The 59,921-nt window shown below is 55.4% G+C and overlaps 5 protein-coding genes, 2 long non-coding RNA genes and 1 other non-coding gene across 13 annotated transcripts; 5 read left to right on the top strand and 3 right to left on the bottom strand.

Moving 5' to 3' along the window:
• Positions 1-1,129: 1,129 nt before the first annotated feature.
• On the bottom strand, positions 1,130-3,921 carry LOC121025053 (uncharacterized). Its single transcript, XR_005787916.1, has 3 exons — positions 3,465-3,921; positions 2,960-3,348; positions 1,130-1,324 (listed from the first exon to the last, which is right to left on the bottom strand). It is a non-coding gene; the product is annotated as an uncharacterized LOC121025053 (long non-coding RNA).
• Positions 3,922-6,952: 3,031 nt separating this feature from the next.
• Positions 6,953-9,915, bottom strand: LOC121025086 (uncharacterized). Its single transcript, XR_005787922.1, has 3 exons — positions 9,349-9,915; positions 8,627-9,216; positions 6,953-8,120 (listed from the first exon to the last, which is right to left on the bottom strand). It is a non-coding gene; the product is annotated as an uncharacterized LOC121025086 (long non-coding RNA).
• Positions 9,916-12,272: 2,357 nt separating this feature from the next.
• RPL10 (ribosomal protein L10) lies at positions 12,273-14,916 on the top strand. 2 transcript variants are annotated; one of them, XM_040467491.1, is made up of 6 exons: positions 12,285-12,429; positions 13,307-13,365; positions 13,460-13,567; positions 13,797-13,935; positions 14,456-14,618; positions 14,706-14,916. In XM_040467491.1, the coding sequence occupies exons 1-6, from the start codon at positions 12,407-12,409 to the stop codon at positions 14,856-14,858; spliced, it is 645 nt and encodes a 214-aa protein (XP_040323425.1). In that variant the 5' UTR covers positions 12,285-12,406; the 3' UTR covers positions 14,859-14,916. The 2 variants fall into 2 exon arrangements, with proteins under 2 accessions (XP_040323426.1, XP_040323425.1); XM_040467492.1 differs by lacking the exon at positions 14,706-14,916 and having other exon boundaries at positions 12,273-12,429; positions 14,467-14,575.
• Positions 14,275-14,407, top strand: LOC121025104 (small nucleolar RNA SNORA70). Its single transcript, XR_005787946.1, has one exon. It is a non-coding gene; the product is annotated as a small nucleolar RNA SNORA70 (small nucleolar RNA).
• A 1,117-nt stretch (positions 14,917-16,033) lies between the features above and the next one.
• On the bottom strand, positions 16,034-21,950 carry DNASE1L1 (deoxyribonuclease 1 like 1). Its single transcript, XM_040467490.1, has 8 exons — positions 21,774-21,950; positions 19,477-19,688; positions 19,039-19,127; positions 18,873-18,959; positions 17,821-17,921; positions 17,563-17,675; positions 17,234-17,482; positions 16,034-17,151 (listed from the first exon to the last, which is right to left on the bottom strand). The coding sequence occupies exons 2-8, from the start codon at positions 19,606-19,608 to the stop codon at positions 17,035-17,037; spliced, it is 888 nt and encodes a 295-aa protein (XP_040323424.1). The 5' UTR covers positions 19,609-19,688; positions 21,774-21,950; the 3' UTR covers positions 16,034-17,034.
• A 2,089-nt stretch (positions 21,951-24,039) lies between these two features.
• Positions 24,040-35,690, top strand: TAFAZZIN (tafazzin, phospholipid-lysophospholipid transacylase). 5 transcript variants are annotated; one of them, XM_040467517.1, is made up of 10 exons: positions 24,043-24,510; positions 24,679-24,807; positions 25,805-25,850; positions 26,095-26,180; positions 33,459-33,539; positions 33,610-33,651; positions 33,876-33,938; positions 34,079-34,185; positions 34,607-34,684; positions 34,839-35,053. In XM_040467517.1, the coding sequence occupies exons 1-10, from the start codon at positions 24,402-24,404 to the stop codon at positions 34,938-34,940; spliced, it is 843 nt and encodes a 280-aa protein (XP_040323451.1). In that variant the 5' UTR covers positions 24,043-24,401; the 3' UTR covers positions 34,941-35,053. The 5 variants fall into 5 exon arrangements, with proteins under 5 accessions (XP_040323449.1, XP_040323451.1, XP_040323450.1 ...); XM_040467518.1 differs by having other exon boundaries at positions 24,049-24,510; positions 34,133-34,185; XM_040467515.1 differs by having other exon boundaries at positions 24,040-24,510; positions 34,607-35,690.
• Positions 35,691-44,404: 8,714 nt separating this feature from the next.
• Positions 44,405-52,318, top strand: ATP6AP1 (ATPase H+ transporting accessory protein 1). Its single transcript, XM_040467380.1, has 10 exons — positions 44,405-44,594; positions 44,830-44,956; positions 47,340-47,414; positions 47,693-47,886; positions 48,410-48,450; positions 49,539-49,624; positions 50,064-50,302; positions 50,928-50,975; positions 51,068-51,299; positions 51,522-52,318. The coding sequence occupies exons 1-10, from the start codon at positions 44,452-44,454 to the stop codon at positions 51,729-51,731; spliced, it is 1,395 nt and encodes a 464-aa protein (XP_040323314.1). The 5' UTR covers positions 44,405-44,451; the 3' UTR covers positions 51,732-52,318.
• Positions 52,319-52,905: 587 nt separating this feature from the next.
• Positions 52,906-59,131, top strand: GDI1 (GDP dissociation inhibitor 1). The gene is made up of 11 exons (XM_040467378.1): positions 52,906-53,037; positions 54,266-54,373; positions 54,513-54,612; positions 54,759-54,893; positions 55,356-55,554; positions 56,028-56,159; positions 56,748-56,847; positions 57,238-57,409; positions 57,708-57,852; positions 57,989-58,043; positions 58,126-59,131. Exons 1-11 carry the CDS (start codon positions 52,993-52,995, stop codon positions 58,276-58,278), a joined length of 1,344 nt encoding a protein of 447 aa, XP_040323312.1. The 5' UTR covers positions 52,906-52,992; the 3' UTR covers positions 58,279-59,131.
• The last annotated feature ends 790 nt before the right edge of the window (positions 59,132-59,921 follow it).

The raw sequence follows: 59,921 nt of genomic DNA, 5'->3' as shown, positions 1-59,921 counted from the left end.
GAAGCCGGGCCCTCCTTGCTGTTCCTCCTGCCGGGGCCGAGGGACGGGAAAGCCGTTCAGCTCAGACACGCGCCAGGGGGCTGGCGACGACGCCGGCCAGATGGCCCCTGCGTGTGGGGCCACACTGGGCCTGTGGGTCTCCGGGGGGCCGTCTTCAGGACCAAGCCACCCGACTCGCTGGCCGGGGGATGTCCCCAGGAGCCACGACCACGGTCCCCGAGGTCAGGCCCAGCAAGCAACGCCCTGGTCTCTGCTGCTGCTCCCGGGACACGGCCCGGCTGCCCCGAGACCCTCTGTCCTCGGGTTCAAAAAGCACACGGCGGCCGCCCGCCCGCCCGCCCCCCACGGTGCCAGGAGCTGCACCCCGGGCCCTGGCCCTGCGCGGCAGCAACGGCCAACGGGAAAGGTCCGGCCCACAGAACCGGCGTGACACACAGAGCTCGGGAGCATGTCAGAGCGTGTCAGAGCGAATTCATCTCTGAGGCCCAGCCAGGAAGGACGGGGTGGGCACTTCCCCAGGGAAACCAGATGCTGCTGGCTTCCTGTGGCCACGGTGGGAGCTCCTTCCTGAATTGACAGCTGCACCCCGCCCCTCCCCCACCGCAAGCGGGTGCCTGCCACCACCTGGGCCACCAGAGTCCGGCACGGGGCCACCCGGCTACCCGAACCATCACTGAGGAGGGGCCCACTCCTCTCCACTCCCTGCCCTCACCCGCTTGCCAGCCGCCCGGCGGAGGGCAGGGGGCAGAAGGGGGGGCACGCCTGTGTGCGGAGAGAGGTCGCCCCTGCCTGCCTCACGGGGCAGCTGCCCCCGGCCCCGGGGAAGGAGAGGACGCGGGGGCAGGACTGAGGCGCCCGGGCGGGAGCACCGGCGGTCCGGAGCCTCCTGCTCTCAGGCCTGGGCAGGACTCAGCGCGCTGGCAACGGTGCTGACCGGCTGCCGTGACGACAGACAGCTGCCCGCCCCTGTGCCGGGACGGCCGCCAGGGCTGCACGCCGCCCCGCAAAGGGCAGGAAGCGCCCCTCTTGGGCCGCGTGGGCCGCCCGGGAACCCGGTCCCATATTCTTCTTCCCGTCTCTGGCTCTTTGTGCGTTTTGTCTGCAAGACTTCAAAGACGAAGAGCCACCCTCTGCCCATACAAATGCGGGCCCTGCCTGCCTTGGTCCGCGGGCCGGAACGTGCCACCCCCCCCCCCCCCCTTTAGACAAAGGACGTGTTCCCGAGGGGCCCTGTGAGACCAGGACGCCCGCACCCAGGTTCAGGAGCCAGGACGCTCCTCCTGTGTCGTCCCCTCCAGCACTGCTCCAGGTGGACCCGTGTGACCTAGAAGGACACAGCAGAGGGGAGGGAACAGGAACACAGACATGAAGTTGTAAAACGGCTGAGGCTTCAATCTCGGGGCCCCTCTCTTCTCTCTCTCCCCCCCTCTGCCCCCTCGCTGTCTCTTTCTGTCTCCCGTCTGTCACATCGCTGGCTCTGGGAAGCCCTGCCCTGCGCTGCCCTATGGAGGGGCCCCACGGGGGAGGCACCGAGGCCCCGCCACAGCCACGGGAGCCAGCTTGGACGCAGGGCCCGCCCGACAGGCAGACCGGGTGGCTTGGGCCCTAGCTGATGCCTGGACTGCGGCCTGTGAGCCACCTTGAGCCAGAGCCCCCCAACCGAGCCCTCTAGGAGCCTGTCCTCAGACAGCGTGGAGGTCAGATCACAGGGATTAGCGGTGGCAGGGGTACGTCGGGGTAACTCGGTGTGCAGCAATGGGTGAGGAATACATGGAAGCGGTCCAGCAGGGAAGCGCCACGACCCGGTAGCTGGGGGGCGGGGAGGACGAGAGGCAGAGGCTAGTCCGTTTGATCCCACGGCCACAACACGCTCGTGTGCCACGTCGCAGAGCCACCCAGGTATTTACGTGGAGAAAGCCTCTGTGAGTAAGTCTGGAGCAAAGGAACCCACGAGAAACCCCGGAAGCCATTAGGAAGAGCCTGGAAAGCCCGATGACACAGAAACTAAACGCGTCTGCCTGGCCTGAACAAACCCAAAACCACAGTCAAGAGACAAGTGACAGCGCAGCTCGGGGAAAGATTAGCAAGACGTGACTCAGGCCTCGTAGCATTACCCTACAGAGAGAGCTTGAAGCGGTCCAGCAGGAAAAGCGCCACGACCCGGTAGCTAGAGGCAGGGGGCGCGCGAGCAGGGAGAAGGAAAGGCAGAGGCTACACCCTTTGACCCCACGGCCAGAACAGGCTCGTGCGCCGCCTTGCAGAGCTGCTCGTTCTGGAGACAAATGGCGGCCGGTGCCAGGCACTGCATTGCCCCCACCAGCCGGGGACAAGCCACCGCGGAGTCAAACAAACAGCGACCACCAAAGAGACCGGCCCCAGTGGGTGGGTGGCGGTCGTGGCGCCGGGTGCCGAGCAGCTCCGGGCGGCACCGCCGGGGACCTGGGAGGCCATGTTGCTGGAGAAAGGCAGTGGCTTCCCAGCAGCTAGAGGGCCGACGGCACCCACGGACCAGACGACTGGCAGGGCCGGTCCCGGGCAGACGACCCCCTTTCCCGTCTGCACGCTCCCCCCAAATCCACGTTCTCGGTCTCAGGGCCCAGGGTCCTCCCCCGGCCCCGAGCTCAGGGTGCGGCTCTGTCCTCTGCCTCATCCAAGGCTTCTTTGCATCCCCACTGCCCGGCCCCACTCTGATCTCCGCCCCTCTCTCTCCTACGTGTCCGGACCTATCCGCTCCGGTCTGGGACTTGCCGGGCGCCTGTACAAACCCGACAGACACCTTCTCCCCGCCGGGGCTGTGGACGGTGCCCTCCAGACAAACCGGGGCAGGAAACGCTGACTGCCCCTCGATGGGAAGTCCCCGAATCCTCGAGGGCTAGCAGCCTCCTGGCGTGTCCCAGGCCCGTGGGGACCCGGCCAAGGGGCCATGCCCAGGTAGGGAGGGCACGGGGCACGCACACACCTAGGAGTGAGTCTCAGGTCTCCGCAGCAGTGCTCCTCACAGAGGGGGTCCCAGACCCGTGGTGGTGGCAGCAGCGTCAGCCCGGAGCTTGTTAGAGTCACAAGTTCTCAGGCCCCACCGCAGATCTGCAAGATCAGAGACTCCGGGGTGGAGTCCGGCGTGGCGAGGTTGAACAAGCCCTCCAGGTGTTCCCACGCGGCCGTCCAGCCTGAGAGCCACGGGGACGGATGGTTCCTGATGGCACCCACTTGTAGAGAAGCCACGAGCTTTCTCTGCCTCTGCGGGGCCGCCCTTGCTTGTGACCTCCCCAGGTGACAGGCAGGGACAACCACAGCTGGTCCTGGAGAACGGGGTGACTCGGGCAGGACTCTCTCCCAGGGGGACCACACCTGTCAAGTGGCGTGGGAAAGACTGTGTTACCTTCCTGCCGTCCTCACCTGCAGGAGCCTGGAGAGCTCCCCTGGCCAACACCACACTCGCGGGTACGGGCACCAGCTCTGCCCACCTTTTCCCGGGTACCGGGTACTAGGCCTGTGTGTGTGTGGAGGTGGGATCCATGCTTTACAGAGAACTGTCCCAGACGCACTCAGGGTCGCTGGAACACACAGCGCGCCGGGCAAGGAAGGGGTGGGGGGGTGGGGGTGGGGGGAGGGGGGCGGGGGTGCCGCGATCCGGTCCCCGGGGGGCTGGATGCGCCCCGGACCGGACCGCACAGCAAGGCCGCTCCCCGAGGCCAGGGCGGGGAGGGGCTGCAGACGCGGTGACTATGCCCTTGGTCGTCCCGGTGGGGCCGCCGCCCCCTTCTCCCCTCACTAGGCCCCCGGGGGCCCCGATACACTGGCCCTGGCCGTCTAGAGGGCCAGACACCGTCAGGTCGGCCTCGCCCCGGCGGAACGCACAGGTCCCCAGGCCTCGGGGAACGGAGACTCTGGCAGGGGCCAGGACCCGGAGAGGCGGGGGGCGGAGCCCAGGGACGGAGGGCGGAGCTCAGGGATGGAGGGCGGTGTCCAGAAGGCCGGGGCGTCGTCCGGGCACGCCGCGCCCACCCTCACCGCCCCGGCACCGGTCTCCTCCTGTCCCTCGGCGCGCCACAGGAAGCCCCGCCCCACAGGTCGCGGGGCACCGCCTTCCTGCCCACCCCTTCCGGCTAGCTCCGCCAATGCCCCAGCTCGGCTCAGGACGGGGCCGCTCCCAGGCCGCCCGCGGAAGCCCCGGTCCCGCGGCCTGACGGACGTGTCCCCTGCCCAATCAAAACAAGCCGGTCGCCTGCGCGCCCCTCTGGGCTCGGCTCCCGCGCGCTCCTTTCTAGCGGTCGGGCCCGGGGGGCCGCGCGACGCCTAGACGTCCCGGCGGGACGAGCGGGACGTCTGCGTGCAGAGTCGCGCAAGTCGTCGTGTCCGTCCACGCCAAGCCCTGCTTGTGTGCTTTCGGCTGGAACTTGGATCTTGAAGTGACGGACCTCACGGGGAGTTCCGGAGAAGCGCCAGGGCGCCTCCCGCAGTTCCCTGGGACCGGCAGGGTGCACATCTAGTGCAATCGCACACCCGGCTTTGGCATTGCTGCCGTCCGAGAGCTGCTCCGTGTGTGCCGCACCCGCGTGTGCGGCCGCGCGTAGCTCTGCACTTTCGCCACGCGTGTAGATTCAGGCGACTCCCACGGGCATCCGCGTCCAGTTGGTTCCCTCCCAAGGACCCCTCCGGTTAACCTTTCGTAACCACAGCCTCCTCCCCTCTGCTCCCTCCCACCCCGCGACCACCAGTGTTGTGTGCTCGCTCGTGTACAGGTTGGTCATTTGAGCACTTCGGTAAATGGAACCATGATGCGGTATGCAGTAGGTCTCAGTGACTCCGGGTGGGCTTTTTTCCCTTCACTCTCATAATGCCCTTGAGATCCAACCAGATGGTTGCGTGTATCCACAGTCAGTTCTTCCTTCGTATTGCTAGCTACGGTCCTTGGTGTGGATCGACCGGCTGCTTCAAACATTCACCCGCTGAAGGACACGCTGCTCGTCCCCAGTCCTAGGCTGCTGCAGATACCCCCGCTATGGACATTCACGTACGTGTTTTCGCGTGATCCTAAGCTTCTGTTTCTTTGGCCTAAATGCCCAAGAGTGCAATTGCTGGGTCCTATGGACATGGATGTTTAGCTTTAAATATTTCATTTAAGTTTAGGGTATTTATTTAAGTAATCTCTCTACCGAACGTGGGGCTCCAACCCACCACCCCAGGATCAAGGGTTGCACGCTCTTCCCACCGAGCCAGCCAGGCGCCCCTGGATGTTTAGTTCTCCTAAAGGGAGAAACTGCCCACTTGCGGTCCACCCTGGCTGTTCTCATTTTCCATCAGCACCCTGCACAGCTTTAGAGCGCATCATCGAACATTTTTACAAAGCAACATTATATTAAGCAAGATTGTTAACAATTTTGTCTCTCTCTTCTACATATAGTCTCCTAATGCAATCACCAACATAGTCATTTACAGAGTTTTACAAAGCATATACCCTGGGGCGGGGGTGGGGGGCGGGCAGGGAAAAACAAAAATGAATAAAAATAAAAAGCATACATCCTATATATTTAATTGTGATTTTCTCTTACTTACTTACTTAGCAATAGGTCTTTGAAAACCTTCCATGTCACTAAACAAATGTCTAGCTCATTTCTCTTCTGGCTGCCTGCTATCTGATGCATGTACTGTATGTATGTACTATATGCAGGTACTATAATTTACATAATGAATCCCCAACTGGATGGTACGTTTACCTTTCCTCTTCTCTCTGCCATTGGCATTAGCACCGCAAGTACCAGCCGTGAACGTGCGTCGGCCTCCCTCTAGGATAATTACCTCTAAGCGAAACTGACAGGCCAAAACCTATGGGCGTTTGAAATGTCAATAGATACCAAGAGATGGCCTTCCCGACCGAAAGACTGGTGGTACGCTAGGGCTGTTAGTTCTTTGTTACCTATGTTGCAAATATTTTGCCCCCAGTATGTCTTTTGTCTTCAAGGACAAGGCTTGCCGGTTTGGGCAGTCAAGAAGGTATACATTTTTTTTTTTAAGTTTTTATTTTACTTTTATTTTTAATTACTTATTTTCTTTGAAAAATCTTAACGCGATTTATTTCTGAGAGACAGAGACAGAGAACAAGCAGGGGAGGGGCAGAGAGAGAGAGGGAGACACACAATCTGAAGCAGGCTCCAGGCTCGGAGCTGTCAGCCCAGAGCCCCACACGGGTCGAACCCACGAATCGTGAGTGAGATGGTGACCTGAGCCGAAGTCGGTCGCTTCACCGACCGAGCCACCCAGGCACCCCAATTTTTAATCATTTTCCATGTTTGTTTATTTTTGAGAGAGGGGGAGAACGCGAGTGGGGGAGGGGCAGAGAGAGGGAGTCAAGGGGATCCAAACCGGACTCTATGCTGACAGCACAGAGCCCCATGTGGGGCTAGAACTCACAAACCGTGAGATCATGACCTGAACCCAAGTCGGAGGCTTACCCGAATGAGCCAGCCAGGCGCCCCTAAAGTTTTTGTTTTTAAGTCATCTCTACACCCCCCCCCCCTTGGGGCTCCAACTTCAAACCCTGAGGTCAGGAGTCACATGCTCTACAGACTGAGCCAGCCAGGCGCCCCAAAGTTCCACATTTTTATACCACCAAGGGTATTAAACTGTCAATTGGCGATTTCTGGGTTGCGTATAGTGGGCACGAAGGCCTCCTCCCACGTGTGATGACAGTAAGGAGACTCGGGGTGGCATTGATGAGCCTGTTGCCAAGTCCTCGGTGACCCGGGCTGGTAGGTTGACCCGCTGGGCCAATGGCTGTGGCCCTGGGCGCCGGTCACACGATGCGGGGCTGCCTAGGCTGGGGGCTGGGGGCTGGGGGCTGGGGGCTGGGGGCGGTGCCACTCTGACAGCCAGCCCCTGCCCTCCAGGGATGCCAGTCCAGTTTGGGAGAAAGACCAGCGAATACGGAATGAGAACCACGCATAGGTGGCGCGCGGGTAAGCAAGAGAAATCCCGGGGAAGAGGACGCAGAGCAAATGCAAAGTCAGGGGTGGGTGAGCAGGGATGCGCTAGGGCCGTGGGGAGGAGCTCCCGGGGTGGGGAGGAGCTCCCGGGGTGGGGTTCCCAGGTGCCAGGAGCAAATGGCTTTCAGAAGGTCAGAGGGCAGAACCGAGACCCCACCTAAATCCCGTGTTGGTGAAGGGTGACCCCCGCGGGACAAAGGCAGGATGGTGCTGTAAGGAGAAGTGGGTCTGAGGGAGCGGGGACGAACGCCCCCCTGACTCCAGTCAGTCCTAGCAGCCGCGAACAGGGAGGGGCTGCCTTCCCCCCACCCCTAGCTGCAGGCTGAGAGAGGAACTGCTCCCCCTGCATCGTCGTGGTACTGCTGGGCTCCGGGCCGGCCGAGCACATCCACCCTCCCTGGAAGGGTAGCTCACCCCAGGCTTCCGGCCCAGGACCCCCAGAGGCCCAGCGGGACACGCGTCAGCAACCTCGACTTGAAGACACGGCCCACCTTGGTGGAGAATCGGCAGGCCTGTCGAAGACAGGACTGGCCCTGTGGACCTTCCCAGGGTGCAACTCTCAGAGGCCAGAGGACATCGTTTGCGGCCATGGCATTGCGAGCTTGCGGTGTGCCTCGGGCGTGATCCCCATTCACGGCTGTGCCATCCCGCAGCCCTAGCAGCCTGTTCGAGGCGTGATCCCCATTCACGGCTTCTTCCGCACCACTCGCTGGCAAGTGGCCCAGGCGGGGTGTGGATCAAGGACGTCGGGCTCAAGCCAGATCCCCTTCTGTGGGGCTGTGCTCTACGGCGCGGCTCGCTCCCTCACTTGGAGGTCCCCGGGGAACGTGTGGCACACTCAGCATGTCCTGGAGGCTTGAGACGTGAGCCCAGGTGGCCATCCCCCACGGAAGCCTCCTCGGGCCAGCACACAGCAAAGGGGGCAGGGTGAGAAAGAGAGCCGCCTTCCCCTCTTGTGCTTAACTGGGGTGGGGTGGGGTGGGGTGGGGTGGGGCGGGGGGGGGGGGGGACTTCAAAACCCAGACCGGCATTACCTTTGATTTCTCAGGAGATCAGAGAGCGGCGCTCGTGGATATCTACGCGTTGTTTGCGTTATTGTGATAGAAAGCTACTCCACCTCCCCAAGTCTTCAATGGCCTGTGAGACACAACAAAATAAAAACACAGAAGAGGGAATCAAACAGATAAGAATAATTGTAAAAGCCCAGGCACGGGGCACCTGGGCGGCTCACTCACTAGAGCACGCAACTCTGTGTCTCGGGGTTGCGAGTTCCAGCCCCACGTTGGGCACACAGAGGTTCCTTAAAAGAAGAAAAAAAGCACCCAGTCAATTTTGAAAAAGAACCGTCGAAGTCGGGCGCCTGGGTGGCTAAGTCTGTTAAGTGTCCAACTTTGGCTCAGGTCATGATCTCTCGGTTCGTGAGTTCGAGCCCCACGTCGGGCTTTGTGCTGATGGCTCAGAGCCTGGAGCATAGATTCTGTGTCTCCCTCTCTCTCTGCCCCTCCCCTGCTCGCGCTCTTTCTCGGTCTCTCTATAATAGACATGAAAAAGCGTTGGAGTAACAACACATAGCCTTTGGAATAAAATCCGTCAACAGACGGATGAAACCACAAACAGATGCCACTGAAGAAAGAATTACTGACCTGGAAGATGGTCCTCAGAAATCATCTCCTGCCCCATATCCCCTCGTGGTGGGTAAGGTTGCTTCCGCCTTCCCTGAGAAATTGTGGCAGCCCCTCCTCAGAGATCCAGGCTCTGCCTCTTCCAGGCCCCTCATCCTGGCGTCTAGGTGTCTGCTCAGCCCGACCTCTTCCCCGCTTCCCCTCGCCTCAGGGACGGCAGCTTTCTGCCATACGATCTGTTTCTTCAGCCCTCCGGGCCCTGAGCCACCAAATGCTCGTATTCGATTTCGTCTGCTGAGAAACCGTGTCTATTTCTCGTCTCCTTCTCCTGCCCGACTGCTACAGAGTCGGACCTGGGAGTGGTCTCAGAAGAGGGGCCCGCCAAGTGGGGATGTGGGGATGGGTGTGGTCGCGCCCTTGGGCCCCAGGGCAGGGCTCGGGCTCCCTGCCAATGGGAACTGGGCGCGTAGGTAGCACCCGCGGTCTGCGGGGACCTCTTCCTTCATCAGGCTGTCACCCGCAGTGGACCGGGATGAAGGGCCACCTGCGGGAAGCCCTGAGGAGCCGGCGTGGCTGCTGTACTGTCACGGCGGTAAGGACGGCTCTGAAGACTGTGGTGTGGTGATCCCGGAGCGCGCAGAGAAAACACTGGCAACTTTAGTTCCTTACCTCTCAGCTCCAGTCACAGCACGACACGCACAGAACTCCCCCCGACAGCCCTAAAAATTCCCTTCCTTCCGTACCTGCAAGGGTTCCTCGTGGTGAAGATTAAACACAAGTTTATCGGTGCGGGTTACAGAATCCCAAAGTCCACTGAATTCCCAGCCTCTCTGTGTTTCTCGTGTGAAACGTATGGCCGTGGTTGGAGGAGTGTGGCCCGGAAACCTGGAACTGGGACGTCTGCTCCGCCTCAGTCGGAGCTGAGAGTCCGGATGCCATCAGCCCCTCTGAGCACCCCCATAGTGGTTCAAGTAGCTGCCCCGTGTCTAAGGGACTGGTGTCCCATCGCTAGAGGAATGTGTCATTATCTCGTGTGGGCTTGGTCCCTTGTAATGCAACTCATGTTGTCCTTGAGATCCTGTGCAACATCCCGCTTGCCATTCAGCCCATACGTAGGGTGCAGTCACAGTATGCCCCACGGCTAAGTCTGAACCATGAGGAAATAGCTCGCGTGTCAATAAAAATTCCCAGATGTAACTGGTATCTAACAGATTAATCCTATTTGAACATTTGTGGGAATGGATTCTCAGGCTACCAGGCTAAGAGGTGAGCTAAGGCACTCACTGGGGTAGATTCACTGATAGGGATGTACTTACTAAATGTTACTGAAGCAATGTGGAGCACTTGTAGCTGGTAAGAAATACAGGCCCGTGCTTGTTTGGTTGACTGAACTTGGACTCACTGGTGGCCTGTAGTTGATCGGTTTCAATGCCAGGACTCTCTTGGCATGAGGTGGAGAAGGGAATCTAAAGTGTTACGAGGGGGGGCGCCTGGGTGGCGCAGTCCGTTGAGCGTCCGACTTCAGCCAGGCCACGATCTCACGGTCCGTGAGTTCGAGCCCCGCGTCGGGCTCTGGGCTGATGGCTCAGAGCCTGGAGCCTGTTTTTGATTCTGTGTCTCCCTCTCTCTCTGCCCCTCCCCCGTTCATGCTCTGTCTCTCTCTGTCCCAAAAATAAATAAACGTTGAAAAAAAAAATTTAAAGTGTTACGAGAAAAAGAGAAAAAAAAAAAACCCAAGTGTTAGAGAGAGAACAACTTGGGAAGTGTTAGAGAGAGAAGATCACGTTGGATCTGAACACTCCACACCCTATGTTCCACAGGATGGTCCAGAAGCAGCTCCTTTCAGTGAAGCTTTGAGAGAACCATTAGAGTAGGAACAGTTGCATCTTAGAAAAGCTCTGGAAAGATCACCATGGGGGCCCCTGGCTGGCTCAGTTGATAAAGAATGCAACTGTTGACCTCTGGGTAGTTAGTTTACCACATTGGGTGTGGAGCCTCGTTAAAAAAAAAAAAAAAAAAAAGATCAGGCGCCTGGATAGCCCAGTCGGTTAAGTATCCGACACTTGATTTTGGCTTAGGTCAGGATCTTCAAGGTTCGTACATTCGAGCCCTGCATTGGGTTCCGTGCTGACAGTGCAGAGCCTACTTGAGATTCTCTCTTTCTCTGTCTGGCCCTCCCCTGTGTTCTCTCTTCTCTCTTAAAAATAAACATTTTTTAGAAAAGAAAAAAGAAAATGAATGAAATAAAACAGGCCAAGTGCTACAGCATGTTTGATATATAGAACTCTAAATGCTCCAGGTATGGGAGCCAAAAATCTGGCTTGAGCTGCTCCAGTGGAGTCACAGACTCTCACCCAGTTTCGAGACCCAGAGTCCCTTCATGGACCGGGAGGTGGGTCCCCTGAGACACACACTGCACCATTGCTCCGGTGGAAACCACAAAGGGATCTGCAGGCCTGTACTCAAGTGACAGGTTGTCCCGGAGAACAGGTGTGCTTGAGCAAGCAGGCCTCCCTCCTTGGCAGGCCACACCTATCAAGTGACATGGGAAAGGCTTTGTTATCTTTCTCCTGTACCCACCTCCAGAAGTGTGGACAGTTCTGGGATTTACTGAGATCGCTGGTAACTCAAGCACGAACTCTGCCCACCTCTCTTGGATCCTATTCTTGTTGGGGGGTTGGGGGGCTCATTGTGAACCATCTCAGGGGCACACTTTCGATGTGCTGGAACACAGTGGGCAGGGAAAGGAGTGTGTTGAGGAGGCGTGGGGGTGTGCCACAATCTGGGCCCTGGGAGGACGGAAGCGTCCAGAACTGCACCGCAAGGCTGCCCTCAAAGGCTAGGAGTGGGGCACAGCCGGAGAAGGAATGACAGTGCTCCTTTGCCACCCTTGGTGCGGTTGTCGCCTCTGTCTCCAAGTCACCCTGGGGAGCATAACGTCTCTTTTCTCTGCCTGGTCAGGGTGGGCCCAAAGGTGTACACGGGGTCTGCCATGACCTGGATCATGAGGGAGGCTTCTCCTTGCCCTTTCTCCAGCGAGAGGGCGCAGCTCTGCCACTTGTCTTCGACGAACCGGGAAACTGTGCATGGCTTACAGCAAAGGCAGCTCCAGAATCTTCGGTTAATGCGGGGAGCGGGGTGGTGGTGCGGGGGCGGGGCGAGCCTGCCGCTCCGCCGACAAAAGGACGTGGACCTAGGCTCCAGCACAGCATGTGCCATGGGGTCTTGGCGCTCAGAGGCAGGCTCGGGGGTGGGGGGGGCGTATCCCAGCCCCGTGACCCCCGGGAACACGCAAGCAGCCACAGTAAGCCACACTCAGAGGTACTTTCCTTCTTTCAACCCCAGGAGTATATGGCGCTCATAGTTACGGCAAAGCCTCGGGGAAGAGTTCTACATCCAAGATGGCCGGCCGGAAACAGGCTTCTCGCGCCGATGTGGCGAGGCCAGATTGGCTAGCTGGCCGCCCGCATTTGAACGCTCAGCTGTGTCCCGGTTCAGTTCTGGAGCTGAGCCCCGCCCGCACGCAGGCGCACAAAACTGCTGCATCTATGTTCCGGAAGTGTGACAGAGCGTCCACCCTCTCTGGCCAGGACTCTATGGTTCCTATGCGCGAAGATCGGCCCCATATATAAGGCATGCGCAGGCGTGGGAGCGCCTCTTTTCCTTCGGCGTGGTAAGTAGTCGTGGTTCTGGACTTGTGGGTTGTCCTTGCTGGATCTCTGTCCCGGTGTGAGGCCTGTCCGCGTCTTCTGTTCCGACTTTGTCTGTTTCGTTGCAGCCACTGAAGATCTTGTTGTCGCCATGGGCCGTCGCCCCGCCCGGTGGTGAGTGCCAAATCCGTACAATTTCGCTGATGTGAAAAATGGAGGGAGAACTGTATTTCAACGCTAAAATTAACCGTGGGGTGGGGCCTCCGGGGCACCTTTTCTATATTGCGAACGGACTCCACGTTTTTACTGATATTCCGGGTCGCTTGGGGACTTCGTTTACACTGTTTCTTTTAAAGTTCAGGCCTTTCTTAAGCGTTTCTTCTGTTTTGTTGGGGTGCCAGATTTACCTTGGCCTGCATGTGTTCCACCACTTACGGGCTGAAATCGACGGCCGCCTTACATCTAGTCTCCGTCCTGGAAATTAGCCACCTTTTCAGACTCGATACCCTCTCAGGGCCTTTGTGTGCCATCCCCATCTTATTTCCGGGCGACATGCCCGTTCGGCCTCGGTCGCCAAGGGCCGCCCTGGCCAGAGGGCTCAGCCACCTCGTGTGCCCTGCAGGGGGCGTCAGAATCTTTTCCCATGTGGTTTCCAAGGCGGATTTATTGCCACGTGCCCAAAAATCAGTGGCATGAATTATGTTACTAATTAGCAAGAAATTTGCAGTGCCTTTGAGATGTTTCTCTTATTTAGCTGGAGAAGTGCTTTTCCACCTGTTGACCTTATAGGAAGCATGGAATCATAATAATACGGGGTTGAGGGAGATTTTTTGCTTCTATGTTTTCTGTATGAGTGTTCTCTAATTTTTGGTCACTTTGTTTTGGCCGTGTTTTGCTTAGAGCCAAATTCCAGGAGTGGAGACAGCTAGAGATTGAGATGTTGCCCCCGGTCCCCATTCCCTGCCCTCCTTTGGTCTTAATTTAAGGGAGTTCTCAAAGTGCTTATTGGGTTCACTTGTGAACTATAAACCTATTTCTCCCCTCCCCACAGTTACCGGTATTGTAAGAACAAGCCGTATCCAAAGTCTCGTTTCTGCAGAGGTGTCCCTGGTAAGTAGTGGGAGAGTTCCCAAACTGGTTTGGCTGCACTGACTCAGTTGCCTCCGGTGCCCCTCCCCCACATACCTATCTCCATATTTTTCAGATGCCAAGATCCGAATTTTTGACCTGGGGCGTAAGAAGGCAAAAGTGGATGAGTTCCCACTGTGTGGCCACATGGTGTCAGATGAATACGAGCAGCTCTCCTCTGAAGGTGAGGCCGGATTCCTTGTTAATCCCATCCTTTCTAACTGCTCCCCTCCCCCACCAGACCCAGAACAAACTGCACCAGATTCACCATTTAATCAAGAGTATCTGATGGTGAGCCTTTTTATGAAGTTCACCCAGTTGATACAGATGTACACTGAGGGCCAGGGACAGTTACAGTAAGTGGCTCTGTCCTATCTTGTCTCACTGCTGCCTCCCACCTGCCCCCAACCTAGCCCTGGAGGCTGCCCGAATTTGTGCCAACAAGTACATGGTGAAAAGCTGTGGCAAAGATGGTTTTCACATCCGGGTGCGGCTCCACCCTTTCCATGTCATCCGTATCAACAAGATGTTGTCCTGTGCTGGAGCTGACAGGTGAGCTGGGTCTTGGGTGTCTGTCTTTTGAGGGGTTTTCCCATAACTTGAGGCTTTCGTTTGCCTTGTTTTTTCCATCAGAACAAAGAGATGGTCTCTCGTACGGGACTCCCCCATAGTAAAGCCAAGTTAAAGGTTCCCAAAACAAAAGGTATCACGACTAAGTCTTAGTCTCTGGGTGACAGGTGGAGGGAGGTGCTCCTGAGGGAGAGGCTTTAATCCTGATGATACCCATCTGCCAGCAAGCAGGTAGCTGAAGCAGCCACCAGTTGGAAGGCTTTCAGCTGAGCCCAATGACACCTTGTAGGGGCTGCCTAGTCTTTTCAGGTTTTCCATTTTCTGCAGCCAGTTAAGCCGACTGTGCTCTTTCCCCATGGGGTCCAGTGTGCAATGGCTGCGAACAGCAGCCTCCTTGGTAGTGTATGCAGCCTGTTGGTTGTATGGGTTGCCCTAAGGGACCTTGGAGACAGTTTTGTTCCAGTGGACATTGAGGGTTGGCTTCATGCTTTCTCCACTTCAGGCTCCAGACAGGTATGCGGGGTGCCTTTGGAAAGCCCCAGGGCACAGTGGCCAGGGTCCACATTGGCCAAGTCATCATGTCCATCCGTACCAAGTTGCAGAACAAGGAGCATGTGATTGAGGCCCTACGGAGGGCCAAGTTCAAGTTCCCTGGCCGCCAGAAGGTAAGTTGTGCCGAAACCTTGGTCCTGCTTTACTTGCCCTGGTCAGTGTCCAGGTTTCCTAATTCCGTTATTTTCATCTTATCACAGATCCACATTTCCAAGAAGTGGGGCTTTACTAAGTTTAACGCGGACGAATTTGAAGACATGGTGGCTGAAAAGCGGCTCATCCCAGATGGCTGTGGGGTCAAATACATCCCTAATCGTGGCCCCTTGGACAAATGGCGGGCTCTGCACTCATGAGAACCTCAGCACTGCCCTTCCCCATTCATGCCCACCAATAAATCCTGCTTCCTGTCTATTTGTCTTTGCATCTGGATTCAATGGTGGTGGGCTGGGAGGGGGACTCTAGAGTCACTACCTTGTCTTTTCAGAAGAAGGTTGACGAGCTGGCCAAGGCCAGCAAGGAGACAAACCTAGCGACATGGCCTGGGACCAGCATCCTCTCAATTGTCCGGTTGGGACTTTGACTTGGACCTGCCTAGATCAGAAGCTATCAATTCAGGTTTTCCCTGCCAAGTTCATGCTGTGATTAGTCCAGTATAGTCCAGTGGATGCTGCCTTAGTAAAGTGCCCTGCCCAGTGATGAAATAGGGCTGGTGGCCTAAGGTTGACCTCTGGCTGCTTGTGGAATCTTTCCCCACAGGTCCCAGACCAGCAACATCACTGGAAACAGAAGTGAATCAGACCAGGCATGGTTCCAGCCATGTTTTAACCAGCACTCGAGGAGACCCGGTCCTCCAGTTAGCCCTTGAATAGTTTTCCTGTGTTGGGAGTTGTCCAGCTTTGACCCACACCATCCACCGCTCCTGTGGCCTCATTTCTGGGCCCCTCCTCACCACCCTGGCCAGTGTCCCCTGACCTTGAGCTCCCCCAGCTGAAACAGCCCAAAGGCTTGGCAGTGAGAGACAGTGGCAAGTATGCAGCTCCCCTGGCCTGGAGCTCCTGGTGTGCTGGCCAGCACTTCTGAGGGCCAGGATTACAAGAGCAGGAACAGGCTGGGTATCCGTGGAGCAGCAGAAACAGGCCTGGGGAGTTCTTAGCAGGCTGGATGGCCTGGGGCTGTGCATGCATGAGGGGATCTGGTTCCAGAGCTGTGCACGGTGGCCCCAGAGCTGCTGTATACTGCTTCCTGGAGCTGGACTGTGCTGCACTTAATCCTTGTGGCTCCTGAGAGTCCTTTTGTAATCATTACTTCCAGCCATTTATGAAGTTTAACGTTTATTTTTGGGACAGAGAGACAGCATGAACAGGGGAGGGTCAGAGAGAGAGGGAGACACAGAATCGGAAACAGGCTCCAGGCTCTGAGCCATCAGCCCAGAGCCTGACGCGGGGCTCGAACTCACGGACCGCGAGATCGTGATCTGGCTGAAGTCGGACGCTTAACCGACTGCGCCACCCAGGCGCCCCGCCATTTATGAAGTTTAAAATGACCTTTATTTTTGACCTTGAGGTGGTTCTAAACCATAAACATTTGTGCTTAAGTGGCTCTGATGTCTTGCTAATGGGCTTTACTGAGCACTGCTCTCTGGAAAAGAGCTGGAGAAGGAAGGGTTCTGTGATACCAACACCCCGAATAGGATCATTGTTGACATTTTGCCATGTATCCTATCATGTATCCCCTTTGGCTGCGCAACCATGTAGCCACACAGTTGTTACCACAGTTGCATGGTAAATGCTACATACAGATATTTTCTGTAAACCTGAGCCCTGCCAGCCACTGGACTGACCCTGCGCGGGGCAAGGCTGGGCTGCAAGAAGGTTGCAAATATGGGCTCCGTCAGCAGGCACAGCAAGCACGGGGGCTGTTTGAAACATTTTCTATTCTCTAGTTACTATGTGTATGTGTAAACTGCTTCTCAATCCTTGTATTTGCTGTAGTCCCAATACTGATGTAGATGAATCCTGTGTGCAACGGAAATGGCCCTTTGACGTATTCGCTACACATACGCGATATCCCTACAATTTAGCTTTTTGTTCTCAATGTGTAAGTTCCCTTTTTGTCATAGAATAAAATCTTTGGGTCTGTTGTGATTCCCTTTTCTGAGACCAGTTTAGCTAGAATCACCAGAGCCCTCTCTCCTCCTCCCCCTGCCCCGGAGCCTGCTCTATCCCCACGCCTGACAGTAGCTGGGGACACAGTGGCATGGGTCTAGCCTCAGGGCCCCTCCCTGCCTTCCTCTTCTACATTCTAATGCCAGCCAGGAGCCCGATCAAAGAACGCAAGCCAAACCTAAGAAGAGACAGATGGAGGAGAGCCACAGTCCAGTGGGGCAGAGCTCTAGTCAGATGGAGGAGGGCTGCAGATGACGCCCTCAGGAGTCTCTGGACCCCAAAGCCGTCCGAGAGCAGATGGCAGAGACCAGGATTTGAGTCCTGAAGGCAGCACCGTCCTCACGTCTGTAGGCAGCAGGCCCAGTTAGGGAAGCAGCAGCAGCAGCAGCAACAGAGCGGCGGCCAGGCCGAGAGGCTGGACCCTGCGTGCCGCCCGGCTCAGCTCCGCTTCCCCAGGGTGGTGGTCGCTGACGTTGAGGGCCTGGGGGGCGGGCAGCGAGACAGAGCGTCAGTGCCAGGGCTGAGGCGCTTCCCTGGGAAGCCGTTCCCGTCTCCCCCTTTACCTCCTCCTCGGTGAGTCCGAAGCTCCCGGGGAAGTCAAAGGCGGCAGCGGAGCGCAGCAGGCTCTGGCAGCGCTCGCCGTGCAGCACGATGCGGTCATACGCGCAGTGGGTGCTGGCGCGCACCGTGGTGTCCTCCTCGTCGGGGATCACCCAATGGAAGCCTTCCTGAGTCCGCAGCACCAGCTCACCTAGGCGCTTTTTGGTCAGCGAGGCGCAGTCAGCGTTGAAGTCCCCAAGCAAGATCGTGTCCTGGAGAGGGGGTGGCGGTCAGGCCGGGCCACCCAGCCATCAGGTCCCCGGCCCTCCCGCGCAAGCTGGCCCCGCCCTACCTTGCTCTGCCAGTGCTTGGAGACGTCCAGAAACACATCGTACAGGGCGTTCAGCTCTTTCTCCACGGCCTTCGGACTGGTGTGCAGTGGGACCAGCACCAGGCTGGGGAGGACTGCAAGACCCCGGGGATGGAGGACTCACATCCTCTCCTGGCCACTGCCCACCCCGACTCTTCTCAGTAACCGAGCGCTTAGTAGAGCCAGCCAGGTCCTCCTTCCAGCTCCCAGATAGCAGGGTCACCCCTCTCCCCTTCCTACCCTTGCTGGGGAAGGTGAACCGGGCCACAAAGGGCTCCCGGGCGAAGAGATCATCCTCGTCATTGTACACGTAGGAATCCAGGACCTGTGTCTTGTGTGACCTGGGGGAGCAAGGGACGGGAAGCAGTGGCCTCACATCATGGATTCTGGTTTGCAAGTGGCCACAACCTTCCTCGCCTTTTTCCTAGAACCTGTTTTTTATTGAGCTAGAATTCACATACCTGGAAGTGACCTGTTTAAAACGCACAATTCAGTGGTGTTTAGTACATTCACAGGTTGTGCAACCATCATCACAATCAATTTTAGAAACTTTTTATGGCCCCAAAGAGAAACCTTGCACCCGTGGCAGCCGCTCCCCAGTCCCCTCCTCCTCAGCCCCCCCCCCCCAGGCAGCCACTGATCTACTGTCTCTGTACACGGATACTGCCTTTCATTTAGCCAGTGCGCAGCCGATGGACACTTGCACTGTCATTTTTACTTTGGGGCCGTTACGAGTGTTCCCATGTGGCTGTGTTTCTGTCCCCCCTCCGCCATTACTTTGAAGTGAATTCTACACATCGTATGATTTCATCTATACAAATAGGCCTCCTGACCTGACCACTCCCCTTGCCCTCTCCATCCTGACCCTAGAGGGCTCTGCCACCGCCAGGCTGTCCTAAGGACCTCGGGCTGTCTCCAGAAACCGGGCCTGTCCAAGGCCCACAGGGAGCGCCTGTCGTTGGGTCTCTTCCCAGAAGTGTCAGCCAATTCCCAAAGAGGACGCCAGCCTTGCCCTGAACCGCATTCCCAGGTTCACTCCCAGCTGCACCCGCCTCGGGCGGTGCGTGCTGGCGCCCGAGTTCCTGGCGCCTCTCGGCCCTGCGGAGGGCCCCGCCTTTGTGCATGGAGAAGGCAGGCCTCTTGCTGTAGGGACATATGGGCACCAGAGCTGAGTAGGGCAGAGGAGAGTAAGATCCCCAGATCCAATCAGTGAGGAGAAAAAGTGCAATGAGAAGGTGAGGGCCACCCCCGGGGGGGGAGCACCAGTTGCCGCGGCTGCCCTCCGCGCTTACCGGTAGACGTACACGTACTTCTCCATGTACGTGCTGCGCCCCAGCGAGGGGCTGCTCAGCAAGGTGTAGGACCCGGACTCATCAAATCTGCCGCGATAGGGAAAGCCAGGCTCAGGGACCCTGCGGCTCTGGTCGGGGCGGGTCAGACCCACAGAGCCCTCCTCACCGATTGAGTTCTCGAAGCAGGAGGGACATAGCACTGCCAGAAGAGTCCACTACTTCCTGAAGCACCATGATATCACAGCGAACCAGGATCTGCAGGACACCAGGAGGGCCAGCCCCACTCAGCGCCAGCGACCCCAAGGGGAAGGTGTGGCCCCTGGGGAACTGGCACTTTTGTGGCCAAGGGTGCTGTGGCTCTCTGGCTGAAGCCCACAGAGAGCACTGAGACCAGAGAGGACCTGGGAGAACACCGAGTGCCACCCCATCCACACCGCACCCATATCACAGAAGAGGAGACTGAGGCCGATGACAGGGAAGGAGCGTGCTCCACATCTCCAGACCCATGTCTCTCGTTGTCCCCTCTTCTCTCGGAAATGCCCCTGGTCAGGCAGGGCGGGGGCTTCGGGCTGTGGGCACAGCTTTCCTTCAGGGATGAACGTACCCGGACCAACGTGTCCATCACATGTTCCCTGGCCGCCTTCGCGAGCGTCAGCCGCTGGGCATTGAAGGCACAGATGCGAAAGGCCTCGACCCCACCGGGCAGGAGAAGCAGGAGCACCGCCGGGTAATGCATGGCCGGGTGTGCGACGCCGGGGCCCTCGAGGGAGCCCAGGCTGTCCCAGGGTGCACTCCCAGCTAGGCTCGGTTCTGCTTCTGGAAGGACATGGCAGTGGGGGACAGAGGAAGTGACGCTCGTCCTGCTGCCCAGCACCAGGCTCCCGGAGCTGCCAGCATTGCAGATCTGCCGCCTTTCTCCCTGCAGACGCTTTCCAACATTGGCACATATGGCTTGACTTTCACGCCTAGTGTGGAGCCCAAGGAGGGGCTTGAACTCGCGACCCTAACGTCAAGATTTGGGCTCAGATCAAGAGTTTGATCCTGCTTTCAATCCTTTCGCATATATATCCAGAAATGGAACTGCTGGATCATACAGTAATGCTAGGTTTAGTTTTTCTGAGGAGCTGCTATACTATTTTCCATAGTAGCTAAACCCTTTTTTTGCATTCCCACCGGCAGTACACAAGAGTTCAACCTCACAGTTAACTCCAGCTTTTCACCATCATTAGCAGTAAGAGGATCTCCTTCACACAGATCTCTTTCCACTTGTGAGATGATATCAGCAGAATTGCTGGGTTCAAGGGCGTGTGCATTTAAAACAATCTCAGCTATGCCAAATCACTCACTGCAGTGTGTGATGGGGCCCCTTTCCCACACCCCCGCCACACTGGATACCCCTTCTTGTTCATCCTGCCAGCTGAAAGGCCCCTCTTTGGCAGCGTCTCTTGGTTAATCTTTGTTTCAGATGCACCCAAACTTTGTCCTGTCACTTGGGCTCAGCCCCTTGCTCTGCTCCTGCTCCCTGTGACATTCTCAGTAAGCAACATTAAGTCCCTCTACTTCTGTCTGCCTCCTTCTCTCTGTCACCTTTGTAACTAAACTCAAGGGGTTCGCCACTTGGGGTGCGCCGAATGGAACACAACCTAAGGAAGTGTTGAAAGCAAAGAACTGTTTGCTTCTTGTTACAAGTAAGGCGACAGGGAGATAGCTCCGAAAGCACTGTCTCCCCATGGGGTTAATTCAGGAAGCTTTCATCCAGTGTATTAGGGGGTGGGGGCAGGGAGCTGGCAGAGGGACTTTTGGTTCAACTGTGCATGCCTAGCATGTCAACATGCTAGTGCACACATCTGTTGGAAAAATGGTGGAAAACTCTGCCTATGGAAGATTTTATATTATACAACTATAAATTTTATATTATAAAACTAATTTTTTTAATGTTTGTTTATTTTTGAGAGAGACAGAGCATGAGCGGGGGAGGGGCAGAGAGAGGAGACACAGAATCTGAAGCAGGCTCCAGGCTCCGCGCTGTCTGCACACAGATGTGGGGCTCAAACTCACGAATGGTGAGATCATGACCTGGCCGAAGTCAGACACCCAACTGACTGCGCCACCCAGGCGCCCTTAAAATTATTATAATGAACTAAAGGTAGTTATTTTAGGACAACTTGGCGGGGGGGGGGGGGGGCTTCTGTGGTCAGCTCCGATCCAGCCCCAAGTGGCTCACGTGAGGAGCTTCGAGGCGAGACACAACCAGCAAGGGGCTATGGGGCGAAACACCTAGCTAGCTGGGTGTCTCCTTGGCTGGAACTGTTGGTTCTGGAAAACAAACCATATTCCTTCTCTGCTTCTGTCCCTTCCCCTCCTCCCTTCTGCTCAGAACTTTCTGCCCTCTTATTTGAGTAACTTCCCACTGCATCCTAGCTAAGGCTTTGTCACCTTCCCCCTCGGGCTCACTTTCTGCCTCAACCAAGGCTCTGCCTGTCTGTCTTTCTCCCAGTCTCTTGTCTGTTCTCCCCTCTTTGCCATGCAGTCTCTGTGCATCTCCTTCATATTCCTGGCTGGGCTGAATGCCTGTCTCTCCCTGGCCACCTGCTCTGTCACTCATGCTGGTGGTTGGGGGGGAAGAGAGGGGCTGCCCTGGTTACTATTCTGGGATGTATGTGGACATTTGAGCAGCCCTGGGTGGTTTAGGGAAGGCCTGGAGGCTCTGGGGTCAAGGGTCCCCACAAGGGCCGAAGGCAAGAAGAACCGGAGAGTGACTGTTCCTGGACTCGGCCCAAAGCCCAACCCAGGCTCCCAACACCAAGCCTTGGCCACAGCCCTGGGGTACCCTTCCCCTCTCACCCCCTCCCCAGTCTGGGGGCAACTTCCTCCCTCCCTCTGCTTAGAGGGCGCCCATACCTATTCAGACCAGCTCAGGTCCACGCGTGCCTTGGCTGTAAGCAGACCAGCAGATCACCACACCCTCAGGGAATCGCAGCAGCTCTCTGGGCAGGAACCCGAGGGGAGAAAGGAGAAAAGAGGAAGAGGCGGCCTTCCCGACCCACCCGTCCGTCCGGGTCAGGCCGTCGCCCCACCCTTCCTGGAGCTTGGGCTCTTCCCCGGGCTGGGCCGGCCCCCTGACCCCGCCTTCCCTGACCCGCCTGGAAGCAAGCGCTGGCCGAGGCCCGGAGCTGTGGGCGGATGACAGACCTGTGAGTCACAGAGGGTGATGGAGCCTCAGCATTCCCATAATGAGTGGTTTCCTGTGCCAAGGCCGCGCGGCGAGGAGGAGCTGCTTGGAGAACGCAAACCCGGAGCTGTGCTCTCCCGGGCCCAGCGCTCAGCCCCTGACATGGGCTGCCTCCAGGCATCCTCTGGCAGGGAACAAGCGAGAGCTGGAGCTCGTGCCCAACGTAGCCTGGGCACCCGAGCACAAGAGCTTTCTCTCCACGTCCTCAGGCTGGTTGTCAGGGTGGGTGCACACTCCTAAGTGCTCTGGAGACCCCAAGTGAGCGGCAGTCAGCGTGGGAACTGGGCACCACTGCAGTCAAGGCTGGACTGAGGAACTGTCCCCAAGAGAAGGGGAGAAGAAAGCTGGCAGCTCGGTGTCCCGCGTGGTCCTGCACTGTCGCTGTTGGGACGACCACGGGACTCATTGGAGTCTGCGGCCTGGCGGCGGGTCCTCACCGATGATTGCAGTGTGGTCCCGTTGTTGGCCGGACCCATGTGCATGAGCACATTAGGATTACAGTGGTGATGAGAACACTAGAAACACTGTTTTATTCATTAATCAACTTAGTTTTTAAAGTTTATTTATTTTGAGAGAGAGAGAGAGAGAGAGAGTCCGAGAGCGCTTGTGAGTGGGGGAAGGGCAGAGAGAGAGGGAGAGAATCCCAAGCAGGCTCCTCGCTGTGAGATCATGACTTGAGCTGATACCAAGAGTCCCACCCTTAAACAATTGAGCCACACAGGCTCCCCAGAAGCATTTTTAAAAATCAATAAAACTGTGCTTCAAAATTTAAAAAACACAGGTGTCTGGTTGACTCATAAGTGCACCATGTGACTCTTGATCTCAGGGTGGTGAGTTCAAGCCTCATGGTGGGTGTAGAACATACTTAAATTAAAAAGGGGCGCCTGGGTGGTTCAGTTGGTTAAGCATCCGACATTGGCTCAGGTCATGATCTCACAGTTTGCGAATTCAAGCCCCTCACTGGGCTCTGTGCTGACAGCTCAGAGTCTGGAGCCTGCTTCGGACTCTGTGTGTCCCTCTCTTTCTCTGCCCCTGTCCCGCTAGCACTCTGTCTCTCGCTGTCTCTCAAAAGTAAATTAACATTAAAAAAAAAAAAAAAAAAGGAATAGGAACACCTGGGTGGCTCAGTTGGTTAAGCATGCAACTTTGGCTCAGGTCATGATCTCACCGCTGGTGAGTTCGAGCCCCACGTCAGGCTCTGTGCTGACAGCTCAGAGCCTGGAGCCTGCTTCCGATTCTGGGTCTCCCTCTCTCTCTTCCCCTCCCCTGCACGTGCTCTCTCTCTTTCTCTCAAAAATAAATAAACGTTAAAAAATTTTTTAAAAAAGGAATAAAAACAAAACAAAAAGACTGTTTAACAGATATAAGGCTTTCTTCCAGGGTGATAAACATGTTTTGTAACTAGTTAGAGATAGTGGTTGACGGCACTGGGAATGTACTGACATAAAATACTATGTTACATATATTATGCAGAGTATTTCTTTTATTATATGCCATATGTTGCTGCATATACATTACATATTACATCTACACATATGGTACAAATCTGTACTATTTTAATCCTTTAAAATTATATAATGTAACATGTATAACATCGTATATATGTTGTATATATAAAATACGGTGCATAGCAGAAATCGGTATCAAAATACCACAAAACGGCGAATTCCGTTATATAAATTTTGCCTCCACAAAAATAAAGGGGAAAAAAGCGAAAGTAAGGTCCCCGCCAGCTCCGACCTTTAGCGGTGTCGGCTAATTGTGCTGCGTAGCCCAAATTGCCTCTCGGACCTTTCTGTGCCCGAATTAAGGGGACAAAAAGGAAGCGCGCACTCCAGCGGCCGGGACTCCACCTCGCGCTGGAGCGGGGCGGGGCGACGCAGCCCGCGGGCCCGCCCACGCTGCCGTCAAGCGGCCTGAGAGCGTTTTGCGACAGGCAGCCGGGAGCCGGGCCCCGTCGCTGGCTCGCTTTCCGGCCGGGGCGCGGGGCGCCGGGGTGCCGCCGCCGGCCCTTCTCGCTTCTCCCTGGGCCCCCTGGCTCCTGACCCCGGTGGCGGCTGGTCTGTGGCGAGAGGTCGGGCCGGGCCGGCTCTGGCCTGACCCGCGAGGTGACCTTGGTCGAGTCCCCGGTCGCGCGGAGCCGCGGCGCCCGTGTGTGGCGCGGGTCTGTCAGGGACCCAGTTCCCCCGCGGCTGAGGACACAGATCTAGAGCGCCCCCCGCCCCAGGCCGCCCCGTGGCAGGGGAAGCGCCAGGCCGCCTGGGGCGGAGCGGGGGAGCTCGGTCTGGGTGGGGGAGATGCCCCTAAGTGTGAAATGGCCGTTCCCCGCGGTGCCGCCGTTCACCTGGACCTTGGCCAGCAGCGTCGTCATGGGCCTGGTGGGCACCTACAGCTGCTTCTGGACCAGTGAGTGGGCCTGAAGCCGAGGCAGGGTCGGCCACGGCTGTCCACGCCCAGCCAGAGTTGGGGTTCGGGGTTGTGGGTGCGGGCCGGGGCTAGTTTGGCTGGGGGGAGCCCTGGGCCCCAGGGACAGCGAGGCCAAGACCCCTCCCCACAGTCCGTCTCTCCCCCCAGAGTACATGAACCACCTCACCGTCCACAACAAGGAGGTGCTGTACGAGCTCATCGAGAACCGAGGCCCAGCCACGCCCCTCATCACTGTTTCCAATCACCAGTCCTGCATGGATGACCCTCATCTCTGGGGTACCTGGCACCAGTGTTCTGGGCACAGGGAAGCATGGAGAGACCCCGGGAGGGCGCCAAACAAAAGCAGAACAAACTCCCTTCTCACAGGGCTCTGTACATAGCTCTGGCACTCCTGTTTCTGGGGTGTCCTGCCCCAGGAGTCAAAATACGATTTGTGGCCCGGTCGGTATCCTCTCGGAACATGATTTGGAGATGGCCTCAGAAATTTGGAGGGAATGAGCAAGTGGGGGAGTGACTGCAGGGCAAGATGTGACGGCCTCTTTAGTTTGATGCATCAGGCCCGTGGAACCCTCTATCCTCTGTAAACCATTGAAGGTCCCACAGAGTAGTGGAACACATCTGAGAACCATAGGGTGTCCTGGCAAGGAGAGTCTAGGCTACAGGCTGGGAGACCTGCGTCCTGGTTCCAGGTTTGTTCCAGGCTGAGTTTGTACCTTTCAACTCCCCTCATTTGGGAGCCCACTTCGCCACCTAGAAGTTCCTGCTCTGCTGACTTCATAGTCTCCAGTAACCCAAATGGCTGGCTCAGGGGGTGCCCAGGGCCTGTACGGATGACTGCAGGTCAGACTGTCACGGGAAGTCAGTTGGTCAAATTGCAGCCTTTCCGAGCTCACCCTGGCCATCAGGCAGAGAAGGGTCTGTACGTTGCCACAGGCAGATCCCTGGAGGCCAACAAGGAGGCTTTAGAGCCATTCAGTAACCTGCACTCGGGTGGTGGCGCTAACAGTGGGGGGACAAGTGTACAAGAATACACAGTGTCAAAATATGTCAGTGTGGTAGGCAGGCCAGATGTGACTGTTAAGATATGGGTTGGGGTGGGAGAGAAGAACGAGTCAGGGACAACCTGAGGGTCCAGCCCAAGGGTCTGTAACATGGCACTTTGGGCACAAATGGTAGAGCTGCTGCCCTTGTTCCTCATTTCCTGAAACTGGGAGCGAACAAGATGCTCCCTGCGGACAAGGCAGGTTGGGTCATGAAGCCTTTCCTTCTCTAGGGATCCTGAAACTCCGCCACATCTGGAACCTGAAGTTGATGCGTTGGTGAGGAGGAATGGGCCCCTCGCAGTGGGCCTGGCAGGCCTCACCCGTCTCTGCCCAGATTTGCCCTCCTCCTGCTCTGCCCAGGAGGCGGCGTCCAGCAGTACAGGCAGGGCACGGGGTGGGGTTCCACAGGCCCTCCTGTGCCGCGTTTCCACATCGCCACTGATGTCAGGCGCCATGCTGGGGGGACGGCAGGGCATCAGGGTGCAGGAGCCAGGGATGACTGCGTCTGTCCCTTCTTCAGGACCCCCGCGGCTGCAGACATCTGCTTCACCAGAGAACTACACTCCCGCTTCTTCAGCTTGGGCAAGTGTGTGCCTGTGTGCCGAGGTGAGCTGAGCCTCCAAGGAGGGGTCCGTGGGCGAGTAGATGCAGGGAGGCACTTCTGGGGCCTTTTTGGGCTTTATTTGCAACGGGGACTGTGGCTAGTGCTTCTGGCTTAGCAGCACTGGGCGTGGAGGGACCCAGCTAGGACACACAGCCTGGGAACAAAGGGAGCCAGGAGCCGCTGCTCCACTGGTGTGAGTCCCAGTTGTATTGCGTGGCTGCCGCAGACGTGGCAGTGGCTGCCGGAGGAGCGATGGCTTCTTGGGGAGCACTCGTGCCCTGGGACCGCCTGAGGGTTGTGTGAAGCCGGGGCTCTGGCATTAGAAGTCACGAGGCATCGGCCACAGCCTCTTCCCTCAAGGGTGTTGCTGAGAGACCCGCCGATGGCACCGCAGCGTCATCGGTCTGTGATGGGCGCTGCGGGCTTTGGGGTAACAACCAGGCTTGCGAGGTGAGGGTGTGACAGATGTGAAGGTTCCAGAACAATCACGTCAAGAATGTTGGACTCTGTTCTGTCATCTGGGTAGTGATGTGCTTCCAAATCTGTTCTTCCCAGAGAGCACCCTGGCTTCAGCATGGCTGGTGGCTGCGAGCAGAGCCCAGTAGAGGCAGGGAGCCGGATGAGGGGCTCTCGCAGTGATCCTGGTGGCATAGCATGGTAGCGGGCCTCTGGGGGCCACTACAGACAGCTGGACAAGGGCAGCACTCTGGACGCAAAGTTGACGGGACTTGTTGATAGACTGGCTATGGTGGAGGGGGGAGAAGACAGCCCACAGGTGACTCTTGGTGACATCTTGACACTGAGCCACTGGGAGGAGGGGATGAAGGGAATGCAGTGTGGGGGTTGCGAGGGGAGGGGAGTTCCGCTGTGCATGTGTTTCGTGTGAGGAGGCCGTCCCCCGAGGAGGGGAGCAGTCCCGGAGGCAGTGGGATGTGCGGTTCTGGAACGCAGAAGAGCACTTGAGAAGATGTCGGGGACCCAATTGGTGACAAAGTGGCAAAAGTAGAGGAGAGATGGCAGAGAGGGAGAACAGACAGAGAGCAGGGGCCCGGATGGCACCTCAGAGCACAGAAGGAGAGACAAGCCACCAAGGCAGCAAAGTGTCCTGTTTCTGGTCAAAGCGAAATGCGGTCAAATGCAGTGAAGTTACCTCAGTCAAGGGCTTTTAATGCGCACTCCTCCAGGCCCTGAGATCTACTCGAGGCCTTGAGCGCTTGCTCTTGCTGCTGCCTTTGGGGGCGACTTCATTTCTCTAAAACACAAGCGGAAGCTACAGTGTTGTGGCTAGCGACCATGGTCTTGTTCACCACACCCCGCTCTCGGACATGGGGACTCTGCTCGGATACTCCCGTCCCTGAGCCTCAGGTCCTCTCTTCTGCAAGCTCGCCCAGACGTCTTCCGTGTGCACGTTTCTGAAATGTTTTACTTATTTATTTGTTATTTTTAATGTTTGAGAGAGAGAGCACGCACAAGCTGGGGAGGGGCAGAGAGAGGGGGGCAGAGGATCTGAAGCGGGCTTTGTGCTGTCAGCGCAGAGCCCAACCCAGTTCTCACAAGCCGTGACACCGTGACCCGAGCCGAAGTCGGACGCTTAAGCGACAGCCACCCAGGCGCCCCCATTTGCTATTTTTAAAGTTTATCCTTTTTTGAGGAATCTCTATACCCAACGTGGGGCTTGAACTCATGACGCCAAGATCAAGAGTCACATGCTCTTCTGACTGAGCCGGTCAGGCCCCCTCCATGTCCAGTTCTTGTCTTGTTCTTCTTTTGGTCTGCATCCAAGTGTTCTTGCACTATTAAAAACCGAAAAGAAAATCTTAGTGCTAAGCACTTTGAGTGAGAGAAGGTGGGCAGGGACAGGTTATTTATTAAACGTATTCGATGTGCAGCCAAGAGCTCACGTGGTAAAGCAAAGGAAGTATCTGGCATGCTTGGCTTTTGTATTCTAGACCATTCCATCCCTCCAGCATAGGCCTTATGATATGACATGAAGTATGGAAGTGGTGTTGTACAAGCTTTTCTTTTTTCTTTTTTCATTGAACTGTAGTTGACACGTGTTACATTAGTTTCACGTGTACAACACAGTGATTGGAACTCTGTACATTATGCTGTACTCACAAGTGTGAATTTTGTGACCATACAACACTATCACAACACCATTGACTATATTGCCTATGCTGTGCCTTCCATCTACATGACTTCTATTCATCCCATAGCTGGGAGGCTGTATGTCCCACTCTCCTTCATCGATTTTGCCCATCCCTCCACCCCTGCCCCTCTGGCAACCTCAATTTGTTCTCTGTATTTATGGGTCTGTTTCTGCTTTTTCTTTGTTTATCCATTTGTTTTGATTTTGATATTCCACACAAGTGAAATCATATGGTACTTATTTTTTTCTGAATTATTTCACTTAGCATGATACCCTTTAGGTCTATCCGTGTTGTCGCAGATGGCAAGATCTCATTCTTTTTTTATGGCTGAGTAATTTTCCACTGAGTGTATATGTCTGTGTGTGTGTGTGTGTGTCTGTGTGTGTCTGTGTGTGCCTGTGTCTGTCTACGTATACGCCGCATCTTTATTCATTCATCTGTCGATAGACACAAGGATTCTTTCCCTATCTTGCCTATTGTAAAGCTGCAATGAGCAGGGGTGCATATCTTTTCAAATTAGTGTTTTTGTTTTCTTTGGCTAATAGGAGTGGAATTACTGGATCATATGCTATTTTTATTGTTAATGTTTTTTGAGAGAGAGAGGAAGCTAGTGAGAAGGGGGGGCCGGGGGGGGGGACAGGGGGGGAGAGAGGGAGGGAGGGAGGGAGAGAGAGAGAAAGAATCCCAAGCAGGCTCTTCACTGTAGTACAGAGCCCAACATATGGCTCAAACTCAGGAACCATGAGATCACTACCTGAACCAAAATCAAGAGTCAAATGCTTAACAGACTGAGCCACCCTGGTGCCCCTATTTTTATTTTTAATTTTTTGAGGAAGCTCCATACTGTTTTCCACAGCGGCTGTACCAATTTACATTCCCGCCAACAGTGCATGAGGGTTCCTTTATCTCCACGTCCTTGCCAACACTTGTTATTTCTTGTCTTTTTGATACAAGCCATTCTGACAGCTGTGAGGTGATCTCTCATCGTGGTTTTGAGTTGTAATTCCCTGATGGTGAGTGATGTTGAGCATCTTTCCACGGGTCTGTTGGCCATCTGGATGTCGTCTTTAGAGAAATGTCTAGCTTTGTAAATTGGATTATTTGATTTTTTTGGTGTTGTGTAGGTTCTTTACACAGTTTGGATGTTTGGATATTAACCCGTTATTGGAAATATCATTTGCAAATGTCTTCTCCCATTCAGTAGGTTGCCTTTTCGTTTCGTTGATGGTTTCCTTTGCTGTGCTGTACAAAAGCCTTTTATTTTGATGTAGTCGCAAGAGTTATTTTTGCTTTTATTTCCCTTCTCTGAGGAGATATATCTAGAAAAAGGTCGCTAAGGCCAGTGACAAAGAGATTACTGCCTGTGTTTTCTTCTAGGAGTTTTATAGTTTCAGGTCTCATATTCAGGTCTTTAGTCCATTTTGAGTTTATTTTTGTGTATAGTGATAGAAAGTGGTCCCGTTTCATTCTTTTGCATGTAGCTGTCCAGTTTTCCCAGCACTATTTGTTGAAGAGATTGTCTTTTCCCCATTGTGTATTCTTGCCTCCTTTGTTGTAGATTAACTGATCACATAAGCATGGATTTATTTCTGGGCTCTCCGATCTGTTCTATTGATCTGTATATGTTTTTGTGCCATACTGCTCTGATTACTACAGGTTTGCAGTATCTCTTGAAATCTGGGATTGTGCTGCTTCAAGATAGCTTTGGCTATTTGGTGTCTTTTGTGGTTTCATACAAATTTGAGGATTATTTGTTCTAGTTTTGTGAAAAATGCTGTTGGTATTTTGATATAGATTGCATTGAATCTGTAGACTAGGGTCATATAGATGTTGGAACAATATTAATTCCTTCAATCCATGAGCATGGAATATCTTCCAATTTGTTTGTGTCGTCATCAATTTCTTTCATCAGTGTTTTGTAGTTTTCAGAGTACAAGTCTTTCACCTCCGTGGTTAAGTGTATTCCTAGGTATTTTGTTCTTTTTGGTAGAACTGTAAATAGAATTGTTGTCTTAATTTCTCTTTCTGCTAGTTTGTTATTAGTGTATAGAAATGCAACGGATTCTATGTGTTAATTTTGTATCCTGCAGCTTTACTGCGTTCCGTTTATTAGTTCTAACAGTTTTTGGTGGAGTCTTTAGAGTTTTCTACATGTAGTATCATGTCATCTGCAAATAGAGACAACTTAATTTCTTCCTTACCAACGTGGATGCCTCTTATTTTTTTTCTTGTCCGATTTTTGTGGCTAGGACTCCCACTACTATGTTGAATAAAAGTGGTGAGAGTGACATTGTTGTCTTGATCCTGGCCCTCAGAGAAAAGGTCTCAGTTTTTCCCCATGGAGGACGATGTTTGCTGGGGGATTTTCATATAGAAGCCCTTTATTATGTTGAAGTATGTTCCCTCTGAACCGACTCTCTTGAGGTTTTTATCATGAACAGATGTTGCATTTTGTCAAATGCTTTTTCTGCACCTATTGAGATGATCATGGGGTTCTTATCCTTCATCTTGTTAATGTGATGTATTACATTGATTGATTTGCGCATATTTGAACCATCTTCGCATCCCTGGAATAAATACCACTCGATTGTGGTGAATGATCCTTTGAATGTGTTGTTGAATTTTGGTTTCCTGATATTTTGTTGAGGATTTTTGCATTTACCATCATCAGGGATATCGGCCTATAGTTTTCTCTTTTTTTTGTAATGTCTTTGTCTGGTTTGGGTATCAGGGTCATGCTGGCCTTGTAGAATGTATTTGGAAGCTTTCCTTCCTCTTATATTTTTTGGAATTGTTTGAGAAGAATAGGTATCAGCTCTTCTTTAAACGTTTGACAGAATTCACCTGTGAATCCATCTGGTCTTGGACTTTCGTTTGTTGGGAGTTTTTGGATTATAGATTCAAATAATCAGTCACTAGTAGTCGGCCTGTTCAGCTTTTCTATTTGTTCCTGATTCTGTTTTGAAAGACTGTGTGTCTAGGCATGTATCCATTTCTTCTAGGTTGTCCAATTTGTTGGCATATAATTTTTCATAGTAGTCTCTTATAATCCTTTGTTAAATATATTTAAAAAATTTTTTAATTTATTTATTTTGACAGAGAGGGAGGGCACACTAGCAGGGGAGGGGCAGAGAGAAAGAGAGATAGAGCATCTGAAGCAGGCTCCACACCAGCAGCGTGGAGCTTGATGTGAGGCTCGATCCCACAACCCTGGGACCACGACCTGAGCTGAAATCAGCTATTGGATGCTTAACTGACTGAGCCACTCAGGCGCCCTTCTTAGAATCCTTTGTGTATCTGTGGTATCAGTTGTTATTTCTCGTCTTTCATTTCTGATTTTATTTATTTGGGTCCTCTCTGTCTTTTTTTTTTTTTTTAATGTTTATTTATTTTGAGAGAGAGAGAGACAAAGCGGGAACAGGAGAGGGGCAGAGAGAGAGGGAGACACAGAATCCGAAGCAGGCTCCAGGCTCCGAGTTGTCAGCACAGAGTACAACACAGGGCTTGAACCCATGAACCATGAGATCATGACCTGAGCCGAAGTCGGATACCCAACTGACCGAGCCACCCAGGCGCCCCGCCACTCTGGTCTTTATTATTTTCTTCTAACTTTGGGCTTTGTTTTTCTTCTTCTAGTTCTTTTAGGTATAAAATTAGAGTGTTTATTTGAGATTTTTCATGTTTCTTCAGATAGGCCTGTATCACTATACATTTCCTTCTTAGAACTGCTTTTGCTGTGTCTCAAAGATTTGGGAGCATTGTAGTTTAGTATGAATTTTTATTTCCAGCTGGGTGCAGTTGCACCAGCGGCTCAGAAGGAGATGACACCTCTGAAGCCCACCCCCTACCAGTTAATGCTACCCGAAGTAGGGGAACCAGTGCTCTCACAATGCCCTGAGAAGCTGTGGTGGGTGATTGCTCCTCAACTCCAGCCCGTGAAGAAGCTGCCAGGCCGGGTCCCAATTGGGTTGGGTTGAGACCCCTGGATGCCTCACTAGCACCTTCTAAAGACTCGGCTTTGCAGAGAACAGGTTAAAAGTCCATTTCTTGGTGAACTGGCCTGACATAGTCCCAATGTGTGTCTCCTCCTCTATATGATATGGCTTTCCCTACTCGATAAGTCTGTCTGTCACTGTCCACGATATGGACAAGATCGAGGAGATTCTTAGTACGTGTGGTCACAGTGGTCTCCGAGGGACTCCCAGTTGAAAGCCAGTATATAGCATTAGGTATGTGTGTCTGTGTTGCTGCAAATGCCAGGCCACCTGGGTCTAGTGTCATGGTCCCCAGGTGTCTCCAAGGTGAGTGTTATTAGCCTTAGGGCAGCTCCACTCCCCTTCTCTCAGCCTAGCCAGTCTGAGTTTTTCCCAACCCTCAGTGACACTGTGTTCCATCGAATGTTCTCCCTTTTCCAAGAGATCTCGATAACTGAGAGACTAGTTTCAGAGGGAGCAAAGCCCTGTGAGGAGTGAAGGGGCCAGCAGAAGAGAGGGATGGCGGTGGCCGAGGGCTCAGGCAGGGCAGGGAGGCCCAGGAGGGACGGCTGTGGGCACAAGCCTAGCCAAGACCCCAGGAAAGGGTTGCTGTCCAGGATCCTGGGCCCAAGCGAGGCTGGAGATCGTGAGTAGACTTGGTTTGCTCGAGCGGTGCCCTCTGGGCCGGGGGCAGCACACGGGAGGCTCGCCACAAGGCTGGTGCGTCCCAAGGAGAAGGCGGGCTGCAGGAGCTGGAGAGGGAGGGAGGGCAAGGAGAATGCTGAGCAGATCCAGGAGCCCACAAGGACGCATTCTGTGGGTGTCTGTGGTGCAGTGCCCGAGGCTGTGGCGGGGCCAACAGGTAGAAGGTGGGGTGCAGACTGGTGAGGGAATCGCCAGTTAAGAATGTCAGTTGGAGACTGAGACAACGATGCTGCCTTGCACACGACAGGTAGTTTAGAGAATATTCTGAACAAAGGATGTCGAGGGCACAGCGCAACCGGGGCTGAGTCCTCAGAGCAGAGTGTTCTCGGAGGATGTCCACGTGGATGGTGTGGTGGAGGATGAGGAAGTCCTTGAGCTGCTGCTTCGTTCCCAGGGGAAGGAGGGAGCCCCGAGAGAATGGGGACTGATGGCGCATGCCTTCTCTTGGCAGGAGACGGTGTCTACCAGAAGGGAATGGACTTCATTTTGGAGAAGCTCAACCATGGGGACTGGGTGCACATCTTCCCGGAAGGTCAGTACAGTTGGCGGGGTTGCACACCGCGCCAGCTGCCAAGCCTCATCTCTGTCCTCTCTCTCCACAGGGAAAGTGAACATGAGCTCTGAGTTCCTACGCTTTAAGTGGGGTAGGCACTGCTGGCCTCGTGTGGCTGGGTCGGACGGTGGCAGATGGGGCAGATGGGTGTGTTGGTTGTAGTGGGAAGGGGGCAGGTGCTGAGACGAGGGCTCGACTGGCAGAGGAGCTGGACCAGGGGAGTTGGTTTTAACCGGAAGACGGCAGGGGTGGCCTGGCTGTAGGCTGGCGCTGAAGCTGTGCTCTTGCTGATGTTCCCGCCTCTCCCCGCGGCAGGAATCGGACGTCTGATTGCCGAGTGTCATCTCAACCCTGTCATCCTGCCACTGTGGCATGTCGGTGAGCACCTGTCTTGGGCCAAGGCTGTGGCCTGGGTGTGGGGGCGGGAGAGGAGGGGCTTCCCTAGGTCTTGGGGGTTTCCCCTGGCTGGCAGGGAGAGGGCCTCTGGGGTAGGGGGCCGGGGCTCCATCTGTTCCCAGGTCACCGTGCTCCACCCCATGCCCGCTTCCTGGCCTCTGTCCACTGTGCTGCAGGAATGAATGATGTCCTTCCTAACAGCCCGCCCTACTTCCCCCGCTTTGGACAGGTGTGTAGGGGCTGTTGACCTTCGTGTGTCTGTCTGTCTACTGTGTGCGTCGTGTCTCCCACTCAGCACTGCTGAGGCCAGATTCAGGAGCTGAGCTTGAAGCTGCAGCAGGGGGACCGAGTGGAACAGAGAGAGAGGGACTTCCTGGCACCAAGGCCAGTAGAAGGAGAGCAAAAGAAATCAGGGTGGGTGGAGGCGGTGAGCCCTGGGGTTTGGATAAGACAGGACATTCAGAGCATGGACCGCAGGATTTGAAAGGCACTGAGCCTGGCCACTTTGTCTTAAAGAGGGAGAGTGGTCGTGAGGGAGCATGCAGCAAGTTAGGGGAAGGACTTGGCTCCTCGCTATCTGGGGTGGTTGGGCCATGGCTGTGGGCACTCTCCCTGTTTCTGTCACCCACTGGTGGCTGGTCTCCCTGCAGAAAATCACCGTGCTGATCGGGAAGCCCTTCAGCGCCATGCCTGTACTTGAACGGCTCCGGGCAGAGAACAAGTCGGCCGTGAGTTGTCTCTCTGCCCCGGGCCCGGCCCCCCCCCCCCACTTCCCTTTGCCACCCGGCAGCTGTCTTAGCCTCTCCCGGCACCCTCAGCCTCCCAGGGCTCCTGGGCAGAGCTCCCTGAGGGCCGCAGGCCAGCCTGAGTCCTTCCCCTCAGGTGGAGATGCGCAAAGCTCTGACGGACTTCATCCAGGAAGAATTCCAGCGCCTGAAGGTCCAGGCGGAGCAGCTGCACGGCCACCTGCAGCCCAGGAGATAGACGGTGCCCTCACTTCCTCCTGCAAGGGGGCGGCTGGCCCCCAGGCCCGGGACAGAGGCAGCTCCCACCCAGGCCCTGGCCACCGGCCGCCGGCCGCCAGCGCTGTCTCCAGGCTCTTGCCCTGCACAGAGCTGAACTGGGGGACGGACTGATGTTTTGAGCAGATACGTTCTTTTAGACAGATTTGTGCACAACCCCAAACAGGGATCATGTCCCAGCTGGTGAGCATTCCCTCTGCTCTGAGCTGCTTCGGTTGAAGGAAGGGTTTCAGCTACTCCTCCCACTTGGCCACGAGAGGAGGAAAAAATTTCGGCAGGGACCTCCTTCCTCTCCCAGGGCTGGCGTCAGGACGGAGGGTACTTGAAGGGGAGCAGGTGGCCAGGCCAGAGGTCCGCACAGGACTTCATGAGGCCCTTGGCTTGGCATCCACCCGATAGGCCCGATCCAGGAGCTGCCTCAGCACGTCCTCAGGGACGGCCGTCGGCCACCTCTTCCTTCCGCCCACACTTCCCACAGGCGTGGGGTCCTCAGGCAGGGCCCAGCTCCGCGCCGTGAGCAGAAGGGCAGCCTTTTGCTGGAAGTGAAATCCAGCTGGATGGAGCCTGCGGCAAGGGCCCACGACCCAACCACTCACCCGTGTGCTGGGGCCCAGCAACTGCTCTGTCTTTTCCACCTCCCTGGCATCACCAGAGACCCCTGGGGCCTGGGTTTTCATGTTTTGTAGCCAATAAAGCATCTGTGTCGTGTTTTACCTCTGGCCTCGTCATAAGGGTGGGGATGGGGGGAGGTGACCTGCTGGAAGGCTGGACCCTTAGAGCAACCAGGGCCCTTGAGCAGATGGGCGTCAAGCTCTGTGTGCACCAGTCACGTAAAACTTCACTCGTTACCTGTAATCCGCATAACAACCTTGCAAAAGTAGGGATTAATCTCATTTTGCAAAGGAGGCAGAGCAAAGCTAATGGACTTGCTTCCAAAGCTGAATCGAGTAAGGTAAGAAGCAGCAGGTAGCAATAGAATCCTCCCCAGGCTTGTTTCCAGGCGGGAGGAGGTCTCCAAAGGGCCCAGCAAGCCTCCACGAGCCACAAGTGCTTTGAGGGGAGGTGGGAAGTGGGACACCTTGATGGAGCCGGAGACCCTTGAAAGGAGCAAAGACGGGTGGAGGCGCTCTCTGTACAAGCAAAAGCAAATCCTCTGCAGGAAAGTGAGCTCGGTTTAGGTCTCCAGTTCATCCACAAGTTAAACTCAACCCAGAAGACTTCACAAAGATCACCAAACATAGAGGGAAATGAAGCATTGTACTTATGTCAGCAGGAACAAGAACAGGTTGAAACCTGTGGGAACTTCTGAAATTGACAGGGTCAAACAATATGCAAAATAATAGAAATGTGGAAGAAAAAGAAGGTAGAACCTGATCAGGACGGCAATTGTGTGTGAATCTACTTATTTCAAAGTAAGAGGTTTGGGGGCACCAGGGTGGCTCAGTCGGTTAAGTGTCTCTTAATTTCAGTTCAGATCATGGTCTCCCTGTTTGTGGGATCGAGCCCTGCATCTGGCTCTGCACTGACAGCGCAGAGCCTGCTTGGGGTTCTCTCTCTGCCCTGCCCCCGCTTGCATGCACTCTCTCAAAATAAATAATTTTTCAATGTTTATTCTTTGAGAGAGGGGGAGAGAGAGAGCACGAGCAACGCAGGGACAGAGAGGGAGACACAGAATCTGAAGCAGGCTCCAGGCTCTGACCGGTCAGCACAGAGCCCAGCGTGGGGTTCAAACTCAGGAACTGTGAAATCATGACCTGAGCTGAAGTCGGACGCTTAACTAACTGAGCTGCCCAGGCACCCCAAAATAAACATTTTTTTTTAAAAAAGGAGTGCCAAAAGGTTTTTTTTTTTTAATTTCTTTTAACGTTTATTTATCATTGAGAGACAGAGCATGAGCATGAGCATGGGAGGGACACAGAGGGGAAGACATAGAATCCGAAGCAGGCTCCAGGCTCCCAGCCGTTCAGCAAAGAGCCTGATGTGGGGCTCAAACTCACAAACCTTGAGATCATGAAGTTGCCCCAGGCGCCCCAAAGGTTTTTTTAAAGTAACCAGAAAGGAAAAAAATCACTTGCGGGGAGGGACACATACTGTTGGCTAATTTCCATTTGCAGGTCCAAATGTAATACCACTTTTTCATATATGTCCATTTGAACAAACAACTACAGATATTTACCATATAGATGTTTCTGCAATTGGGTTTTTTTCATACAAATTATTTTTCAGAGTAGTTTTAGGTTCACGGCAAAATTTGGCAGGGTGCCTGGGCGGCTCAGGTCATGATCTCATGGTTCGTGGGTTTGAGCCCCACATTGGGCTCTGTGCCGAACTCTTACTTGGAGCCTGGAGCCTGCTTCAGATTCTGTGTCTTCTCCTCTGTCTTCCCCTCCCCTGTTGCGATCTGTCTCACTCTGTCTCTCAAAAATAAATGTAAAAAAAAAATTTTTTTTAATTTGGCTTGTCCTGTGATTGTGAAATCTACAAATACCATTCACCGTATTAACCAAATAAAGGAAAAAAACCCATGTGGTTATTTCAATAGATACATTAAGAGTACTTGATAGAGTATTCATAGTTTAAAAACATTTTAGCAAACTATAAATAGGAGGGAACTTTCCTTTTTTTTAAGTTTACTTTTGAGAGAGCTTGTGTGTGCACAAGCAAGTGGGGAAGGGGCAGAGACAGAATCCCAAGCAGGCTCTGCACTGTGAGCTCAGAACCCGATGTGGGGCTCAAACCCACAAACCATGAAATCACGACCTGAGCCAAAATCAAGAGTCAGATGCTTAACCGACTGAGCCACCCGGGCACCCCTTACCACAATTTTAAAACTCAAAATTTTAAATGTATATTTATTTATTTTGAGAGAAGAGAGAAAGGGAGAGAGGGAGGCACAGAAAGAGAGAGAGAGGGAGAGAGAGAATCCCAAGCAGGCTCCGCCACAGCAGTGCAGAGCCCGATGTGGGGCTCAAACCCACCAACCGTGAGATCATGACCTGAGCCGAAATTAAGAGTCGGACGCTTAACTGACTGAGCCACCCAGGCGCCCCTAAATAATCAAGATTTTAGAAATAATCTGATCAATATAACAAGTTGATTCTAAAGTTTATATGCAATCACAATGGCCCGAGAAGAGCCTCTTGAAAGAGAAGAATGAGCAGGGGTCAGAGTTTAGTATGAAGCTATGGTGCTTGAGACACTGTGGTGTTGGATAGACAGATGGACCACTGGCATGGCATGGGGAGCCCCGAAGCTGATCCACAGCCGCATAGACGCTTCTTATCCCCCAAAAGCACTCTTTCAAGACATTGGGTAAAAGGATGTTTGTCTCAATAAACAGTACTGGGACAATTGGACATCTTTATGGAAAAAAAGAAAGTTGACCTCTACCTTCACACTATCCATAAAAGTGTGAAAAATAAGACAACTTCTAGAAGGGAATGTAGGAGAATATTTCCATAATCTTGGAGGCAGGGAAAGGTTTCTTAAACAGGAAATTAAAAACATTAATCATAAAGGAAAAAATGGTAAATTTGACTTTTGAAAATTAAGAAGTTTGTTTCATCAGAAAACATCATTAGGAGAGTGAAAAGGGGTGGGAGGTACCTGGCTGGCTCAGTTGGTGGACCACCTGACTCTTGATTTCAGGGTCGTGGGTTTGAGCCCCACATTGGGCCTGGAGCCTACTTAAAAAAATTTTTTTTTTTTAAAAAGAGAGTGAAAAGGGAAGCGATTTGTAACACACATAAGCAACACAGGGCCCTGTGCAGAATATGTAAAGAGCTCATAAATCCCCATAAATCAACAAGAAAAAGATCAACAATGCAACAGAAACATGGGAAGATGGACAGAACAGGCATTTCACAGGAGAGGAAACACAACGGGCAGGGCTGAAAATATATATACTATGTGAGTTTCCTGTAGCCACAGTAACAAAGTACCACAAGCTGAGGGGGCTTAAAACAACAGAGATGTATTCTCTCCCGGTTCTGGAGGCCAGAAGTCCGGGGTCAAGGCGTGGGCAGGGTTGTTTCCTTCTGAGGGCTCTGAGGGAGAATCCATTCCCGCCCATCTCCTAGCCTCCGGTGGTGGCCAGCGGTCCTTGGTGTCCCTTGGCTCCTAGACAAGTCACCCCGATCTCTGCCTTCACCTCCACGTGACCTTCTCTGAGTCTGTGCGCCCCTTTTTCTCTTCTTAAAAAGGCCCCAGCCATTGGCTTAGGGCTTGCTCTAACTCATCCAGCATGACCTCATCTTAAGTAATTACATTTATAAAGACCCTATTTCCAGATAAGGTCCCATTCTGACGTTCGAGGTGGGCGTGAACTTTGAGGGATGTTATTCAACCCGGTACATATACCGTATGACCTGGCCATTCTCCACCTAGGTGTGTGCCCACCGGAATGCACATGCATGTGCACCACAAGACATATACATAACTGCAGGCAGCACCGTTAGCCATACTAACCAGGGTAGGAAACCACTCAGATGTCCGTCACCAGGGGAAGGCCTCAATCACTGGCAGAATATTTATCCAGGGGAATGCCACGCAGCAGTACTGCTATCACGCAATGATTCGCATTAACCTCCCGTTCTTGAGCAATCATGATGCAAAATATAATATTGGATAATTTCACTTACATGAAGTCCCCAAACAGACAAAACAAAGCCATCATATTTAGAGATGCATGCTTAACTGGTGCCATGGTCTGAGTGTTTGCGTCATCCTACACCAAGTTCATACGTTGAAACCTAGTGTCCTAATGGTATTAAGAGGCAGGGCGCGAGGAGGTGCTTAGGTCTTTAGGGTGGAACCCTCACGATTGGGATTAGTGCCCCCCGAGGGGCCCCAGAGGGCTCCCCGGCCCTTTCCACCAGGTGAGGATACAATCAAGGCCCGCAACCTGGAAGAGGGCCCTCGCCCCACCCTGCTGGAACCCCGATCTCGGACTCCTGGCCTCCAGAGCTGTGAGCTATAAATCTCTGCTGTTTACAAGCCGCCGGTCTGTGGTATTTTATCATAAAAGCTGGAACAGGTTAATGCAATTAGTAAAATGATCAGGACCAAAGTGATGACCACAAAGGTCAGGTCTGGGCTCACTTCGGTGGAAATGAGGTGGAGGTGATTAGAGAGGAGTGCAGGCATCAGACACATGGGCACATATATACGTGGTCAACCTACTAAGAAAAAGCGGAGAACGGCAAATACCAAATTCAGGCTAGCAAGGACTTCTGTGGGGAGGCAGGAAAATGGGATGTGGGGACCCAGATTCCTGCCAAGGAGTTGGCAGTGGCCTGTGAAGTCTGGGGCAGGGTTTATGAGGATTCCTTTTATTGTATGCTTCATATACAGGTAACATATAACAGGTGACACATATACATGTAACACATATGTAACCTGTGTAGCATATAGATATTACACATGTCTTGCTTCGTGTCCAATACTCTATTAAACAATTTAAGAAGGGGCGCCTGGGTGGCCCAGTCACTTAAGCTTGATTTCAGCTCAGGTCATGATCTCACAGCTCAGGAGTTCGAGCCCCACATTGGGCTCTGTGCTGACAGCACGGAGCCTGCTTGGGAGTTTCTGTCTCCCTCTACCTCTGCCCCTTCCCTGCTCATGCTCTCCCCCTCTTCTCTCTATCAAACTAAATAAATAAACATTTAAAAAAATAAAACAATTTAAGAAGACATAGGGATGATGAGGGCCCAGAAGGGTTCTAATGAATTATTGAAGTTAAAAAATTTTTTTAAAATTTTTCTAACATTTATTTACTTTTGAGAGACAGAGAGAGAGAGAGAGAGAGAGAGAGAGAGAGAGAATATGAGCAGGGGAAGGGCAGAGAGACGGAGACACAGAATCCGAAGCAGGCTCCAGGCTCCAAGCTGTCAGCACAGAGCCCGACGCAGGGCTCGAACTCACGAACCGCGAGATCCTGACCTGAGCCGAAGTTGGACGCCTAACGACCGAACCACCCAGGCGCCCCGAATTATTGAAGTTTTTACCGTAAAGGTGGAGGAAGCCCACAGAGAGAAGATGCTCATTGGTGCTGTCAACATTTAGTGTGAGTGACTCAGCTTAGATGTCACCTCCTGGTCAGAGCAGCCTCAAGCAGGTGCCCCTCTCTGTGCCTCCCTCCCAGCCTCATCCCTCCCCATTTTGAACATCCATCAGCCTGTGTCATGTCCTGCTGTCCTGCATCTTCTCTAGACCAGACTGGATTGGGAACTTGGGGGAGGGGGGTGGGGTCCAAATCTGACTCAGTGCCTGGCCCATAACAAGTGCTTTAGGAAGCCTCGAGGGTCACCACTCCAAGGACCCCCGACAACTCAGAGGAATAAAAGCAGCCACAAGCAACCTTCCCCCCTAAGGATGAAAGCATTTCAGCAAGAGACTGCTGGCTGGCAACGTCGCATTTGCAAGAAAGTCATTGCCTTCAAAATTTATTTAAACAGTTCTTTTTGTATTCTTCAGTTTGCTCATGGCCAGTGGTTCCTCTTATCACTCTGTGTCACCATTCTCCTGGTCCCCAAGGCATCCGTCCCTTTCCCTTGATACCTTCTGCTCCTGTGGCACCATTCTAGAACTTTCCTCCCAAAATACGGCCCTTGCTGGGTCTGTCCTGAGCCTGGAGGACTTCACCACACGGCGATGCCATTTAGGGACCTCGACCTCATTTCTTTCACCACTGGGTGCCAGCCCAGGCAGGCTCTCCAGGACTTCCGTGAGTGACCAAACGAGGGAATGCAGCCGAGTCCCAGGGTCGTGCTGTGTGCTGGTCCCTCGTCTCCCTGGCTGCCCCAGCTCTGGCTCTGGCTCCAACTTCTCAGTTCCAATGCTCCCAGGACCCCTGCCCCCATGCTGGCATCACGACACCTGGTCAAAACATCAGTCCTGGACCAACGCTGAGGCAGCAGCCTCTGGTCTGTCTAGCCTTCTCTCTCTGCCCCTCCATTACTCTTGCCAAGCTCCCATCCTCTCCGTCCCAGAGACGTGACAGCCTCCTCTTGGTCTCTGCTAGTGCTCTCATCCCCTCTAGTCTGCTCTGCTTACCACAGCCAGATCAGCCGCTTAACAAAAAATCAGATGGGGGCGCTGGGTGGCTCAGTCAGTTGAGGGTCCGACTTTGGCTCAGGTCATGATCTCATGGTTTGTGAGTTCGAGCCCCGCGTCGGGCTCTGTGCTGACAGCTCAGAGCCTGGAGCCTGCTTCGGATTCTGTGCCTCCGCCTCTCTGTGCTCCTCCCCCACTCAAGCTCTCTCTCAAAAATAAATAAGCCTTAAAAAAATTAAAATCAAATCATGGCACTGGGGCTTCTGGGGATAAAGTAAAGCTCCAGTGCAAACGTCTCCCCTCAGCTGGCCTGAACATGGCCACTTGGGGGCCCCACAACACCCCAAATTTAACTGTCCCTGGTTGACTCCGTCTCTCAGTCCTCAACTGAGAGACCCAAGAGTCACCTTCGGACACCGTCTTCCTCAACCATGTCCTATCAAGTCCACCTCCTCTCTCTAGGCTCAACTGCCACTGTCCTAGTCAGAGCCACGCTCGTGACAACCACGACTACAATCTCTTAAGCAGTTTCTCTGACAAGCAGAGGTAATCAGTGAGCTGGCCTGGGTGTTTGAAGGGCAGCGGTGTCTGGACATAGTGTCTCGCTGTCCAATCATGAGCGGCCGGCTTATTGCAACCACAAATGGTGCCTCAGCAGACCTTTCTGCATGTGCGTCTCCCGGCTCAGGTTGAGTATTTCTGTTGAATGGACCCGTATGAGGAAAATTGCTTGGTTGAGGGTCATATACATTTTTCAGCTTGTTAGATGCTGCCAAATTATCCACCAAATTGGTTCTACCAACTGACACTCTTACCACTGTGTAGGTGAGACTCTATCTCCTAACATCCTTGCTGACAATAGGCATTATCAAACTTTCTTCTCAATTTTTGTTGTGAAAAATGTCACACATATAGTGTATTAGTTTCCTAGGGCTGCCGTAACAGATCACCATAAATTGGCAGACTTAAGACGACAGAAACTTCTCTCCCAAGCCTGGAGGTTCCAAGTCCAAAATCAAGGTACAGGCAGGTCCATGCTCCCTCTGAAAGCCCTAGGGAGGAAACCTTCCTGCCTTTTCCAGCTTGTGGCCAGTCCAGGGGTTCCTTGGCTTACGGCTGTAACACTCTAATCTGTCTCCATTGTCACGCGGCCTTCTTCCCTGTGTGTCTGTCTCTGTGTCCAAATTTTCCTCTTCTTATAAAGATACCAGTCATTGGATTTAGAGCCCACATGAATCCACCATGACCTTATCTTGATCACATTTGCAAAGATCCTATTTCCAAATAAGGTCACGTTACAAGTTCATCGGATGAACATGAATTTCAAGGGGTCACCATTACATCCAGTACATACAGCAAGGTCAAAAAAAGCTTACAATGCCCACCTATAGATCCACCCCTAGGTTGTGCCATTAACGTTTTACCACTGTTGGCTTTATCACAAACCTATCTCTGTAGCCACACTTCCCTCCATTTTATTTTTGGTGCATTTCAAACTAAGTTGCAGCCATCAGTTCATTTCCTCCTAAATAAATCGGTGTACATATCCCTAACGGGACTTCACTGATTACAGCTACCAGGTTTTTTTGTCCGCTTGTTTCTAATAGTCACCAGTCTGAGAAACCGAACATGGCACAGAAAAAGATAAAAGTCATCCAATTCGTTTTAGGCGGTGTCTCCCATCTTCTGACTCTAGCTGTCACTCTGTCTCTTTCCTCTCTTTAAAGGAAACTTCGAGAAAAGACAACTTAACGACCGTGTCTCCTTCCTCCCATTGACATCGCTCTTGCCAAAGTTTCCAGTTGTTGCTAAGTCCAAGAAACAGTTTTCTATCCTCATCTTACCTGCTTCCTGGCAGCAGTTAACTCTGATATTGTTCAGCTTGGTGTCCTTGAAACCACGCTTCTCCCTGGGTTTTCCCCTCCTCCTGGATACTCCTCCGATCTCTTCTGGACCCCCCTACTCCCTGCCCATTTTAAGTGCTGGGGTTCTTCTGCACGTTATCCGGGGCCCTCTTCTCTCCTCATCTGTTTCAAGCAGAATCCATCTGCAGGAAAAGAAAGCACTCTTGCAATTTTAAGCGGAAGGAATATTAAAACCGAGAGACGCGAAGCCCTGCGTGTGAAGACCTACCAAGCGGAGCCGTCCCAGCCCCGCCCTAACTCGCGATGGGAACCAAGAGCCGGCCGAGCTCGGCCCTGCCTCCTTTCCCACTTGGAGCGTGCGCACCGGAGACACGCCCAGCCAATCAGTGAACAGGAGTGGCCGTGAGTGGCATGATCTTTGTCCAATCGTCTGCGGTCCTGGGGAGCGGGCCTACTCGCGAGCCAATGGCGGTGGGGGGCGGAGCTCGGGGGGGGGCGACGGTCACCTGATCTGCAGCGGCGGCGGCGGCCGAGGCAGCTGAGGCCGAGGCTGTGATGGCGGCGACCGCAGCGGCTCGGCTTCAGGCGGGGACGCGGCAGGCCCCAGCGCTCTGGCAGATGCGGTGGCTACTGCTGGTGCTGGTGGCGGTGGCGGAGGCGGAGCAGCAGGTGCCCCTGGTGCTGTGGTCGAGTGACCGGTGAGCATGGCGGGCCGGGCCGGCGCAGGCTGTGCTGCGCGCCGCGGCGGCTGAGGTGCCCTCGCCCGGCTCCGGGGCTGTCCTCACGAGCGGTGGCCGAGTGGGGCAGAGGGGGACTGTCCAGCCAGATCAGAGCTCGGGGCCCCACGCATCAAGATGGGAGCCCGTGAGCTTCAGATCCTAAGTCATGCGCCCCCCCCCCCCCCTTGACAGCACCTCTTCTGTCCCCTGCCAGGGACTTGTGGGGTCCTGCGGCCAACACCCACGAGGGCCACATCACCAGCGACATGCAGCTCTCCACCTACTTAGACCCCGCCCTGGAGCTGGGCCCCCGGAATGTGCTGCTGTTCCTCCAGGACAAGGTGCGCCCGCCCCACCTCTCTCTCCCTCAGTTGTCAGGAAGAAGTCAGGCCCTCCCCCCCCCCCCACACCTAGGCCCATTCCCCAAGGGAGGCTTCAGTGACCTTGTGCCAACTGTAGGGACGTGGGACTCCTCTCTTGGGAAGAAGGCCTGCAGGAGAAGGTTCAGTGGGAAGGACGGGGGCCCTGAAATGGCACTGCCTCGATTGGGTGAAGCAGGGGGTCAGAGGGCAGATGTCTTCTGAGTACCAAGTACTTACCTGAGCTACTCTGTGCGGTGGGGATTATTGACCCTGTTTACAGATGACAAGACTTCTGTCCAAGGATGGCAATGGCAAATGACACAGCTGATGGGTGACAGAGTTGTGATCCTAACTTTAATGATCATAATTGAGATGATCGAAAATGATCACTTATTGACTGCTTCGTAGGCACTGTGCTAAGCTGATGTCATTTTCTTGGTTTTACTGCCAGGGAAACTGAGGTTGGTAGAGGTGTGACAATTGGCTGGTGGTCCGTAGTTTATGCGCACCACAGTTGGTTCCTGTCTGAGTCTGCCAGAGGACCCCCCCCCCCCCACGGCTTGTGCTCTAGCACACAGTTTTCCCTCCCATGCAGGTTTCTCTGCCTCCAAAGCAGGCAGATGGACCATAAGAAGATTCTAGGGCAGTGGAGACTTGGTATTTGGGAGGTTACCAAGCCTCTGCTTATTCCTTCGTTGGTGGCGGCCTGTGTGACTCATTCCCCTTGTGGTCTCCCCCTGTTGCCCTGTGGGAAGACAGCGGTGGCCATGCTGGCCCGTAGTCCTGTCAGGAGGTGGTAAATAATGTAGGTAGACTGCAACTCAGTTCTAGTCCTACTACTTACCAGACTCTGGACGTGCGAGAGAATCAGAGAATGCCCGTTTCCTTATCTGTAAAATGAAGACACCACCTCTGTCAGAGGGCTGTGAGGAGCAACTCTTATAATCTATGTAAAACAGCTCCCTGCGGTCCCCTTATGGCATTCACACGTTCATTCATTTGCCAGACGTGGTCTGCCTAGTATGTACCAGGTATCAAGTGTTGGGGACAGAGCAGTGAGCAGAATAACCCAAGCCTCTACCTGGCAGAAGCTGACGTTCTTGTGGGGGCAACAGGTAAATGCTGAATTGGTGTGTGATACAATGTCAGTGCTGTAGTTTTCAGAGAAGGAAGCAGGCCAAGGGAAAAGGATGACTGGTGATGCTGTTTAAGGGTGATCAGGCAAGGGCTCCCTGACAATATCCGAGCAGATACCTAAATGGAGGGAGGGACAGAGCCATGTGGGTATGGGTGGGAGGGCTTCCTGGCAGAGGGAACAACAGGTGCAAAGGCCCTGGGCCAGGAGTGCTCTCCGTGAGCCCAGAAAGAGCTGGTGTGGCTCAAGTGGAGTGTCGTGAGGGAGAGAAGGGGGTAGGACATGGTCAGCCAGGTAGCCAGGACATGAGGGGGAAAGGCTTGCTGTAGTTCTAAAGGTGGCGGGAAGCTTTGGGGCAATTTGGGGGCAATTTTGAGCGAAGACTATCGGGAGGACACAGTGGTGGTTACTGGACTTTCAGAATGAGAGCCCAGGCGGCCAAACAGGGTCAGGATCCCAGCCCAGAAGAGAGAGGAGGCTGGGCAAGTGTGTGTACTAAACAGAACGAGGTTAGAGAAACTGATTAAGATCGCCTCTGGGCCTAACTGGGAAAAGCCAGAGGAAGCTGGGAGTTGGGGTGGAGGGGCAGGAGTTGAAGGACATCTGTAGGTTGGAGAGGAATAGGGAGGGGTCAGGGTTACTGTGTCCGGAGAGCTTAGAAGACTCAGAAGACTTCGGCCTTCTTAAGCGCATTCCATCGTCTTCACCTCTCTCCTCCCACCAAAACGAGGCAGGGAAGGAGGTCCTTGCTCTTGTCTGAGAAGGGTCCCGTCCAGACCGGACATAGGTGGCGTTATAGCCGTTGCGACTGAATGCAGCTTCTCGTTTTCTCGGACTTCCGGCCCGGGGATGGGGGGCGCTGCAGTAAATGCTCCTCGCTGCCCCCTACCCCTCTCCCAGCTTCCCCATTCCGTACCCAGTTCCTCATCCGAAGGTAGGTGGCTGACTCTTAATCCTGAGGTTACCACAAGTCAGCTGCCCACAGATTTCCTCCCAACCCCGTGACCACCACCCATGTTTTCTCACCCTGCCAGGAGGGTGCCAAACGAAAAAAAGAGAACCTTCCTTTCCCCCACTCCCTACCCCCAAGCGTGCCTTTGTTCAGTCTTTTGACCAGACCATAGCTGGCCGTAAATGAGATTTGGCTGGCCCCGCAAACGCACACGGAAGCTGTGTGCCCCTTCCCTGGCCCCACCTTCGGAGGCATCCTCTCTGCTTCTCTCCTAGCTGAGCATTGAGGACTTCACAGCATATGGTGGCGTGTTTGGAAACAAGCAGGATAGTGCCTTTTCGAACCTGGAGGTAAGGGTCCCCTCCCAGCCAGGGGCCACGGGGGCTGTCCAGCACTCTCCCCCACAGCACAGGAAAAACCGTCCCCTTAGGAACCAGACATGCAAGCTTGGGGGTAGAAAAGCCTGAGGTGTCGGGGGCCGGGAATGTGGGGTGTTTTCTTTCTGACCTCGAATAAGATGCCGGCGTGGGTGTGCCTTGCTAAAGAGGGCTGCCGCGGAGGTTTGGGGGCTGGCACGGGCCCACTGGTCCCTTGCTGACTTGTCCTTTTGCCTCCCCTCGGCCCCCAGAATGCCCTGGATCTGGCTCCTTCCTCTCTGGTGCTTCCTGCCGTCGATTGGTATGCGGTCAGCACTCTGACCACTTACCTGCAGGAGAAGCTTGGGGCCAGCCCCCTGCACGTGGACTTGGCCACCCTGCGGGAGCTGAGACTCAATGCCAGCCTCCCAGCCTTGCTGCTCATCCGCCTGCCGTACACAGCCAGGTGTGTCCTAGCCCTGGGGCCCAGAGAGCAGCGAAGCTCTTGGCCGTGGTAGCACAACTTGGCCAAAACATCAGTCCTCCTGTTCAGTACCTTGAAGCCCTATCAGAAGGTGCCTCGTATGTCCAGAAGAGGCGGGAAGGGCCTCTGGTCGGTTGTGACTCAGGAGTTAGTGCCCGCCCCTGAGTGAGGCCCTCTAGAGACGAGGCAGATCTGGGCCCTGCTGGTGGCAGCTAGCTCCCTTGGCCAGGACACGTTCACGGAGCAGCCGGCGGGGCCTTGCCCGGGTCTGTGAAGCTGGAGGAGAGGGGCAAGTGCAGGGGCATGCAGTGAGCAAAGGTGCGGGGGGAGGAGTGACCATGGCTTCCAGAGCCCCCGGCTGGAGTGTGCGGGGTGAATGGGACTAGTAGGGGAGGATGGTGGCATGGGGTGGAGGACACGCTGGCGGAGTAGGGGGCAGGTGTCCCCAGGCGGTGGGGAGCTGTTGGCGTTGCAGGGGCTCAAACGCTCTGCTTCTCTTCCACAGCTCAGGTCTGATGGCGCCGAGGGAAGTCCTCACGGGCAATGGTGAGTGGGCTCAGGGAGGGCATGCGTTTGCCAGCCTCATTCAGCCCGTGGCTGCGAGAGCTGGCTCCAAGTTCCCCAGGCCCTCTTCATTCCCAGGGTGCCCCCCCCCCCCTTCTCAGAATGATTGGTGGCTGAGCAGAGAAATGCGGCCCCCAGGCCTCACCCCTCTTCAGCCAGCTCGAGGTGTTGGGACATCTAGGGGCCTTCCGTGTGTGGGGGGGGCCCGTGGAGTCCGCCTCCACTCCAGAAGCGTGAATCCTAGAGTTTTGGGTTTAACAGACCGGAAGTGTTTCAAAAAACAGTTCTGAGGACTTCCCTTTTGCTATGAAGGATGATCGTTCCCCCCAAAAGGTCATTGAAAATGTCTAAGTGAACCTGGAGTTTTCTATATCTCTGTCTTTTCTTATTTACTTATCTATCTATTTATTTATTATTTTAATGTTTATTTAGTCTTGAGAGACAGACAGAGCGTGAGCAGGGGAGGGCAGAGAGAGAGACACACACACAGAATCCGAAGCAGGCTCCAGGCTCTGAGCTGTCAGCACAGAGCCCGACGTGGGGCTCGAATTCACAGACCACGAGATCATGACCTGAGCCGAAGTAGGACACTTAACCGCCTGAGCCACCCAGGCGCCCCTTTTCTCATTTAATTTAGTTAGGGCTTGGCAGTAGAGAGCCAACTGCTGAGGCCGTAGGTGTCCCCGGGGGAGGCTGGGGGTGCGTGGGATAAGAAGCAGCTGCTCTTAGGGACCCGTGAGGGACCCTGAAAACGTGAGTGAAGGGTGATAGGAGCCAGCTCTGTGAGGATCTCGGTGTCCCACCACACAGGGTGTGTCCCACCACACAGGGTGTGTCAGTTGCCAGGGGTGGGAGGCTTCACAGTGCAGACATCTGGTGGTCCCCACCCCAACACGGTAATCCCACTGGATGTCGTCAAGAGAGGCCGCTCACATGGCACATGGAAGGGCACAGCCCCGAATCCATTGTCTTCTGCTGCGGGACTGGCAGCCGGCTTCTGGCAGGTGTTGGGGCGTTACCGTAAGTAGCTATCTGCGACCTGGTTCTCTGCTCTCCCCCTCGCTCCTCAGATGAGGTCATCGGGCAGGTGCTGAGCACACTCAAATCCGAAGACGTCCCGTACACCGCGGCCCTCACGGCGGTCCGCCCTTCCCGGGTACGTAGTGTGTGCTTCTGCAGGGGCCCTGGAAGCCGGGGGCAGAGGCAAGTGCTGAGTGGGCCTAGGTGTGTGGCTCCGAGGGGAATGCCCTGGGGGGGCCGGTTTCTTCCCTGGGCCTATGTGGGGGGGACAGGGATGAACCAGAAAGTGACGCTTTCTCTTTCCAGGCTGCAGCCTTCCATCTGGCCCAGTGGGCCTCACAGGCTGGCATATTTGGACAGTATATCCAAGTGTTCCTAATCTGGAGGGACTAGGAAGATCACAGGGGCTTAGGGGTCCGCCCGGGAAGAGCTTCCTGGAGGAAGGGCCTCCGAGTATGACCAGTGCAACTGCAGATACTAGAGAGGGTGCCCAGCGGGGACAATGAGGAAGGCCACTTGATTCTGGGCCATGCTCTCAGCTCCACTGAGACAAGGCTTGTGGGTTGTTTGTACAGGTGGCCCGTGATGTAGCCATGGTGACTGGGGGGCTAGGTCGCCAGCTGCTGCAAAAACAGACAGTGTCAGCTGTGGTCCATCCCCCTGTGAGTTACAATGACACTGCCCCCCGGATCCTGTTCTGGGCCCAAAACTTCTCGGTGGCATACGGGAACCACTGGGAGGACCTGACCTCCCTCACCTTTGGGGTCCAGGATCTTAACCTCACTGGCTCCTTCTGGAATGACTCTGTTGCCAGGTAAGGGCAGAGTTCCTGTCACTGCAGGTGGGTGCATGTGTATGTTGGGGGGGAGGTTCCCTGTGGGAAGCAGGTGAGATTGTGGGGTAGGGCAGGTGGAGGGCTCTTGGAGTGGGGCTTGCTCAGAGTTTTGCCTCTCCATGCCTTCTAGTCCTTGCCCAGAACCTTGGTTGTTAACACTTCCCAATCACCAGGGAACCTGACACTTCCCCACACCCCCTTCGCCTTAAACAGCCTCAAGGTGACGGCCCGAGGGTGTATACCAGGCCTGAGTTAGTTCTAGGGCTTCTGTACCCTCGCTGCGTGGCTGGAGAGACCACCTTTATCCCCAAAGCCCAATCCGGGCATCTCAGCAACCCCGAGGGGACCTGAAAGGAGGGGCAGTAGGCTCAGGGAAACCAGAGGAAGGTGCTTTTAGCTGGAGGTGGGGGACCTGGGTGCTGGTTTCTGACCTAGATGTGATAGGGCCTTAGTTTCCCCATTTGTCAGGTTGGGACACTGCCTCTTCAGGTGCTGTGAGTACCCGGGGCAGCATAGGTAGAGTGGACTTGAGGAACTTGCTCTACTGCTAGATGTTAAAGGCCCCCCAGAGCCTGACAACTCCCCTCTTACTCTGGCCCCGCAGGCTTTCGCTGACCTACGAACAACTCTTTGGTACCACCGTGACATTCAGGTGAGTCCGAGGGGCAGTTGACGTGTGGGCAGGCTGGCGTGGCTCCGGCCTTCCCGGCTGCCTGACGAATCCCCGGACGGCCTCTCCCTCAGGTTCATTCTGGCCAACCGCTTCTACCCGGTGTCTGCCCGCCACTGGTTTACCATGGAGCGCCTTGAAATCCACAGCAACGGCTCTGTCACCTACTTCAATGCCTCCCAGGTCACAGGGCCTAGCATCTACTCCTTTCATTGCGAGTACGTCAGCTGTCTGGGCAAGAACGGCGACCTCCTCGTGCCCCGTGTGCGGCCCTCTCTCTGGCAGATGACCCTTCAGCACTTCCAGGTAGGGAGCGCGGGGCCCGGGCTGTGGGGAGCAGCGTACCTGGGGGAGGCGGGTGGGCAGCGGAGGCCTGATGGCTCCCGGCATCTCTGGGCCTGGGCTTGGCCGCGTAGTTGAGGGTCCTGTGCCCACAGTGCTGCCATTCTGTGGGATCTGGACTAACCCACTAACTTGGGACCCCCGGTCCTCACGTGGGGCCACATGGTCCTTTCTGTCCCCTCCCAGATCCAAGCCTTCAACGTGACAGGCGAGCAGTTCTCCTACGCCAGTGACTGCGCCGGCTTCTTCTCCCCGGGCATCTGGATGGGGCTGCTCACTTCCCTGTTCATGCTGTTCATCTTTACCTATGGCTTACACATGATCCTCAGCCTCAAGACCATGGACCGCTTTGACGACCACAAGGGCCCCACCATCTCTTTGACCCAGATCGTGTGACCCCATGACTGAAGGGCTTCCCCTCTTCCTACCATAGCATGAACCCCCCACTTCCCCTCGGCCTGTCTTGTTACCCGTTCAACACGCGGAGGGGCTCTCCATCCTCCATCTACCAGCAAGGTGTACATAGTTCTTCGTAGATAGGAGACAGATCTCCCAGGTCCAGTCATTGTAGGGGGAGAGGACATGAGTTCTGGGACCCCCTCTTCCCCCTTATTTATTCTCATCTCTCCACCTTCCCCCTTTGCTGTTTATAGTGCTTTTGTGTATCAAATGCTCCCTCCCCAGACTTTACGGGGCTCCCTGCAGCAGCTAGAAGCTGAAGGTTCCCTGAGTTTGGGGCGGTGTGGAAGTACTATTTAATTGTCCTGCTTGGCTGGTGTCATTGTCTTTTGGTGATGTTGTGCTAATAATAAGCAGTACACTGGGGTTTATTTCTGTGGCCTGAGAAGGAAGAGACCTCCACAGCAGCTGGGTTGGGTGTAATCATTGGTTTTCTGGCATGTACCCGCCAGGAGTGCCTGGCAGGAGCCTGGGGTTCTGGGTGGTTTCCTTCCTAATAAAATAAAGACAGGTTGCCATGCTTAGGCCTCTTGTCACTCATTTCTGCACCGGGCACGAGGGGATGCGCTTGGCTGAGGGCTGCAGGAGGAGGCGCCCGGATGAGGGAAGGCCGGAGGGTCTTCAGCAAGCCCTTAACCGGCGAGGGTACGGAGGGGCTGAGGCTCGCGGGCGGGGAGGGCGGGGCGGTCCGTGCCTGTGGGGGCGGGGGGGGGGGGAGACCGTCGTGACAATAGCTGCCTTCGCGTCCCGAGGGGGCCGCCCCCGGCTGCCGCAGCGGCGCGCGCCCGCCGCACCCAGCCTCCTGGGGGGCGGGGCGGGCGGCCGGGTCGCGCGCGTCTCCCGCGCACGAATCCCTCGCGGGCCGCAGCACCGGCCGCCGGCCGCCCCGCCCGCCCCGCCCCTCTCCTGTCCCCTCAGGGCTCTCGGCGAGCGACGCCGCCCGCGGAACCGCGCTCGTGCTGCCTCCCGGACCCCGGCCGCCCTCCTGGGAGGCGAGCCAGGGAGGCGGTGGCCCCAGCTGGCGCGGCGGGACGCGGGGAGGGGCTGGGACTCTTTGACGCGGCGGAGGGGTCAAGCGGCGTCGACTGCCGCCATCTTTGGTCCAGTGCGGCGGCGGTGGCGGCGGCGGCGGCGGTGGCGGCGAGGACTGTGCTGAAGGAGGAGGAGGAGCGACGGGCGCTGGCAGCGAGGCCTGACCATGGACGAGGAATACGACGTGATCGTGCTGGGGACCGGCCTCACCGTAAGTGCGGTCTCAGGCCCCCGGGGTCCCGTATCGTCTCGTCCTTCCTGCGGCGCTGCCGCCCCCGACCGCCGACCCCTATCTTCCCGTCATTGCCGTCCGAGGCGCTCGGGTCCCCAAAAAGACCGCCCCGTGCCCACCCTACCACCGCCCGCGACATCGTCTTTCTCCACCCCCGTCGCCCGGTCTGCAAGAAGCGGCCCTCTACCTAGCCGCCCCCTCGACTCCCCGGGCTCGACCTCCGATCCCCCCCTCCCTCTGTATCCAGGCCTCCTGGGCCAGAAGATGCACCCCCCACTCGGCCGGAGTCCCCCCTCCCCGTCGTGCCCCCGACCCCGCCCACCAGGCCCCCAGCCATCATCCGCACCCGTCGCCCACACAGCATCCCTCCCACATCTTGTGCTAATTCTGGTGCGGGTGAAGCACAAGGTCCCTGGGTAAGGGGGCCTCACCGGGGCGGGCCCTCATCCTGCGTTCCTGGCTTCTCAGTGCGGCCCGGGGCCCAGGGAATGTTCCAGAAGGAACAGCATTGGGGCCAGGGAGCACATTCCCGCTACCCTACCACGGTTTCCCATGGAGATTCCAGGCTGAGGAGTATTTGCAGCCTTTGTCCTTGGCCTGGTGACAGAAACGAGTGAGGGTGTTTATCTTCCCTCTTCCCCCAGACCCTGTTGGACTGCTCCCCTGGAGAGGCTCCTCTTTCTCAGTCGGGGTGTAGAAGCCCCTCCTGTGGCTGGGCACACACACACAGGGTCAGCCGCTCCTGTCCTTTGAGGAAAGAGCAGCCCAGGGTGGGGCCTGAGATTGCAGGCTGGTGTCGAGCCTCTCTTCACTTCCCTTTCTGGTGCCCTTCGTTGTTCAGCTGGATCTCCTCTGAGGCTCATTGTGGGCTTTCTGCCTTTTAGCGTGGGCCTGCGTAGATAGATGGCTTTCTTGTCACGGCCAAGACCATCCCTGTGTCTGCTGGGCACTCTTTCTCTGGACACCGTCCTTATTTCTTTTTCCTTGTTCAACTCTGCTCAGCAAGGTTGTAAAAGGGACTGTGGTCAGATGAAGCTGTCACCCCGGCTTTTAGGGGAGCCAGCCAGCCAGGGGTGGAAGGAGCTTCCGCTGGAGCAGGGTCTCTGTAGGTTTGCTCTCCCGTCAGGTTTAGGGTGGGGAGCAAATCAGGGCGGCTGTTGGGAATGTGGGCAGAGGGAAATGCGGCAAGTGTTGCCCCCTTCTCCAGGAATGTATCCTGTCCGGCATCATGTCCGTGAACGGGAAGAAAGTGCTGCACATGGACAGGAACCCCTACTATGGGGGAGAGAGCTCCTCCATCACGCCCCTGGAGGAGGTGAGGCTCCTGGGCCCAGGCCCATCCCCCGTTGCCCTTTCACAGAAGCTGCCTGAGCAGCTCCATAGATTCTCTGGGAAAGGGGGGCAGGGACCAGACGGGGTGGTCCTTGAGGCGCCTCTCTTTCTCCTGTTTGCAGCTGTATAAGCGTTTTCAGTTGCTGGAGGGGCCCCCTGAGGCCATGGGCAGGGGCCGAGACTGGAACGTCGACCTGATCCCCAAATTCCTCATGGCCAATGGTGAGAGAGATGAAAAGAGGTGTCGTGGGAGGCGATGAGGACGGCTGAAGAGGGGCAGGCTCCGGAGGAGGGGGGGCCATACCAGCTAGGGAGCTTCGGGAGGGGGGAAGCTGTGCCAATGTTGTTTCTCCCCCACCGCCCCACAGGGCAGCTGGTAAAGATGCTGCTGTATACAGAGGTGACGCGCTACCTGGACTTCAAGGTGGTGGAAGGCAGCTTTGTCTACAAGGGGGGAAAGATCTATAAAGTGCCATCCACTGAGACCGAAGCCTTGGCTTCCAGTGAGTACAGGTTCCCTGGGCCAGAGAATTATGGCGAGGGGCAGAGCAGGGCGCCCAAGGTCCCATTCCCCACGCACTGCCGGAAGCCCCTTGGTCTGGCCGCCTTCAACTGCCCTGAGCCTCACAGTGGAGGCCAGGAGGGAAGTCCACACGCAGAACGGATGTGTGGATGGTTGCTCCTTCTGGAAAGACTTCAGCCTCTTGACCAGGGCTCCACTTGTCCCGTGAAACATCCCCAAGTGTTGGAGCTGGGAGGATCTGCAGAGTCTGTCCAGCCCAATCCCCTCTTTGTACAGATGGGGAAACTGAGACCAAGAAGGGCAAAGGGGCTCACGTAAGCTTACACGGTGGTCGTCAGCAAAGCTTGGCTGCGAGCTAGGGCACCTGCTTTCTTAGCCCGCCTGCTGGGAAGGAGGGCTTCACGTTCTGTGGGGTACAGGCTTCTCGCATCTGCCTCCACAGATCTGATGGGCATGTTTGAGAAACGGCGTTTCCGCAAATTCCTGGTGTTTGTAGCAAACTTTGATGAGAACGACCCCAAGACCTTCGAGGGTGTCGACCCCCAGAGCACCAGCATGCGCGACGTCTACCGGAAGTTTGACCTGGGCCAGGACGTCATCGACTTCACTGGCCATGCCCTGGCGCTCTACCGCACTGATGAGTGAGAGGAAGCTGGCGTGGCAGACCCCCTCGTCTGGCTGCACCCTGCCCTCCCCACTCCTGCACGCTGCTCCCTCCATCCGCCCTGCATGTTTCTCGTAGTCAGCCACACGTTCACCCGTCAGCTTTTTTGTTCTTTTTGTGCATTTATTTTTGGGACAGAGAGAGACAGAGCATGAACGGGGGAGGGGCAGAGAGAGAGGGAGACACAGAATCAGAAACAGGCTCCAGGCTCCGAGCCATCAGCCCAGAGCCTGACGCGGGGCTCGAACTCACGGACCGCGAGATCGTGACCTGGCTGAAGTCGGACGCTCAACCGACTGCGCCACCCAGGCGCCCCTCTTTTTGCGCATTTGTTTGACCCGGAGCCTTCCCCAGGCCGTAGACGGTGGTGGGGAGGCTGGCCTGGTGCTTGGGTGGGGGTGAGCTGGGGTGCTGCTGTTGGAGCTTCTTCTCTTGACCCCATCCTCCCAGTTACCTGGACCAGCCTTGTCTCGAGACCATCAACCGCATCAAGTTGTACAGTGAGTCCCTGGCTCGGTACGGAAAGAGTCCTTATTTGTATCCGCTCTACGGCCTCGGTGAGCTGCCCCAGGGCTTTGCAAGGTGAGGTGGCTTTTTTCTGTTGGCAGTACTAAGTAGGACCAAGAACGGAAATGGCCTTGAGGGTTTTTGTGGCATTCGTGCCTTCCCATCATGGTCTGGTGTGCTTTATACTGCACGTGCTCGGGTGCTGGGGCGGGGGTCGGTGTGCCACAGCAGGGCGTGGAGGTACAGGGTTGAAGGACCAGGGCTTCACCAACAGGGCCTGCCTGGCTCCCAGCCACGTTCAGGCGGCACCACGGCTGGGCCTGGGGCCTTGGAACCTCAAGTCGGAGGGCTTCCCCAGAGCCCTTTGTTCTGCTCCCCAGACCATTCCCTTGAGGAGCCATGCCCTTAGGCTTCTCTCACGGTAGCCCTTTGCAGAGTGGTTTGGGTGGAAACCGGAGAGGAAGGAGTACTCCGAATTCAGTCCTGAGTCTGTGGCAGTGACAGAGGTGGGAAGAACCACCAGGTCTACTGAGCTCTGCCTGCCTAGGGCAGCCTTCTTTGTACCCCGGGACTGGTTTGGAGGCGGGGAGTGGACAGCACAGGGGCACCAGTCCCTGTTTTCTCCTGGGAAGGAGACTCCCACCATCACTCTCCCCACCACAGGTTGAGTGCCATCTATGGGGGGACATATATGCTGAACAAACCCGTGGATGACATCATCATGGAGAATGGCAAGGTGGTGGGTGTGAAGTCTGAGGGAGAGGTAAGCCTTCGCTGTGGTGCAAGGATGGCGGGCTGGGTGGGGCTTGGCCTTCTCCTTAGAGGCTCTCTCCCCGGTGACTCGGCCTCTGCTGGGTCTCTCCGTGGGTCCCCTTGGGCTGCGGACCAGGGCTCCGGAAGGAGTCCACATAGCCACTTCTGTTGGTGAGAGGTAGCTCTCAGACCCACTTGCCGTGTCAGGGGTCCAGGGAGTGTTCCCCATCACAGGGTCTGGGTAAAAGGTGTTTCCCAGCGCTGCATTCGGGGGCCCACCTCCCCGAGGTACAAGATGAAGCTGTACCGCTCAGAGGAGCACAGTGCCAGCCCTCGCTGTGGACTCAACCCCACGACCACCTAGGGGAGTGTTTGGATAGGCCTTCCGGTGTTTTCACAGGTGGCCCGCTGCAAGCAGCTGATCTGTGACCCCAGCTACATTCCAGACCGGGTGCGGAAAGCCGGCCAGGTTATCCGCATCATCTGTATCCTTAGCCACCCCATCAAGAACACCAATGATGCCAACTCCTGCCAAATCATCATCCCCCAGAACCAAGTTAACAGGAAGTCAGGTAGGCTAAGCCCCACGTGACTTCCTCTAGTGTGTTCTCTTTGGGGTGGCTCTGCCTCTCCCCGTAATTCTTGGAGCTCTCTGCCTGATCCCTCCATGGAAGGATGGGGACCCGCATAGCAGGCCCTGTGACTTGGGGCCCTAGGGATTGGGTGGCTTGGGCTGTGCTCTGTGAGGGTGGCAGTCTGGGTGCTGCCTGCTGTGCCGGACCGGGGAGGAGTGGGCAGGCAGGCCCGAATCGAGCCCAGCTTCCAGGGGCCCTCTGTGCCCGTGTTAACGGAGCCCCTTCTTGCGGGCAGACATCTACGTGTGCATGATCTCCTACGCACACAACGTGGCCGCGCAGGGCAAGTACATCGCCATTGCCAGCACCACGGTGGAGACTGCAGAGCCGGAAAAGGAGGTTGAGCCTGCCCTGGAGCTGCTGGAGCCCATCGACCAGAAGTGAGGGGCTGGGGGGCTGGGGCCGAGGCTGGGCGGGGGGGAAGGAAGGGAGCCGAGGAGCTGGGGGGGGGTGCAGAGGCCACAGGGAGTAAGGCTTGTCGCGAGGTCTCCTCCCTCCCCTCTGTGTACCCCTCAGGTTTGTGGCCATCAGTGACTTATATGAGCCCATTGACGATGGTTCCGAGAGCCAGGTAAGCAGGCTGTCTTGGCCCCAGCTCCTAGCTGCCTACCCAGGGCCCCTGCCCAGCTCACCCTGGCTCTGGGTGTTTTCAGGTGTTCTGTTCCTGTTCCTATGATGCCACTACACACTTCGAGACAACCTGCAATGACATCAAAGACATCTACAAGCGCATGGCAGGCTCCGCTTTTGACTTTGAGAACATGAAGCGCAAACAGAATGACGTTTTTGGAGAAGCTGACCAGTGATTGATGCCCCTCCCCCACAGCCTAGCCCTTGGTGCCCTCTCCCCTGACCTGAGTCGGTTTTCCTCCAGGGCTGGGGAGATGGGCGTGGCTGGGCACCCCTGTTTCCAGCATTCTCTGCTTCCCCCACCACATTCTACATTCCTGTCACCCACCTCATTGATTCACTGACCAAATCCTTAACCTTAGTGATGGTTTGGGAGACGGGGGGTTGGATAGCATCCTCTTTCTTGGCCCTTCCTTATTCTGGGAAAAGAGGGTTCTTTACCTTGTGTGTGTCTCTTCCCCCTCCACTCCTAATTCTTCTGCTCTGTTTGGGAAGAACGTGGAGGAAAAGCTGACTTCTGTCCCCACTGCTCTTACCCCTACTTGTAGTGGCCTTTGGAGATGCCCCCTGCCTCCCCCCACCAGCTCTCTTGCGTGTTGGAGAGAAGGGGCCCTCCCAGCACAAAGTTGCATTCCGCCCCCCCGCCCGCCCCGCCCTCGTTAATTTATTCTAATTTATTAACTTCGGCCCCCCTGATTTGGGAAGGGAGCAGAGTGCCTCTGCCCGCAGCCTTCTGGTGTGGCCTGGGAGGGGGGAGGGCTTGCGTGCAGCCCGGTTGGAGGTTGATCTTGCTATTTTTGTTGCTAGTTTTGTGTTTGTGTTCTCTGGCGTTTGCCAAGAGAGAAAAGAAATGTGAGCGAAGCAGAAGGAGGTGGAAAATGGATCCAAACCCCAGTGCGCCCTGCCCCAGCCCACAACCTTTCCCTTAGTGGTGGGAAACCCTTATCCTGCAAAGTGAATGTGTCCCCTTCCCCGACCTCTAGTGTATTTCACAGAAAACCTCTCAATAAAACTGTGTTGAAACCCGAACCCAGGTCTTTCGCTTTATTTCCAAAAAACGGGCGCTGCTGGGGCCTCTGCTCCTGGGGCTGTTTTGTTGTAGCAGTTTAGACTCTGGCTTAGGTTTGCTCCGGATGGGAGTGAAAGGGGACTTTCTTCATCAGGGAATTAGCTGCTAAACCAAAAGGGCCCGTCCGGAGGAAATTGGTCACACCGGTTTACCCAAGGCCACCCAGCGAATTGGTGCTGGCACCAGGACTGCAGTCCCTTAGGGTCAGTGTTGGGGGGGGGAGGGGAGGAGAGGGAGAAAGGAGTCCGGCATGGGGTGGGGGGTGGAAGTAGAGGAAGTGGAGAGGGCAGGGTCCCTGTCTCCAGGTCAAGGAGGAGGACACCCAGGCCCAGCTTCATGGCCTGGGTTAAAACAGGAGACTGGGGCCCAGTCTTGGGTGGGGGTGGAGGGTCAAAATCGAAGCTGTGGGAACCCGGGTGGCCTCAGGGAGGCAGCAAGGGCGCGGGGCAGCGGTGTGGGTCTGGCCTTGGGCTGGCCTCAGCATTAAGGAAGAGGAGGGTCTGGGGGCCCAGGCTTGAGGTCAGCTGCCTGAAGCAAGACGGGGGACCCAGCCTCGGGCCAGGGGGTAACGTCATCAAAGGGATGACGGGGAATCTAGGAAGCGAGCGACTGGGGTCCAGCCTCCGGAGGCCGGCGGGAAGGGGCGGGGCGGCCGGCGGGGCGGGGTGGGGCGACTGCGCGTCCCCTGGTGCCTGACGTCACCGCGCGGGCGTCAGCTGACTGCACGGCCGCCGCCGTCCCTGCAGCCTC

This window comes from Herpailurus yagouaroundi, unplaced genomic scaffold (assembly GCF_014898765.1).
Source record: "Herpailurus yagouaroundi ecotype Mexico unplaced genomic scaffold, PumYag 67493, whole genome shotgun sequence".
Taxonomy (NCBI): domain Eukaryota; kingdom Metazoa; phylum Chordata; class Mammalia; order Carnivora; family Felidae; genus Herpailurus; species Herpailurus yagouaroundi.
Note: the sequence above shows the minus strand (reverse complement) of the source record. Positions and strands in the feature narration are given on the sequence as shown.

Bases quoted from the DNA above. Each gene is read 5' to 3' on its own strand.
- RPL10 (XM_040467491.1), top strand. From the start codon at position 12,407: ATGGGCCGTCGCCCCGCCCGGTG. The intron at 13,568-13,796 runs GTGAGGCCGGAT...CCCCCAACCTAG, and splicing joins CGAGCAGCTCTCCTCTGAAG to CCCTGGAGGCTGCCCGAATT. The intron at 13,936-14,455 runs GTGAGCTGGGTC...TCTCCACTTCAG, and splicing joins TCCTGTGCTGGAGCTGACAG to GCTCCAGACAGGTATGCGGG.
- DNASE1L1 (XM_040467490.1), bottom strand. From the start codon at position 19,608: ATGCATTACCCGGCGGTGCTCCTGCTTCTCCTGCCCGGTGGGGTCGAG. The intron at 19,128-19,476 runs GTACGTTCATCC...GGTGTCCTGCAG, and splicing joins TGATGGACACGTTGGTCCGG to ATCCTGGTTCGCTGTGATAT. The intron at 17,676-17,820 runs GTAGGAAGGGGA...GGGGTCTTGCAG, and splicing joins GTTCACCTTCCCCAGCAAGG to TCCTCCCCAGCCTGGTGCTG.
- TAFAZZIN (XM_040467515.1), top strand. From the start codon at position 24,402: ATGCCCCTAAGTGTGAAATGGCCGTTCCCCGCGGTGCCGCCGTTCACC. The intron at 33,540-33,609 runs GTCAGTACAGTT...CTCTCTCCACAG, and splicing joins GGTGCACATCTTCCCGGAAG to GGAAAGTGAACATGAGCTCT. The intron at 34,186-34,606 runs GTGTGTAGGGGC...GTCTCCCTGCAG, and splicing joins ACTTCCCCCGCTTTGGACAG to AAAATCACCGTGCTGATCGG.
- ATP6AP1 (XM_040467380.1), top strand. From the start codon at position 44,452: ATGGCGGCGACCGCAGCGGCTCGGCTTCAGGCGGGGACGCGGCAGGCC. The intron at 48,451-49,538 runs GTGAGTGGGCTC...CTCGCTCCTCAG, and splicing joins GGAAGTCCTCACGGGCAATG to ATGAGGTCATCGGGCAGGTG. The intron at 51,300-51,521 runs GTAGGGAGCGCG...GTCCCCTCCCAG, and splicing joins TGACCCTTCAGCACTTCCAG to ATCCAAGCCTTCAACGTGAC.
- GDI1 (XM_040467378.1), top strand. From the start codon at position 52,993: ATGGACGAGGAATACGACGTGATCGTGCTGGGGACCGGCCTCACC. The intron at 54,374-54,512 runs GTGAGGCTCCTG...TCCTGTTTGCAG, and splicing joins CCATCACGCCCCTGGAGGAG to CTGTATAAGCGTTTTCAGTT. The intron at 55,555-56,027 runs GTGAGAGGAAGC...CCATCCTCCCAG, and splicing joins GCGCTCTACCGCACTGATGA to TTACCTGGACCAGCCTTGTC.